Here is a 51,540-nt window from a genome sequence, read left to right on the forward strand (position 1 = left end):
AATCTAAATACCAACACTACAAAAAACGTAACGAAAACCGAACCAGCCTATACTTGTGTAAACTAACACATAGCCAGGAACAAGGACACTAAGGACAATCACCCACGACAAACTCAAAGAATATGGCTGCCTAAATATGGTTCCCAATCAGAGACAACGATAAACACCTGCCTCTGATTGAGAACCACTTCAGACAGCCATAGACTTTGCTAGATCACCCCACTAGCTACAATCCCACTATATACACACCACATACAAAACCCCATGCCACACCCTGGCCTGACCCAATACATGAAGATAAACACATAATACTTCGACCAGGGCGTGACACATTTAGATGTGTGTGTGTGTGTGGTCACAAGCGTTCTATTATAAAGGCTGGTAACTCCAATATTAGTGTATTGTATTTTCTCAAGACTTGTGTCATTTGCAGTAAAGTTTAGGTAACAAATCACATTGGATTGTTTTCTTTACATTGTTTTAGCTGTGAGTTCGGTTCACATGAACCACTTTTTATTTGACACACAGAGACTGATCATGTAGATTATATTCTGTGTTTAATTAGTTAAAACCTGCATTTCCCCCTAGCAGGGATTTACATGTTTCGTTGCAAAAAGAAAGTGTCACCTTTTTGGGCCCTCAGCAGTTTGCATCCCTGGAAAAGGAATAGGTCTTCTGAGCAGAGGGCGAGTGCAGAGAAATACAGGAATAGGTCTTCTGAGCAGAGGGCGAGTGCAGAGAAATACAGGAATAGGTCTTCTGAGCAGAGGGCGAGTGCAGAGAAATACAGGAATAGGTCTTCTGAGCAGAGGGCGAGTGCAGAGAAATACAGGAATAGGTCTTCTGAGCAGAGGGCGAGTGCAGAGAAATACAGGAATAGGTCTTCTGAGCAGAGGGCGAGTGCAGAGAAATACAGGAATAGGTCTTCTGAGCAGAGGGCGAGTGCAGAGAGAGAGTTGATTTCAGTTGCAAAAGCAGCAAGGACTTTTCACAAAACTGCATTCAGCAAACGACGGAATTGCGAGAGCTAGCATGTAATAGCAAAATTGCTCAACATAGCAAGCTATTCACTGAGGGCGAATTCATTAAAGAATGTTTAATTGACTCTGCAGCAATAATTTGCCACAACAAGAAAGAGCCGTTTGAAAATGTTTCTGCAGAGATTTAACAGTGACACGGAACAACAGTTGAAAGACGAGGTAAAAGGATTTCATGTATTTCTCCTTGACCCTGGATGAGAGCAGGGATGCACGTGACACGGCTCAGTTGTTGATATTCTTTACGAGGCGTAACCCTACACTTTGAAATGACAGAGGAGCTTGCTTCAGTGCAGTCAATGAAGAGCACCACCACAGGGAAATGTTGATTGGAGGAGGTTAATAAGTTTGTGGCAAGCTGGGACTGAGTTTTGAAAAGTTATCCAGTGGGACCACTGATGGGGGCCCAAACTTGACAGGAAAAAACATTGTCCTTTGGAAGAGGATACATGATCAAGTAGCTGAGCTGAACCCCAGATCAGAAAGTGATTTTCCTGCACCGCATTATTCATCAGGAGGTGTTCTGAAAATGAGCCATGTTGTGGATACAGTCACTAAAGTGGTCTTTATAAGAGCAAAATCTTAAAACCACAGGCAGTTTGTCTCACTGTTGGAAGAGACAGAGTCGGGTCATGGAGATCTCCGTACCACACAAACGTGATATGGGAAGGTGCTTAGCAGGGTTTGGGACCTGAAGTCTGAGATGGCTGAGTTTGGGGAAGGTGCTTTAAAGGATGTGGGACCTGAAGTGGGAGATTGCAGAGTTTTTGCAAATGAAAAGAAAATATGTGGATTTCCCTCAACTGCAAGATGAAGAATGGTTGGCTGATTTTTCCTTCACCGTGGACATCATGGTCCTCATGAATGAACTGAATTCCAGACTACAAGGGAAGGGCCTTTTTGCACATCAGATGTACAGCCTATAAGGGCACAGGGTGAGGCCCAGCCTTGTCAAAGCCTTCAAGGGAAAATTACTCCTCCTGACCCATCAAGTAGATGACAACAATCTCCTTCTGACACTACTAGTCTGTTCCCTATCAGATGACACTACTAGTCTGTTCCCTATCAGATAACACTACTAGTCTGTTCCCTATCAGATGACACTACTAGTCTGTTCCCTATCAGATGACACTACTAGTCTGTTCCCTATCAGATGACACTACTAGTCTGTTCCCTATCAGATGACACCACTAGTCTGTTCCCTATCAGATGACACTACTAGTCTGTTCCCTATCAGATGACACTACTAGTCTGTTCCCTATCAGATGACACTACTAGTCTGTTCCCTATCAGATGACACTACTAGTCTGTTCCCTATCAGATAACACTACTAGTCTGTTCCCTATCAGATGACACTACTAGTCTGTTCCCTATCAGATGACACTACTAGTCTGTTCCCTATCAGATGACACCACTAGTCTGTTCCCTATCAGATGACACTACTAGTCTGTTCTCTATCAGATGACACTACTAGTCTGTTCCCTATCAGATAACACTACTAGTCTGTTCCTATCAGATGACACTACTAGTCTGTTCCCTATCAGATAACACTACTAGTCTGTTCCCTATCAGATGACACTACTAGTCTGTTCCCTATCAGATGACACTACTAGTCTGTTCCCTATCAGATGACACTACTAGTCTGTTCCCTATCAGATAACACTACTAGTCTGTTCCCTATCAGATGACACTACTAGTCTGTTCCTATCAGATGACACTACTAGTCTGTTCCCTATCAGATGACACTACTAGTCTGTTCCCTATCAGATAACACTACTAGTCTGTTCCCTATCAGATGACACTACTAGTCTGTTCCCTATCAGATGACACTACTAGTCTGTTCGCTCCTACTGTTTCCTCTCCTTTCACCTTCAATGTGGATAACTCTCCCACTGTTTCCTCTCCTTTCACCTTCAATGTGGATAACACTCCTACTGTTTCCTCTCCTTTCACCTTCAATGTGGATAACGCTCCTACTGTTTCCTCTCCTTTCACCTTCAACGTGGATAACACTCCCACTGTTTCCTCTCCTTTCACCTTCAATGTGGATAACGCTCCTACTGTTTCCTTTCACCTTCAATGTGGATAACTCTCCTACTGTTTCCTCTCCTTTCACCTTCAATGTGGATAACTCTCCTACTGTTTCCTCTCCTTTCACCTTCAATGTGGATAACGCTCCTACTGTTTCCTTTCACCTTCAATGTGGATAACTCTCCTACTGTTTCCTCTCCTTTCACCTTCAATGTGGATAACTCTCCTACTGTTTCCTCTCCTTTCACCTTCAATGTGGATAACGCTCCTACTGTTTCCTTTCCTTTCACCTTCAATGTGGATAACACTCCTACTGTTTCCTCTCCTTTCACCTTCAATGTGGATAACGCTCCTACTGTTTCCTCTCCTTTCACCTTCAACGTGGATAACACTCCCACTGTTTCCTCTCCTTTCACCTTCAATGTTGATAACACTTCTACTGTTTCCTCTCCTTTCACCTTCAATGTGGATAACGCTCCTACTGTTTCCTCTCCTTTCACCTTCAATGTGGATAACACTCCTGTTTCCTCTCCTTTCACCTTCAATGTGGATAACTCTCCTACTGTTTCCTCTCCTTTCACCTTCAATGTGGATAACTCTCCCACTGTTTCCTCTCCTTTTACCTTCAACGTGGATAACTCTCCTACTGTTTCCTCTCCTTTCACCTTCAATGTGGATAACACTCCTACTGTTTCCTCTCCTTTCACCTTCAATGTTGATAACACTCCTACTGTTTCCTCTCCTTTCACCTTCAATGTGGATAACGCTCCTACTGTTTCCTCTCCTTTCACCTTCAATGTGGATAACACTCCTGTTTCCTCTCCTTTCACCTTCAATGTGGATAACGCTCCTACTGTTTCCTTTCACCTTCAATGTGGATAACTCTCCCACTGTTTCCTCTCCTTTCACCTTCAATGTGGATAACTCTCCCACTGTTTCCTCTCCTTTCACCTTCAATGTGGATAACACTCCTACTGTTTCCTCTCCTTTCACCTTCAATGTGGATAACGCTCCTACTGTTTCCTCTCCTTTCACCTTCAATGTGGATAACACTCCTGTTTCCTCTCCTTTCACCTTCAATGTGGATAACGCTCCTACTGTTTCCTTTCCTTTCACCTTCAATGTGGATAACACTCCTACTGTTTCCTCTCCTTTCACCTTCAATGTGGATAACGCTCCTACTGTTTCCTCTCCTTTCACCTTCAACGTGGATAACACTCCTACTGTTTCCTCTCCTTTCACCTTCAATGTTGATAACACTCCCACTGTTTCCTCTCCTTTCACCTTCAATGTTGATAACACTCCTACTGTTTCCTCTCCTTTCACCTTCAATGTGGATAACGCTCCTACTGTTTCCTTTCCTTTCACCTTCAATGTGGATAACACTCCTACTGTTTCCTCTCCTTTCACCTTCAATGTGGATAACGCTCCTACTGTTTCCTCTCCTTTCACCTTCAACGTGGATAACACTCCTACTGTTTCCTCTCCTTTCACCTTCAATGTTGATAACACTCCCACTGTTTCCTCTCCTTTCACCTTCAATGTTGATAACACTCCCACTGTTTCCTCTCCTTTCACCTTCAATGTGGATAACACTCCTACTGTTTCCTCTCCTTTCACCTTCAACGTGGATAACACTCCTACTGTTTCCTCTCCTTTCACCTTCAATGTTGATAACACTCCCACTGTTTCCTTTCACCTTCAATGTGGATAACACTCCTACTGTTTCCTCTCCTTTCACCTTCAACGTGGATAACACTCCTGTTTCCTCTCCTTTCACCTTCAATGTGGATAACTCTCCTACTGTTTCCTCTCCTTTCACCTTCAATGTGGATAACGCTCCTACTGTTTCCTCTCCTTTCACCTTCAATGTGGATAACACTCCTGTTTCCTCTCCTTTCACCTTCAATGTGGATAACGCTCCTACTGTTTCCTTTCCTTTCACCTTCAATGTGGATAACACTCCTACTGTTTCCTCTCCTTTCACCTTCAATGTGGATAACGCTCCTACTGTTTCCTCTCCTTTCACCTTCAACGTGGATAACACTCCTACTGTTTCCTCTCCTTTCACCTTCAATGTTGATAACACTCCCACTGTTTCCTCTCCTTTCACCTTCAATGTTGATAACACTCCTACTGTTTCCTCTCCTTTCACCTTCAATGTGGATAACGCTCCTACTGTTTCCTTTCCTTTCACCTTCAATGTGGATAACACTCCTACTGTTTCCTCTCCTTTCACCTTCAATGTGGATAACGCTCCTACTGTTTCCTCTCCTTTCACCTTCAACGTGGATAACACTCCTACTGTTTTCTCCTTTCACCTTCAATGTTGATACTGTTTCCTCTCCTTTCACCTTCAATGTTGATAACTCCCACTGTTTCCTCTCCTTTCACCTTCAATGTGGATAACACTCCTACTGTTTCCTCTCCTTTCACCTTCAACGTGGATAACACTCCTGTTTCCTCTCCTTTCACCTTCAATGTGGATAACACTCCTACTGTTTCCTCTCCTTTCACCTTCAATGTGGATAACACTCCTACTGTTTCCTCTCCTTTCACCTTCAATGTGGATAACACTCCTACTGTTTCCTCTCCTTTCACCTTCAATGTGGATAACACTCCTGTTTCCTCTCCTTTCACCTTCAATGTGGATAACACTCCTACTGTTTCCTCTCCTTTCACCTTCAACGTGGATAACACTCCTACTGTTTCCTCTCCTTTCACCTTCAATGTGGATCACGCTCCCACTGACCTGCAACTTGAGCTGATCGATCTTCAGTCTGATGCAGTGATTGGAGAACTATTCAAAACAATGTCACTGACAAGGTTCTATGAGTCTCTCGATGAACAAAGCTTTCCAAAGATTAGGAGTCATGCTCAGAAGATGTTTGTACTGTTTGGGTCAACCTATGTATGTGAAGACATTTTCAGTGATGAAACATAAGTCAAGGCACAGATCATCTCTTACCGACTCACCTCTCAGTAATCCTGAGCAGTTTCAGAAACTATACCTGCCTTCACTGCTCTAGTCAATGCCCATCAGAGACTTAACACCTCACACTGATTGAGTAGTTTAAATGTAATGTTGAGCTTCTCTCTCTCCTGTGTTTTTGTGCATACCAACCCGTTAACATGAGTTCTGTCCGTGGTGCTGAATGCACAGTGTACTTTGCCTCCCATGTAGTTCATTGCATGTTTAATAATAAATACCTACCAAAAGGAGAACATGGTTTATTTCTGTGCATGTTAAGAGCGTCTGCTAAATGACTTAAATGTAAATGTAATGTTAAAAAGTCAAATAAGTAGCATATCTGGACGTGATTTACAGTAGATATATCTGTCACAGTCATACACATGATGTATAATCCTGTAATATGATTTTTTAAATGTATTTTTATTTAACGAGGCAAGTTAGTTAAGAACACATTGAAAATAACAATGACGGCCTAGGAACAGTGGGTTAACTAGCCTAGGAACAGTGGGTTAACTAGCCTAGGAACAGTGGGTTAACTGGCCTAGGAACAGTGGGTTAACTGGCCTAGGAACAGTGGGTTAACTAGCCTAGGAACAGTGGGTTAACTAGCCTAGGAACAGTGGGTTAACTAGCCTAGGAACAGTGGGTTAACCAGCCTAGGAACAGTGGGTTAACCAGCCTAGGAACAGTGAGTTAACCAGCCTAGGAACAGTGGGTTAACCAGCCTAGGAACAGTGGGTTAACCAGCCTAGGAACAGTGGGTTAACCAGCCTAGGAACAGTGGGTTAACCAGCCTAGGAACAGTGGGTTAACCAGCCTAGGAACAGTGGGTTAACTAGCCTAGGAACAGTGGGTTAACTAGCCTAGGAACAGTGGGTTAACTAGCCTAGGAACAATGGGTTAAACCAGCCTAGGAACAGTGGGTTAACCAGCCTAGGAACAGTGGGTTAACTAGCCTAGGAACAGTGGGTTAACCAGCCTAGGAACAGTGGGTTAACCAGCCTAGGAACAGTGGGTTAACCAGCCTAGGAACAGTGGGTTAACTAGCCTAGGAACAGTGGGTTAACTAGCCTAGGAACAGTGGGTTAACTAGCCTAGGAACAGTGGGTTAACTAGCCTAGGAACAGTGGGTTAAGTAGCCTAGGAACAATGGGTTAACTAGCCTAGGAACAATGGGTTAACTAGCCTAGGAACAGTGGGTTAACCAGCCTAGGAACAGTGGGTTAACCAGCCTAGGAACAGTGGGTTAACTGCCTTGTTCAGGGGCAGAACAAAAGATTTGTACCATGTCAGCTCGGGGACTCGATCTTTCGGTTACTAGTCCATTCTCTAACCACTAGGCTACCTGCCGCGCGATTCTGGGCAAAAATACATTCTAATGTGGCCCTCCATGGAAAATAATTACCAGGCGTGCTATAGAACAACAGTGCATATTTCTATACTATAGAACGTTTAACTTTATACTTAGAACATTTAAGTCTAAGATTCAAGACTAATTTCAAGTCAAAGAACTGACAGGAAAACTTATTTTCTTCAATGTTTTAATAAAAATGTGTAACATCAGAAAGACAAAAACAAAAAAAGGGGAAAACCACAAACTCAACGACGGAGTTGTTTTATCAAAAGATTAAAGAAACGTATTAATGAGCATGTTGCTCACGGTCTTCAAAATATCTAGAAGATTAGTTAATGATTACTATTCCCAACAACGCTGTTCATGTAATCAGCCAGCCAATCAGCTGTGTTCTCTACCAACATGGCTCCCCACCATGGTGAAACCAGGCCCAGATAGAAACTCACTGGTCAAACACGGCCGCCTGGCTGTCATACCTGGGTACTACAGTCATGACAAGCCATTACAGAGTCATCAGAAAGACTCCACTAGCGCCACTGAAATCCAGTCCAAGATGGAGGCAGGGTAGTCAACTCAGACACGGTTTGTTGTAACGTCTGAGGCTGCAGGACCCCGATGCTGTTCAGTGTCAGGTAAGGAGCGGTTTGGCTGTGGAGTCGTCAATGGGGGCTTCCTCAGTGGCGAGGGATTTTGTTTGGGCTCTGTGGTAGTGTGTTGGTACAGAGGGGTCAGAGGTACAACAGAGGGGTCTCAGTCGGTGGTAGTACGTCTGTACCAGAAGCGGGCCCTGAAGTCATCACTACAGGTCATGAACCCTGGGTTGGTGGGGGAGTGGACGATACAGCGGACTATGTTGTTGTGACCCAGGGACAGAAGGTTCTTCCTCTCTGCAGATCGGGAGTCCCAGCAGCATAGAGAGATGGTTCTCTCATCAGGCAGCAGAACATAGTCCTCTGTGTGGTTGAACACACCCTGGGTACGATGCATCTGACGACCACTCAGACCAGCACCTGACGGGAGGAAGACACACACGGATAAGTTATGGGCAAGAATGATTCCACATCAGAGTAACTTTGTCCTGACTCAAACAAAACACCACCCCAGAACTCCTCTCTCTTTGTCCTGACTCAACCCACCCCAGACCTCTCTCTTTGTCCTGACTCAACCCACCCCAGACCACCTCTCTCTTTGTCCTGACTCAACCCACCCCAGACCTCCTCTCTCTTTGTCCTGACTCAACCCACCCCCCAGAACTCCCCTCTCTTTGTCCTGACTCAACCCACCCCAGACCTCCTCTCTCTTTGTCCTGACTCAACCCACCCCAGACCTCCTCTCTCTTTGTCCTGACTCAACCCACCCCAGACCTCCTCTCTCTTTGTCCTGACTCAACCCACCCCAGACCTCTCTGTTGTCCTGACTCTCTTTGTCCTGACTCAACCCACCCCAGAACTCCCCTCTCTTTGTCCTGACTCAACCCCTCCCAGACCTCCTCTCTCTTTGTCCTGACTCAACCCACCCCAGACCTCCTCTCTCTTTGTCCTGACTCAACACCACCCCAGACCTCTCTCTTTGTCCTGACTCAACCCACCCCAGACCTCTCTCTTTGTCCTGACTCAACCCACCCCAGACCTCTCTCTTTGTCCTGACTCAACCCACCCCAGAACTCCCCTCTCTTTGTCCTGACTCAACCCACCCCAGACCTCCTCTCTCTTTGTCCTGACTCAACCCACCCCAGAACTCCCCTCTCTTTGTCCTGACTCAACCCACCCCCCAGAACTCCCCTCTCTTTGTCCTGACTCAACCCACCCCAGAACTCCCCTCTCTTTGTCCTGACTCAACCCACCCCAGAACTCCCCTCTCTTTGTCCTGACTCAACCCACCCCAGAACCTCTCTCTTTGTCCTGACTCAACCCACCCCCAGAACTCCCCTCTCTTTGTCCTGACTCAACCCATCCCAGACTCCCTCTCTTTGTCCTGACTCAACCCATCCCAGACCTCTCTCTCTTTGTCCTGACTCAACCCATCCCAGACCTTTGTCCTGACTCAACCCACCCCCAGACCTCCTCTTTGTCTCAGACCTCTCTTTGTCCTGACTCAACCCACCCCAGACCTCTCTCTTTGTCCTGACTCAACCCACCCCAGACCTCTCTCTTTGTCCTGACTCAACCCACCCCAGACCTCCTCTCTCTTTGTCCTGACTCAACCCACCCCAGACCTCCTCTCTCTTTGTCCTGACTCAACCCACCCCAGAACTCCCTCTCTCTTTGTCCTGACTCAACCCACCCCAGACTCCTCTCTTTGTCCTGACCTCTCCTCTTTGTCCTGACTCAACCCACCCCAGACCTCCTCTCTCTTTGTCCTGACTCAACCCACCCCAGACCTCCTCTCTCTTTGTCCTGACTCAACCCACCCCAGACCCCACTCCTCTCTCTTTGTCCTGACTCAACCCACCCCAGAACTCCCCTCTCTTTGTCCTGACTCAACCCACCCCAGACTCCCCTCTCTTTGTCCTGACTCAACCCACCCCAGAACTCCCTCTCTTTGTCCTGACTCAACCCACCCCAGACCTCTTTGTCCTGACTCTCTTTGTCCTCTTTGACTCAACCCACCCCAGACCTCTCTTTGTCCTGACTCAACCCACCCCAGACTCTCTCTTTGTCCTGACTCAACCCACCCCAGACCTCCCTCTCTTTGTCCTGACTCAACCCACCCCAGACCTCCTCTCTCTTTGTCCTGACTCAACCCACCCCAGACTCCCCTCTCTTTGTCCTGACTCAACCCACCCCCTCTCCCCCCACCCACTCCCCTCTCTTTGTCCTGACTCAACCCACCCCAGAACTCCCCTCTCTTTGTCCTGACTCAACCCACCCCCAGAACTCCCCTCTCTTTGTCCTGACTCAACCCACCCCAGAACTCCCCTCTCTTTGTCCTGACTCAACCCACCCCAGAACTCCCCTCTCTTTGTCCTGACTCAACCCACCCCAGACCTCCTCTCTCTTTGTCCTGACTCAACCCACCCCAGACCTCCTCTCTCTTTGTCCTGACTCAACCCACCCCAGACTCCTCTCTTTGTCCTGACTCAACCCACCCCAGACCTCTCTCTTTGTCCTGACTCAACCCACCCCAGACTCCTCTCCTTTGTCCTGACTCAACCCACCCCAGACCTCCTCTCTTTGTCCTGACTCAACCCACCCCAGAACTCCCTCTCTTTGTCCTGACTCAACCCACCCCAGACCTCAAGACTCTCTTTGTCCTGACTCAACCCACCCCAGACCTCCTCTCTCTTTGTCCTGACTCAACCCACCCCAGAACTCCTCTCTCTTTGTCCTGACTCAACCCACCCCAGACTCTCTCTTTGTCCTGACTCAACCCACCCCAGAACTCCTCTCTCTTTGTCCTGACTCAACCCACCCCAGAACTCCCTCTCTTTGTCCTGACTCAACCCACCCCAGAACTCCCCTCTCTTTGTCCTGACTCAACCCACCCCAGACCTCCTCTCTTTGTCCTGACTCAACCCACCCCAGAACTCCTCTCTCTTTGTCCTGACTCAACCCACCCCAGAACTCCCTCTCTTTGTCCTGACTCAACCCACCCCAGAACTCCCTCTCTTTGTCCTGACTCAACCCACCCCAGACCTCCTCTCTTTGTCCTGACTCAACCCACCCCCCAGACCTCCAGAACTCCTCTTTGTCCTGACTCAACCCACCCCAGAACTCCCTCTCTTTGTCCTGACTCAACCCACCCCAGACCTCCTCTCTCTTTGTCCTGACTCAACCCACCCCCAGAACTCCTCTCTCTTTGTCCTGACTCAACCCACCCCAGACCTCCTCTCTTTGTCCTGACTCAACCCACCCCAGAACTCCCTCTCTTTGTCCTGACTCAACCCACCCCAGACTCCCCTCTCTTTGTCCTGACTCAACCCACCCCAGAACTCCCCTCTCTTTGTCCTGACTCAACCCACCCCAGACCTCCTCTCTCTTTGTCCTGACTCAACCCACCCCAGAACTCCCCTCTCTTTGTCCTGACTCAACCCACCCCAGAACTCAACCCACCCCCTCTCTCTTTGTCCTGACTCAACCCACCCACTCTCCTGACTCAACCCACCCCAGAACTCCTCTCTCTTTGTCCTGACTCAACCCACCCCAGACCTCCTCTCTCTTTGTCCTGACTCAACCCACCCCAGAACTCCTCTCTTTGTCCTGACTCAACCCACCCCAGACCTCTTTGTCCTGACTCAACCCACCCCAGACCTCTCTTTGTCCTGACTCAACCCACCCCAGAACTCCCTCTCTTTGTCCTGACTCAACCCACCCCAGACCTCCTCTCTCTTTGTCCTGACTCAACCCACCCCAGACCTCCTCTCTCTTTGTCCTGACTCAACCCACCCCAGACCTCCTCTCTCTTTGTCCTGACTCAACCCACCCCAGACCTCCTCTCTCTTTGTCCTGACTCAACCCACCCCAGACCTCCTCTCTCTTTGTCCTGACTCAACCCACCCCAGACCTCCTCAGAACTCTCTTTGTCCTGACTCAACCCACCCCAGACTCCTCTCTCTTTGTCCCTCAACCCACCCAGACCTCTCTCTTTGTCCTGACTCAACCCACCCCAGACCTCCTCTCTCTTTGTCCTGACTCAACCCACCCCAGAACTCCCCTCTCTTTGTCCTGACTCAACCCACCCCAGACCTCTCTCTTTGTCCTGACTCAACCCACCCCAGACCTCTCTCTTTGTCCTGACTCAACCCACCCCCCAGAACTCCCCTCTCTTTGTCCTGACTCAACCCACCCCCAGAACTCCCCTCTCTTTGTCCTGACTCAACCCACCCCCAGAACTCCCCTCTCTTTGTCCTGACTCAACCCACCCCCCAGAACTCCCCTCTCTTTGTCCTGACTCAACCCACCCCCCAGAACTCCCCTCTCTTTGTCCTGACTCAACCCACCCCAGACCTCCTCTTTGTCCTGACTCAACCCACCCCAGACCTCCTCTCTCTTTGTCCTGACTCAACCCACCCCAGACCTCCCCTCTCTTTGTCCTGACTCAACCCACCCCAGACCTCCTCTCCCTTTGTCCTGACTCAACCCACCCCAGACCTCCTCTCTCTTTGTCCTGACTCAACCCACCCCAGAACTCCCCTCTCTTTGTCCTGACTCAACCCACCCCAGAACTCCCCTCTCTTTGTCCTGACTCAACCCACCCCAGAACTCCCCTCTCTTTGTCCTGACTCAACCAACACCACCCCAGAACTCCCCTCTCTTTGTCCTGACTCAACCCACCCCCCAGAACTCCCATCTCTTTGTCCTGACTCAACCCACCCCAGAACTCCCCTCTCTCTTCGTCCTGACTCAACCCATCCCAGACCCCCTCTCTTTGTCCTGACTCAACCCACCCCAGACCTCCTCTCTCTTTGTCCTGACTCAACCCACCCCAGACCTCTCTCTCTTTGTCCTGACTCAACCCACCCCAGACCTCCTCTCTTTGTCCTGACTCAACCCACCCCAGACTCCCTCTCTTTGTCCTGACTCAACCCACCCCAGAACTCCCCTCTCTTTGTCCTGACTCAACCCACCCCCAGAACTCCCCTCTCTTTGTCCTGACTCAACACCACCCCAGAACTCCCCTCTTTGTCCTGACTCAACCCACCCCAGAACTCCCCTCTCTTTGTCCTGACTCAACCCATCCCAGAACTCCTCTCTCTTTGTCCTGACTCAACCCACCCCAGAACTCCTCTCTTTGTCCTGACTCAACCCACCCCCAGAACTCCCATCTCTTTGTCCTGACTCAACCCACCCCAGACCTCCCTCTCTTTGTCCTGACTCAACCAACACCACCCCAGAACTCCCCTCTCTTTGTCCTGACTCAACCAACACCACCCCAGAACTCCCCTCTCTTTGTCCTGACTCAACCCACCCCCAGAACTCCCATCGCTTTGTCCTGACTCAACCCACCCCAGAACTCCCTCTCTTGTCCTGACTCAACCCACCCCAGAACTCCCCTCTCTTTGTCCTGACTCAACCCACCCCAGAACTCCCCTCTCTTCGTCCTGACTCAACCCATCCCAGAACTCCCCTCTCTTTGTCCCGACTCAACCCACCCCAGACCTCCTCTCTCTTTGTCCTGACTCAACCCACCCCAGACCTCTCTCTTTGTCCTGACTCAACCCACCCCAGACCTCTCTCTTTGTCCTGACTCAACCCACCCCAGACCTCCTCTCTCTTTGTCCTGATTCAACCCACCCCAGACCTCCTCTCTCTTTGTCCTGACTCAACCCACCCCAGACCTCCTCTCTCTTTGTCCTGACTCAACCCACCCCAGAACTCCTCTCTTTGTCCTGACTCAACCCACCCCAGAACTCCCTCTCTTTGTCCTGACTCAACCAACCCACCCCAGAACTCCCCTCTCTTTGTCCTGACTCAACCAACACCACCCCAGAACTCCCCTCTCTTTGTCCTGACTCAACCCACCCCAGAACCCTCTCTCTTTGTCCTGACTCAACCCATCCCAGAACTCCTCTCTCTTTGTCCTGACTCAACCCACCCCAGACCTCTCTCTTTGTCCTGACTCAACCCACCCCAGACCTCCTCTCTCTTTGTCCTGACTCAACCCATCCCAGACCTCCTCTCTCTTTGTCCTGACTCAACCCACCCCAGACCTCTCTCTTTGTCCTGACTCAACCCACCCCAGACCTCTCTCTTTGTCCTGACTCAACCCACCCCAGAACTCCCCTCTCTTTGTCCTGACTCAACCCACCCCAGACCTCCTCTCTCTTTGTCCTGACTCAACCCACCCCAGAACTCTTTGTCCCTCTCTTTGTCCTGACTCAACCCACCCCCAGAACTCCCCTCTTTGTCCTGACTCAACCCACCCCAGAACTCCCTCTCTTGTCCTGACTCAACCCACCCCAGAACTCCCCCTCTCTCTTTGTCCTGACTCAACCCATCCCAGAACTCCCCTCTCTTTGTCCTGACTCAACCCACCCCAGACCTCCCTCTCTTTGTCCTGACTCAACCCATCCCAGACCTCCTCTCTCTTTGTCCTGACTCAACCCACCCCAGACCTCTCTCTTTGTCCTGACTCAACCCACCCCAGACCTCTCTCTTTGTCCTGACTCAACCCACCCCAGAACTCCCCTCTCTTTGTCCTGACTCAACCCACCCCAGACCTCCTCTCTCTTTGTCCTGACTCAACCCACCCCAGAACTCCCCTCTCTTTGTCCTGACTCAACCCACCCCAGAACTCCCCTCTCTTTGTCCTGACTCAACCCACCCCAGAACTCCCCTCTCTTCGTCCTGACTCAACCCACCCCAGAACTCCCCTCTCTTCGTCCTGACTCAACCCATCCCAGAACTCCCCTCTCTTTGTCCTGACTCAACCCATCCCAGACCTCCTCTCTCTTTGTCCTGACTCAACCCATCCCAGACCTCCTCTCTCTTTGTCCTGACTCAACCCACCCCAGACCTCTCTCTTTGTCCTGACTCAACCCACCCCAGACCTCTCTCTTTGTCCTGACTCAACCCACCCCAGACCTCCTCTCCCTTTGTCCTGACTCAACCCACCCCAGACCTCCTCTCTCTTTGTCCTGACTCAACCCACCCCAGAACTCCCCTCTCTTTGTCCTGACTCAACCCACCCCAGACTCCCTCCCTTTGTCCTGACTCAACCCACCCCAGACCTCCTCTCTCTTTGTCCTGACTCAACCCACCCCAGACCTCTCTTTGTCCCCAACCCCCCAGAACTCCTCTCTCTTTGTCCTGACTCAACCCACCCCAGACCTCTCTCTTTGTCCTGACTCAACCCACCCCAGACCTCCTCTCTCTTTGTCCTGACTCAACCCACCCCAGAACTCCCCTCTCTTTGTCCTGACTCAACCCACCCAAGAACTCCCCTCTCTTTGTCCTGACTCAACCCACCCCAGACCCCTCTCTTTGTCCTGACTCAACCCACCCCAGAACTCCCCTCTCTTTGTCCTGACTCAACCCACCCCAGAACTCCCCTCTCTTTGTCCTGACTCAACCCACCCCAGAACTCCCCTCTCTTTGTCCTGACTCAACCCACCCCAGACCTCCTCTCTCTTTGTCCTGACTCAACCCACCCCAGACCTCCTCTCTCTTTGTCCTGACTCAACCCACCCCAGACCTCCTCTCTTTGTCCTGACTCAACCCACCCCAGACCTCCTCTCTCTTTGTCCTGACTCAACCCACCCCACCTCCCCTCTCTTTGTCCTGACTCAACCCACCCCAGACCTCTCTTTGTCCTGACTCAACCCACCCCAGAACTCCCCTCTCTTTGTCCTGACTCAACCCTCCCAGACCTCCCTCTCTTTGTCCTGACTCAACCCACCCCAGACCTCCTCTCTCTTTGTCCTGACTCAACCCACCCCAGACCTCTCTCTTTGTCCTGACTCAACCCAGACCTCTCTCTTTGTCCTGACTCAACCCCAGACCTCCTCTCTTTGTCCTGACTCAGACCTCTCTCTTTGTCCTGACTCAACCCACCCCAGACCTCTCTCTTTGTCCTGACTCAACCCACCCCAGAACTCCCCTCTCTTTGTCCTGACTCAACCCACCCCAGACCTCCTCCTCTCTTTGTCCTGACTCAACCCACCCCAGAACTCCCCTCTCTTTGTCCTGACTCAACCCACCCCAGAACTCCCTCTCTTTGTCCTGACTCAACCCACCCCAGAACCTCTCTTTGTCCTGACTCAACCCACCCCAGAACTCCCCTCTCTTGTCCTGACTCAACCCACCCCAGAACTCCCCCTCTTTGTCCTGACTCAACCCATCCCAGAACTCCCCTCTCTTTGTCCTGACTCAACCCATCCCAGACCTCCTCTCTCTTTGTCCTGACTCAACCCACCCCAGACCTCTCTCTTTGTCCTGACTCAACCCACCCCAGACCTCTCTCTTTGTCCTGACTCAGACCTCCTCTCCCTTTGTCCCAACCCCCCAGACCTCTCTCTTTGTCCCTCAACCCACCCCAGACCTCCTCTCTCTTTGTCCTGACTCAACCCACCCCAGACCTCCTCTCTCTTTGTCCTGACTCAACCCACCCCAGACCTCTCTCTTTGTCCTGACTCAACCCACCCCAGACCTCCTCTCCCTTTGTCCTGACTCAACCCACCCCAGACCTCCTCTCTCTTTGTCCTGACTCAACCCACCCCAGAACTCCTCTCTCTTTGTCCTGACTCAACCCACCCCAGACCTCTCTCTTTGTCCTGACTCAACCCACCCCAGAACTCCCTCTCTCTTTGTCCTGACTCAACCCACCCCAGAACTCCCCTCTCTTTGTCCTGACTCAACCCATCCCAGACCTCCCCTCTCTTTGTCCTGACTCAACCCACCCCAGACCTCCTCTCTCTTTGTCCTGACTCAACCCACCCCAGACTCCCTCTCTTTGTCCTGACTCAACCCACCCCAGAACTCCCCTCTCTTTGTCCTGACTCAACCCACCCCAGAACTCCTCTCTTTGTCCTGACTCAACCCACCCCAGACCTCCCTCTCTTTGTCCTGACTCAACCCACCCCAGAACTCCTCTCTTTGTCCTGACTCAACCCACCCCAGACCTCCCTCTCTTTGTCCTGACTCAACCCACCCCAGACCTCTCTCTTTGTCCTGACTCAACCCACCCCAGAACTCCCTCTCTCTTTGTCCTGACTCACCCACCAACACCACCCCAGAACTCCCTCTCTTTGTCCTGACTCAACCCACCCCCCAGAACTCCCTCTCTTTGTCCTGACTCAACCCACCCCAGAACTCCCCTCTTTGTCCTGACTCAACCCACCCCAGAACTCCCCTCTTTGTCCTGACTCAACCCACCCCAGACCTCCTCTCTCTTTGTCCTGACTCAACCCACCCCTCTCTCTTTGTCCTGACTCAACCCACCCCAGAACCTCTCTTTGTCCTGACTCAACCCACCCCAGAACTCCTCTCTTTGTCCTGACTCAACCCACCCCAGAACTCCCCTCTCTTTGTCCTGACTCAACCCACCCCAGAACTCCTCTCTCTTTGTCCTGACTCAACCCACCCCAGAACTCCTCTCTCTTTGTCCTGACTCAACCCACCCCAGACTCCCTCTCTTTGTCCTGACTCAACCCACCCCAGAACTCCCTCTCTTTGTCCTGACTCAACCCACCCCAGAACTCCCCTCTCTTTGTCCTGACTCAACCCACCCCAGACCTCCTCTCTCTTTGTCCTGACTCAACCCACCCCAGACCTCCTCTCTTTGTCCTGACTCAACCCACCCCAGACCTCCTCTCTCTTTGTCCTGACTCAACCCACCCCAGAACTCTTTGTCCTCTCAACCCACCCCAGACCTCTTTGTCCTGACTCAACCCACCCCAGAACTCCCCTCTCTTTGTCCTGACTCAACCCACCCCAGAACTCCTCTCTCTTTGTCCTGACTCAACCCACCCCAGAACTCCCTCTCTTTGTCCTGACTCAACCCACCCCAGACCTCTCTCTTTGTCCTGACTCAACCCACCCCTCCCTCTCTTTGTCCTGACTCAACCCACCCCCCAGAACTCCCCTCTCTTTGTCCTGACTCAACCCACCCCCCAGAACTCCCTCTCTTTGTCCTGACTCAACCCAGCCCCCCCCAGAACTCCCCTCTGACTTGTCCTGACTCAACCCACCCCCAGAACTCCCTCTCTTTGTCCTGACTCAACCCACCCCCAGAACTCCCTCTCTTTGTCCTGACTCAACCCACCCCAGACCTCCTCTCTTTGTCCTGACTCAACCCACCCCAGACCTCCTCTCTCTTTGTCCTGACTCAACCCACCCCAGAACTCCCCTCTCTTTGTCCTGACTCAACCCACCCCAGACCTCCTCTCCCTTTGTCCTGACTCAACCCACCCCAGACCTCCTCTCTCTTTGTCCTGACTCAACCCACCCCAGAACTCCCTCTCTTTGTCCTGACTCAACCCACCCCAGAACTCCTCTCTTTGTCCTGACTCAACCCACCCCAGAACTCCCCTCTCTTTGTCCTGACTCAACCAACACCACCCCAGAACTCCCCCTCTCTTTGTCCTGACTCAACCCACCCCCAGAACTCCCTCTCTTTGTCCTGACTCAACCCACCCCAGAACTCCCCTCTCTTTGTCCTGACTCAACCCACCCCAGAACTCCCTCTCTTTGTCCTGACTCAACCCACCCCAGACCTCCTCTCTCTTTGTCCTGACTCAACCCACCCCAGACCTCCTCTCTCTTTGTCCTGACTCAACCCACCCCAGACCTCTCTCTTTGTCCTGACTCAACCCACCCCAGACCTCCCTCTCTTTGTCCTGACTCAACCCACCCCAGAACTCCTCTCTTTGTCCTGACTCAACCCACCCCAGAACCCCTCTCTTTGTCCTGACTCAACCAACACCACCCCAGAACTCCCCTCTCTTTGTCCTGACTCAACCCACCCCAGAACTCCCTCTCTTTGTCCTGACTCAACCCATCCCAGAACTCCCTCTCTTTGTCCTGACTCAACCCACCCCAGAACTCCCTCTTTGTCCTGACTCAACCCACCCCCAGAACTCCCATCTCTTTGTCCTGACTCAACCCACCCCAGACCTCCCTCTCTTTGTCCTGACTCAACCAACACCACCCCAGAACTCCCCTCTCTTTGTCCTGACTCAACCAACACCACCCCAGAACTCCCTCTCTTTGTCCTGACTCAACCCACCCCCAGAACTCCCTCTCTTTGTCCTGACTCAACCCACCCCAGAACTCCCCTCTCTTTGTCCTGACTCAACCCACCCCAGAACTCCCCTCTCTTTGTCCTGACTCAACCCACCCCAGAACTCCCCTCTCCTGACTCAACCCATCCCAGAACTCCCCTCTCTTTGTCCTGACTCAACCCACCCCAGACCTCCTCTCTTTGTCCTGACTCAACCCACCCCAGACCTCCCTCTCTTTGTCCTGACTCAACCCACCCCAGACCTCCCTCTCTTTGTCCTGACTCAACCCACCCCAGACCTCCTCTCTCTTTGTCCTGATTCAACCCACCCCAGACCTCCTCTCTCTTTGTCCTGACTCAACCCACCCCAGACCTCCCTCTCTTTGTCCTGACTCAACCCACCCCAGACCTCCTCTCTTTGTCCTGACTCAACCCACCCCAGAACTCCTCTCTTTGTCCTGACTCAACCCACCCCAGAACTCCCCTCTCTTTGTCCTGACTCAACCAACACCACCCCAGAACTCCCCTCTCTTTGTCCTGACTCAACCCACCCCAGAACTCCCCTCTCTTTGTCCTGACTCAACCCATCCCAGAACTCCTCTCTCTTTGTCCTGACTCAACCCACCCCAGACTCCCTCTCTTTGTCCTGACTCAACCCACCCCAGACCTCCTCTCTCTTTGTCCTGACTCAACCCACCCCAGACCTCCTCTCTTTGTCCTGACTCAACCCACCCCAGACCTCTCTCTTTGTCCTGACTCAACCCACCCCAGAACTCCCCTCTCTTTGTCCTGACTCAACCCACCCCAGAACTCCCCTCTCTTTGTCCTGATTCAACCCACCCCCAGACCTCCTCTCTCTTTGTCCTGACTCAACCCACCCCAGAACTCCCCTCTCTTTGTCCTGACTCAACCCACCCCCCAGAACTCCCCTCTCTTTGTCCTGACTCAACCCACCCCAGAACTCCCCTCTCTTCGTCCTGACTCAACCCACCCCAGAACTCCCCTCTCTTCGTCCTGACTCAACCCATCCCAGAACTCCCCTCTCTTTGTCCTGACTCAACCCACCCCAGACCTCCTCTCTCTTTGTCCTGACTCAACCCATCCCAGACCTCCTCTCTCTTTGTCCTGACTCAACCCACCCCAGACATCTCTCTTTGTCCTGACTCAACCCACCCCAGACCTCTCTCTTTGTCCTGACTCAACCCACCCCAGAACTCCCCTCTCTTTGTCCTGACTCAACCCACCCCAGACCTCCTCTCTCTTTGTCCTGACTCAACCCACCCCAGAACTCCCCTCTCTTTGTCCTGACTCAACCCACCCCCCAGAACTCCCCTCTCTTTGTCCTGACTCAACCCACCCCAGAACTCCCCTCTTTGTCCTGACTCAACCCACCCCAGAACTCCCTCTCTTCGTCCTGACTCAACCCATCCCAGAACTCCCTCTCTTTGTCCTGACTCAACCCATCCCAGACTGACTCAACCCACCCCAGACCTCTCTCTTTGTCCTGACTCAACCCATCCCAGACCTCCTCTCTCTTTGTCCTGACTCAACCCACCCCAGACCTCTCTCTTTGTCCTGACTCAACCCACCCCAGACTCCCCTCTCTTTGTCCTGACTCAACCCACCCCAGACCTCCTCTCCCTTTGTCCTGACTCAACCCACCCCAGACCTCCCTCTCTTTGTCCTGACTCAACCCACCCCAGAACTCTCCCCTCTCTTTGTCCTGACTCAACCCACCCCAGACCTCCTCTCTCTTTGTCCTGACTCAACCCACCCCAGACCTCCTCTCTCTTTGTCCTGACTCAACCCACCCCAGAACTCCTCTCTTTGTCCTGACTCAACCCACCCCAGACCTCTCTCTTTGTCCTGACTCAACCCACCCCAGAACTCCCCTCTCTTTGTCCTGACTCAACCCACCCCAGACTCCTCTCTTTGTCCTGACCAACCCCCCCAGAACTCCCCTCTCTTTGTCCTGACTCAACCCACCCCAGACCTCCTCTCTCTTTGTCCTGACTCAACCCACCCCAGACCTCTCTCTTTGTCCTGACTCAACCCACCCCACTCCCCTCTCTTTGTCCTGACTCAACCCACCCCAGACCCTCTCTTTGTCCTGACTCAACCCACCCCAGAACTCCCTCTCTTTGTCCTGACTCAACCCACCCCAGAACTCCCTCTCTTTGTCCTGACTCAACCCACCCCAGACTCTCTTTGTCCTGACTCTCTCTCTTTGTCCTGACTCAACCCACCCCAGAACAACCCACCCCCTCTCTTTGTCCTGACTCAACCCACCCCAGACTCCTCTCTTTGTCCTGACTCAACCCACCCCAGACCTCCTCTCTCTTTGTCCTGACTCAACCCACCCCAGAACTCCCTCTCTTTGTCCTGACTCAACCCACCCCAGACCTCCTCTCCCTTTGTCCTGACTCAACCCACCCCAGACTCCCTCTCTTTGTCCTGACTCAACCCACCCCCTCTCTCTTTGTCCTGACTCAACCCACCCCAGACTCCTCTCTCTTTGTCCTGACTCAACCCACCCCAGACCTCCTCTCTTTGTCCTGACTCAACCCACCCCAGACCTCTCTCTTTGTCCTGACTCAACCCACCCCAGAACTCCCTCTCTTTGTCCTGACTCAACCCACCCCAGACTCTCTTTGTCCTGACTCAACCCACCCCAGACTCCCTCTCTTTGTCCTGACTCAACCCACCCCAGACCTCCTCTCTTTGTCCTGACTCAACCCACCCCAGAACTCCCTCTCTTTGTCCTGACTCAACCCACCCCAGAACTCCCCTCTCTTTGTCCTGACTCAACCCACCCCAGAACTCCTCTCTCTTTGTCCTGACTCAACCCACCCCAGACTCCCCTCTCTTTGTCCTGACTCAACCCACCCCAGAACTCCTCTCTTTGTCCTGACTCAACCCACCCCAGACCTCCCTCTCTTTGTCCTGACTCAACCCACCCCAGACCTCCTCTCTCTTTGTCCTGACCTTTGTCCTGACTCAACCCACCCCAGACTCCTCTCTCTTTGTCCTGACTCAACCCACCCCAGACCTCCTCTCTTTGTCCTGACTCAACCCACCCCAGACCTCCCCTCTCTTTGTCCTGACTCAACCCACCCCAGACTCTCTCTCTTTGTCCTGACTCAACCCACCCCAGACCTCTCTCTTTGTCCTGACTCAACCCACCCCAGAACTCCCTCTCTTTGTCCTGACTCAACCCACCCCAGACTCCCCTCTCTTTGTCCTGACTCAACCCACCCCAGACTCCCTCTCTTTGTCCTGACTCAACCCACCCCAGACCCCTCTCTTTGTCCTGACTCAACCCACCCCAGACTCCCCTCTCTTTGTCCTGACTCAACCCACCCCAGACCTCTCTTTGTCCTGACTCCCCACCCCAGACCTCCTCTCTCTTTGTCCTGACTCAACCCACCCCAGACCTCTCCTCTTTGTCCTGACTCAACCCACCCCAGAACTCCTGACTCTCTCTTTGTCCTGACTCAACCAACACCACCCCAGAACTCCCTCTCTTTGTCCTGACTCAACCCACCCCAGAACTCCCCTCTCTTTGTCCTGACTCAACCCACCCCAGAACTCCCTCTCTTTGTCCTGACTCAACCCACCCCAGACTCCCCTCTTTGTCCTGACTCAACCCACCCCAGACCTCCTCTCTCTTTGTCCTGACTCAACCCACCCCCAGAACTCCCCTCTCTTTGTCCTGACTCAACCCACCCCAGAACTCCCCCTCTTTGTCCTGACTCAACCCACCCCAGAACTCCTCTCTCTTTGTCCTGACTCAACCCACCCCAGACTCCCTCTCTTTGTCCTGACTCAACCCACCCCAGAACTCCCCTCTCTTTGTCCTGACTCAACCCACCCCAGACCTCCCCTCTCTTTGTCCTGACTCAACCCACCCCAGACCTCCTCTCTCTTTGTCCTGACTCAACCCACCCCAGAACTCCCCTCTCTTTGTCCTGACTCAACCCACCCCAGACCTCCTCTCCCTTTGTCCTGACTCAACCCACCCCAGACCTCCTCTCTCTTTGTCCTGACTCAACCCACCCCAGAACTCCTCTCTCTTTGTCCTGACTCAACCCACCCCAGACCTCTCTCTTTGTCCTGACTCAACCCACCCCAGAACTCCTCTCTCTTTGTCCTGACTCAACCCACCCCAGACCTCTCTCTTTGTCCTGACTCAACCCACCCCAGACCTCCTCTCTCTTTGTCCTGACTCAACCCACCCCAGAACTCCCCTCTCTTTGTCCTGACTCAACCCACCCAAGAACTCCCCTCTCTTTGTCCTGACTCAACCCACCCCAGACCTCTCTCTTTGTCCTGACTCAACCCACCCCAGACCTCCCTCTCTTTGTCCTGACTCAACCCACCCCAGAACTCCCCTCTCTTTGTCCTGACTCAACCCACCCCCCAGAACTCCCCTCTCTTTGTCCTGACTCAACCCACCCCAGAACTCCCTCTCTTTGTCCTGACTCAACCCACCCCCCAGAACTCCCTCTCTTTGTCCTGACTCAACCCACCCCCAGAACTCCTCTCTTTGTCCTGACTCAACCCACCCCAGACCTCCCTCTTTGTCCTGACTCAACCCACCCCAGACCTCCTCTCTCTTTGTCCTGACTCAACCCACCCCAGACCTCCTCTTTGTCCTGACTCAACCCACCCCAGACCTCCTCTCCCTTTGTCCTGACTCAACCCACCCCAGACCTCCGCTCTCTTTGTCCTGACTCAACCCACCCCAGAACTCCCCTCTCTTTGTCCTGACTCAACCCACCCCAGAACTCCCTCTCTTTGTCCTGACTCAACCCACCCCAGAACTCCCCTCTCTTTGTCCTGACTCAACCAACACCACCCCAGAACTCCCTCTCTTTGTCCTGACTCAACCCACCCCAGAACTCCCCTCAGCTTTGTCCTGACTCAACCCACCCCAGAACTCCCTCTCTTTGTCCTGACTCAACCCATCCCAGAACTCCCTCTCTTTGTCCTGACTCAACCCACCCCAGACCTCCTCTCTCTTTGTCCTGACTCAACCCACCCCAGACCTCCTCTCTCTTTGTCCTGACTCAACCCACCCCAGACCTCTCTCTTTGTCCTGACTCAACCCACCCCAGACCTCCTCTCTCTTTGTCCTGACTCAACCCACCCCAGAACTCCTCTCTTTGTCCTGACTCAACCCACCCCCAGAACTCCCCTCTCTTTGTCCTGACTCAACCCACCCCAGAACTCCCCTCTCTTTGTCCTGACTCAACCCACCCCAGAACTCCCTCTCTTTGTCCTGACTCAACCCATCCCAGAACTCCCTCTCTTTGTCCTGACTCAACCCACCCCAGAACTCCCTCTCTTTGTCCTGACTCAACCCACCCCAGAACTCCCTCTCTTTGTCCTGACTCAACCCACCCCAGAACTCCCATCTCTTTGTCCTGACTCAACCCACCCCAGACCTCCCCTCTCTTTGTCCTGACTCAACCAACACCACCCCAGAACTCCCTCTCTTTGTCCTGACTCAACCCACCCCAGAACTCCCCTCTCTTTGTCCTGACTCAACCCACCCCCAGAACTCCCATCTCTTTGTCCTGACTCACCCACCCCAGAACTCCTCTCTTTGTCCTGACTCAACCCACCCCAGAACTCCCTCTCTTTGTCCTGACTCAACCCACCCCAACTCCCTCTCTTCGTCCTGACCACCCCCCAGAACTCCCTCTCTTTGTCCTGACTCAACCCACCCCAGACCTCCTCTCTCTTTGTCCTGACTCAACCCACCCCAGACCTCTCTTTTGTCCTGACTCAACCCACCCCAGACTCCCTCTCTTTGTCCTGACTCAACCCACCCCAGACCTCCTCTCTCTTTGTCCTGACTCAACCCACCCCAGACCTCCTCTCTCTTTGTCCTGACTCAACCCACCCCAGACCTCCTCTCTTTGTCCTGACTCAACCCACCCCAGACCTCCTCTCTCTTTGTCCTGACTCAACCCACCCCAGAACTCCTCTCTTTGTCCTGACTCAACCCACCCCAGAACTCCCCTCTCTTTGTCCTGACTCCCCTCTCTTTGTCCTGACTCAACCCACCCCAGAACTCCCCTCTCTTTGTCCTGACTCAACCCACCCCAGAACTCCTCTCTCTTTGTCCTGACTCAACCCACCCCAGAACCCCTCTCTTTGTCCTGACTCAACCCACCCCAGACCTCTCTCTTTGTCCTGACTCAACCCACCCCAGACCTCCTGACCTCTCTTTGTCCTGACTCAACCCACCCCAGACTCAACCCACCCCAGACCTCTCTTTGTCCTGACTCAACCCACCCCAGACCTCCTCTCTCTTTGTCCTGACTCAACCCACCCCAGAACCCTCTCTTTGTCCTGACTCAACCCACCCCAGAACTCCCCTCTCTTTGTCCTGACTCAACCCACCCCAGAACTCCCCTCTCTTGTCCTGACTCAACCCACCCCAGAACTCCCCTCTCTTTGTCCTGACTCAACCCACCCCAGAACCCCCAGAACTCCCCTCTCTTTGTCCTGACTCAACCCACCCCAGAACTCCTCTCTCTTTGTCCTGACTCAACCCACCCCAGACTCTTTGTCCTGACTCAACCCACCCCAGACCTCTCTTTGTCCTGACTCAACCCCCCAGAACTCCCCTCTCTTTGTCCTGACTCAACCCACCCCAGACCTCTCTCTTTGTCCTGACTCAACCCACCCCAGACCTCCTCTCTCTTTGTCCTGACTCAACCCACCCCAGAACTCCCTCTCTTTGTCCTGACTCAACCCACCCCAGAACTCCCTCTCTTTGTCCTGACTCAACCCACCCCAGAACTCCCTCTCTTTGTCCTGACTCAACCCACCCAGAACTCCCTCTCTTTGTCCTGACTCAACCCACCCCAGAACCCCTCTCTTTGTCCTGACTCTCAACCCACCCCAGACCTCCCCTCTCTTTGTCCTGACTCAACCCACCCCAGAACTCCCCTCTTTGTCCTGACTCAACCCACCCCAGACCTCTCTCTTTGTCCTGACTCAACCCACCCCAGACTCCTCTCTCTTTGTCCTGACTCAACCCACCCCAGACTCCTCTCTCTTTGTCCTGACTCAACCCACCCCAGACCTCCTCTCTCTCTTTGTCCTGACTCAACCCACCCCAGACCTCCTCTCTTTGTCCTGACTCAACCCACCCCAGACCTCCTCTCTCTTTGTCCTGACTCAACCCACCCCAGACCTCTCTTTGTCCTGACTCAACCCACCCCAGACCTCTCTCTTTGTCCTGACTCAACCCACCCCAGACCTCCCTCTCTTTGTCCTGACTCAACCCACCCCAGACTCCTCTCTTGTCCTGACTCAAACCCTCTCTTTGTCCTGACTCAACCCACCCCTCTCTTTGTCCTGACTCAACCCACCCCAGAACTCCCTCTCTTTGTCCTGACTCAACCCACCCCAGAACTCCCCTCTCTTTGTCCTGACTCAACCCACCCCAGACTCCTCCTCTTTGTCCTGACTCAACCCACCCCAGAACTCCCTCTCTTTGTCCTGACTCAACCCACCCCAGAACTCCCCCTCTCTTTGTCCTGACTCAACCCACCCCAGAACTCCCTCTCTTTGTCCTGACTCAACCCACCCCAGACCTCCCCTCTCTTTGTCCTGACTCAACCCACCCCAGACCTCCTCTCTCTTTGTCCTGACTCAACCCACCCCAGACCTCTCTTTGTCCTGACTCAACCCACCCCAGAACTCCCTCTCTTTGTCCTGACTCAACCCCTCCCAGAACTCCTCTCTTTGTCCTGACTCAACCCACCCCAGACCTCCTCTCTCTTTGTCCTGACTCAACCCACCCCAGACCTCTCTCTCTTTGTCCTGACTCAACCCACCCCAGACCTCTCTCTTTGTCCTGACTCAACCCACCCCAGACTCAACCCCCTCTTTGTCCTGACTCAACCCACCCCAGACCTCCTCTCTCTTTGTCCTGACTCAACCCACCCCAGAACTCCCCTCTCTTGTCCTGACTCAACCCACCCCCAGAACTCCCTCTCTTTGTCTGACTGACCCAGAACTCCTCTCTTTGTCCCAACCCACCCCAGAACTCCCCTCTTTGTCCTGACTCAACCCACCCCAGAACTCCCCTCTTTGTCCTGACTCAACCCACCCCAGAACTCCCTCTTTGTCCTGACTCAACCCATCCCAGAACTCCTCTCTCTTTGTCCTGACTCAACCCACCCCAGACTCCTCTCTCTTTGTCCTGACTCAACCCACCCCAGACCTCCTCTCTTTGTCCTGACTCAACCCACCCCAGACCTCTCTTTGTCCTGACTCAACCCACCCCAGACCTCCTCTCTCTTTGTCCTGACTCAACCCACCCCAGACCTCCTCTCTTTGTCCTGACTCAACCCACCCCAGACTCCCTCTCTTTGTCCTGACTCAACCCACCCCAGACCTCCCCCTCTCCTTTGTCCTGACTCAACCCACCCCAGACCTCCCTCTCTTTGTCCTGACTCAACCCACCCCAGAACTCCTCTCTCTTTGTCCTGACTCAACCTCCTCTCTCTTTGTCCTGACTCAACCCACCCCAGAACTCCCTCTCTTTGTCCTGACTCAACCCACCCCAGAACTCCTCTCTCTTTGTCCTGACTCAACCCACCCCAGACCCTCTCTTTGTCCTGACTCAACCCACCCCAGAACTCCTCTCTTTGTCCTGACTCAACCCACCCCAGACCTCCCTCTCTTTGTCCTGACTCAACCCACCCCAGACTCCCTCTCTTTGTCCTGACTCAACCCACCCCAGACCTCCCTCTCTTTGTCCTGACTCAACCCACCCCAGACCTCTCTCTCTTTGTCCTGACTCAACCCACCCCAGACCTCTCTCTTTGTCCTGACTCAACCCACCCCAGAACTCCTCTCTCTTTGTCCTGACTCAACCAACCCACCCCAGAACTCCTCTCTTTGTCCTGACTCAACCCACCCCAGAACTCCCCTCTCTTTGTCCTGACTCAACCCACCCCAGAACTCCCCTCTCTTTGTCCTGACTCAACCCACCCCAGAACTCCCCTCTTTGTCCTGACTCAACCCACCCCAGACCTCCTCTCTCTTTGTCCTGACTCAACCCACCCCAGAACTCCCCTCTCTTTGTCCTGACTCAACCCACCCCAGACCTCCTCTCTCTTTGTCCTGACTCAACCCACCCCAGACCTCCTCTCTCTTTGTCCTGACTCAACCCACCCCAGACTCTCTTTGTCCTGACTCAACCCACCCCAGAACTCTCTTTGTCCTGACTCAACCCACCCCAGACCTCCCTCTCTTTGTCCTGACTCAACCCACCCCAGACTCCCTCTCTTTGTCCTGACTCAACCCACCCCAGAACTCCCTCTCTTTGTCCTGACTCAACCCACCCCAGAACTTTGTCCTGACTCAACCCCCCAGAACTCCTCTCTCTTTGTCCTGACTCAACCCACCCCAGACTCCCTCTCTTTGTCTCTTTGTCCTGACTCAACCCACCCCAGACCTCCTCTCTCTTTGTCCTGACTCAACCCACCCCAGACCTCCTCTCTCTTTGTCCTGACTCAACCCACCCCAGACCTCCTCTCTTTGTCCTGACTCAACCCACCCCAGAACTCCCTCTTTGTCCTGACTCAACCCACCCCAGACTCCTCTCTTTGTCCTGACTCAACCCACCCCAGAACTCCCTCTCTTTGTCCTGACTCAACCCACCCCAGACTCCCTCTCTTTGTCCTGACTCAACCCACCCCAGAACTCCTCTCTCTTTGTCCTGACTCAACCCACCCCAGACCTCCTCTCTTTGTCCTGACTCAACCCACCCCAGACCTCCTCTCTCTTTGTCCTGACTCAACCCACCCCAGTCCTCTTTGTCCTGACTCAACCCACCCCAGACTCCCTCTCTTTGTCCTGACTCAACCCACCCCAGACCTCCTCTCTTTGTCCTGACTCAACCCACCCCAGACTCCTCCTCTCTTTGTCCTGACTCAACCCACCCCAGAACCCTCTCTTTGTCCTGACCCAACCCACCCCAGACCTCCTCTCTCTTTGTCCTGACTCAACCCACCCCAGAACTCTTGTCCCTCTCTTTGTCCTGACTCAACCCACCCCAGAACTCCCTCTTTGTCCTGACTCAACCCACCCCAGAACTCCCTCTTTGTCCTTTGACTCTGACAACCCACCCCAGAACTCCCCTCTCTTTGTCCTGACTCAACCCACCCCAGAACTCTCTTTGTCCTGACTCAACCCACCCCAGACCTCCTCTTTGTCCTGACTCAACCCACCCCAGACTCCTCTCTCTTTGTCCTGACTCAACCCACCCCAGACCTCCCTCTCTTTGTCCTGACTCAACCCACCCCAGACCTCCTCTCTCTTTGTCCTGACTCAACCCCCACCCCAGACCCACCCCCTCTCTTTGTCCTGACTCAACCCACCCCAGACCTCCCTTTGTCCTGACTCAACCCACCCCAGAACTCCCCTCTCTTTGTCCTGACTCAACCAACCCACCCCAGAACTCCCCCCTCTTTGTCCTGACTCAACCCACCCCAGAACTCCCCTCTCTTTGTCCTGACTCAACCCACCCCAGAACTCCCTCTCTTTGTCCTGACTCAACCCACCCCAGAACTCCCCTCTCTTTGTCCTGACTCAACCCACCCCAGACCTCCTCTCTTTGTCCTGACTCAACCCACCCCAGACCTCCCTCTCTTTGTCCTGACTCAACCCACCCCAGACCTCTCTCTCTTTGTCCTGACTCAACCCACCCCAGAACCTCCTCTCTTTGTCCTGACTCAACCCACCCCAGACCTCCCCTCTCTTTGTCCTGACTCAACCCACCCCAGAACTCCCTCTCTTTGTCCTGACTCAACCCACCCCAGAACTCCTCTCTTGTCCTGACTCAACCCACCCCCAGAACTCCCTCTCTTTGTCCTGACTCAACCCACCCCAGAACTCCCTCTCTTTGTCCTGACTCAACCCACCCCAGACCTCCCTCTTGTCCTGACTCAACCCACCCCAGACTCTCTCTTTGTCCTGACTCAACCCACCCCAGACCTCCCTCTCTTTGTCCTGACTCAACCCACCCCAGACCTCCTCCTCTTTGTCCTGACTCCACCCCCAGAACTCCCCTCCCAGAACTCCCCTCTTTGTCCTGACTCAACCCACCCCAGAACCTGACTCAACCCATCCCTCTTTGTCCTGACTCAACCCACCCCAGACTCCTCCTCTTTGTCCTGACTCAACCCAGAACTCCCAGAACCCACCCCAGACCTCCTCTCTTTGTCCTGACTCAACCCACCCCAGAACTCCCCTCTCCCCAGAACCCCAGAACTCCTCTCTCTTTGTCCTGACTCAACCCACCCAGAACTCCCCGCTTTGTCCTGACTCAACCCACCCCAGAACTCCCCTCTCTTCTGTCCTGACTCAACCCACCCCAGAACCTCTCTTTGTCCTGACTCAACCCACCCCAGACCTCCTCTCTTTGTCCTGACAACCCACCCCAGACCTCTCTTTGTCTGACTCAACCCACCCCAGACCTCCTCTCTTTGTCCTGACTCAACCCACCCCAGACCTCCTCTCTTTGTCCTGACTCAACCCACCCCAGAACTCCCCTCTTTGTCCTGACTCAACCACCCCACCCCAGACTCAACCCACCCCAGAACTCTCTCTTTGTCCTGACTCAACCCACCCCAGACCTCCCTCTCTTTGTCCTGACTCAACCCACCCCAGAACTCCCCTCTTTGACAACCCACCCCATGACTCCCCTCTCTCAACTCCACCCCCAGACCTCCTCTCTTTGTCCTGACTCAACCCACCCCAGAACTCCCTCTCTTTGTCCTGACTCAACCCACCCCAGACCTCCTCTCCCTTTGTCCTGACTCAACCCACCCCAGACCTCCTCTCTCTTTGTCCTGACTCAACCCACCCCAGACCTCCTCTCTTTGTCCTGACTCAACCCACCCCAGACCTCCTCTCTTTGTCCTGACTCAACCCATCCCAGACCTCCTCTCTTTGTCCTGACTCAACCCACCCCAGACCTCTCTTTGTCCTGACTCAACCCACCCCAGACCTCCTCTCTCTTTGTCCTGACTCAACCCACCCCAGAACTCCCTCTTTGTCCTGACTCAACCCACCCCAGACCTCCTCTCTTTGTCCTGACTCAACCCACCCCAGAACTCCCTCTCTTTGTCCTGACTCAACCCACCCCAGACCTCCTCTCTCTTTGTCCTGACTCAACCCACCCCAGAACTCCCCTCTTTGTCCTGACTCAACCCACCCCAGACCTCCTCTCCCCTTTGTCCTGACTCAACCCACCCCAGACCTCCCTCCCCAACCCACCCCAGACCTCTCTCTTTGTCCTGACTCAACCCACCCCAGACCTCCTCTCTCTTTGTCCTGACTCAACCCATCCCAGACTCCTCTCTTTGTCCTGACTCAACCCACCCCAGAACTCCTCTCTTTGTCCTGACTCAACCCACCCCAGACCTCCCTCTCTTTGTCCTGACTCAACCCACCCCAGACCTTTGTCCTGACTCAACCCACCCCCAGACCTCCTCTCTCTCTTTGTCCTGACTCAACCCACCCCAGAACTCCCCTCTCTTTGTCCTGACTCAACCCACCCCAGACCTCCTCTCTCTTTGTCCTGACTCAACCCACCCCAGAACTCCCTCTCTTTGTCCTGACTCAACCCACCCCAGACCTCTCTTTGTCCTGACTCAACCCACCCCAGACCTCTCTCTTTGTCCTGACTCAACCCACCCCCAGAACTCCCTCTCTTTGTCCTGACTCAACCCACCCCCAGAACTCCCTCTCTCTTTGTCCTGACTCAACCCACCCCCAGAACTCCCCTCTTTGTCCTGACTCAACCCACCCCCAGAACTCCCCTCTTTGTCCTGACTCAACCCACCCCCAGAACTCCCCTCTCTTTGTCCTGACTCAACCCACCCCCCAGAACTCCCCTCTTTGTCCTGACTCAACCCACCCCAGACCTCTCTTTGTCCTGACTCAACCCACCCCAGACCTCCTCTCTTTGTCCTGACTCAACCCACCCCAGACCTCCCCTCTCTTTGTCCTGACTCAACCCACCCCAGACCTCTCTCCCTTTGTCCTGACTCAACCCACCCCAGACCTCCCTCTCTTTGTCCTGACTCAACCCACCCCAGAACCCTCTCTTTGTCCTGACTCAACCCACCCCAGAACCCCTCTCTTTGTCCTGACTCAACCAACACCACCCCAGAACTCCCCTCTCTTTGTCCTGACTCAACCCACCCCAGAACTCCCTCTCTTCGTCCTGACTCAACCCACCCCAGAACTCCCCTCTCTTGTCCTGACTCAACCCACCCCAGAACTCCCCTCTCTTTGTCCTGACTCAACCCATCCCAGAACTCCCCTCTTTGTCCTGACTCAACCCACCCCAGACCTCCTCTCTCTTTGTCCTGACTCAACCCACCCCAGACCTCCTCTCTTTGTCCTGACTCAACCCACCCCAGACCTCCCTCTCTCTTTGTCCTGACTCAACCCACCCCAGACTCTCTCTTTGTCCTGACTCAACCCACCCCAGACCTCCTCTCTCTTTGTCCTGACTCAACCCACCCCAGAACTCCCCTCTCTTCGTCCTGACTCAACCCATCCCAGAACTCCCCTCTCTTTGTCCTGACTCAACCCACCCCAGACCTCCTCTCTCTTTGTCCTGACTCAACCCACCCCAGACCTCCTCTCTCTTTGTCCTGACTCAACCCACCCCAGACCTCTCTCTTTGTCCTGACTCAACCCACCCCAGACCTCCTCTCTCTTTGTCCTGACTCAACCCACCCCAGACCTCCTCTCTCTTTGTCCTGACTCAACCCACCCCCAGAACTCCCCTCTCTTTGTCCTGACTCAACCAACACCACCCCAGAACTCCCCTCTCTTTGTCCTGACTCAACCCACCCCAGAACTCCCCTCTCTTTGTCCTGACTCAACCCATCCCAGAACTCCTCTCTCTTTGTCCTGACTCAACCCACCCCAGAACTCCCCTCTCTTTGTCCTGACTCAACCCACCCCCCAGAACTCCCATCTCTTTGTCCTGACTCAACCCACCCCAGACCTCCCCTCTCTTTGTCCTGACTCAACCAACACCACCCCAGAACTCCCCTCTCTTTGTCCTGACTCAACCAACACCACCCCAGAACTCCCCTCTCTTTGTCCTGACTCAACCCACCCCCAGAACTCCCATCGCTTTGTCCTGACTCAACCCACCCCCCAGAACTCCCTCTCTTTGTCCTGACTCAACCCACCCCAGAACTCCCCTCTCTTCGTCCTGACTCAACCCACCCCAGAACTCCCCTCTCTTCGTCCTGACTCAACCCATCCCAGAACTCCCCTCTCTTTGTCCCGACTCAACCCACCCCAGACCTCCTCTCTTTGTCCTGACTCAACCCACCCCAGACCTCTCTCTTTGTCCTGACTCAACCCACCCCAGACCTCTCTTTGTCCTGACTCAACCCACCCCAGACCTCCTCTCTTTGTCCTGACTCAACCCACCCCAGAACCCTCTCTTTGTCCTGACTCAACCCACCCCAGAACTCCCCTCTCTTTGTCCTGACTCAACCCACCCCAGACCTCCTCTCTCTTTGTCCTGACTCAACCCACCCCAGAACTCCTCTCTCTTTGTCCTGACTCAACCCACCCCAGACCTCCTCTCTCTTTGTCCTGACTCAACCCACCCCAGAACTCCCCTCTCTTTGTCCTGACTCAACCCACCCCAGACCTCCTCTCTCTTTGTCCTGACTCAACCCACCCCAGAACTCCCCTCTCTTTGTCCTGACTCAACCCACCCCAGACCTCCTCTCCCTTTGTCCTGACTCAACCCACCCCAGACCTCCTCTCTCTTTGTCCTGACTCAACCCACCCCAGGCCTCCTCTCTCTTTGTCCTGACTCAACCCACCCCAGACCTCTCTTTGTCCTGACTCAACCCATCCCAGACCTCCTCTCTCTTTGTCCTGACTCAACCCACCCCAGACCTCTCTCTTTGTCCTGACTCAACCCACCCCAGACCTCCTCTCTCTTTGTCCTGACTCAACCCACCCCAGAACTCCTCTCTCTTTGTCCTGACTCAACCCACCCCAGACCTCCTCTCTCTTTGTCCTGACTCAACCCACCCCAGAACTCCCCTCTCTTTGTCCTGACTCAACCCACCCCAGAACTCCCTCTCTTTGTCCTGACTCAACCCACCCCAGAACTCCCCTCTCTTTGTCCTGACTCAACCCACCCCAGAACTCCCTCCCTTTGTCCTGACTCAACCCACCCCAGACCTCCTCTCTCTTTGTCCTGACTCAACCCACCCCAGACCTCTCTCTTTGTCCTGACTCAACCCACCCCAGACCTCCTCTCTCTTTGTCCTGACTCAACCCATCCCAGACCTCCTCTCTCTTTGTCCTGACTCAACCCACCCCAGACCTCTCTCTTTGTCCTGACTCAACCCACCCCAGACTCTCTCTTTGTCCTGACTCAACCCACCCCAGACCTCTCTCTCTTTGTCCTGACTCAACCCACCCCAGACCTCCTCTCTCTTGTCCTGACTCAACCCACCCCCAGAACTCCCTCTCTCTTTGTCCTGACTCAACCCACCCCCAGAACTCCCCTCTCTTTGTCCTGACTCAACCCACCCCAGACCTCCTCTCTCTTTGTCCTGACTCAACCCACCCCAGACCTCCTCGCTCTTTGTCCTGACTCAACCCACCCCAGACCTCCTCTCTCTTTGTCCTGACTCAACCCACCCCCCAGAACTCCCCTCTCTTTGTCCGGACTCAACCCATCCCAGACCTCCTCTCTCTTTGTCCGGACTCAACCAACACCACCCCAGACCTCCTCTCTTTGTCCGGACTCAACCAACAACACCCCAGATAAATAAATAATGAAACATGTTCAATTTGGTTTAAATAATACAAAAACAAAGTGTTGGAGAAGAAAGTAATAAGTGCCATGTAAGAAAGCTAACGTTTCAGTTCCTTGCTCAGAACATGAGAACATATGAAAGTTGGTTTCTTTTAACATGAGACTTCAATATTCCAAGGTAAGAGGTTTTAGGTTGAAGTTAATATAGTATTTACAGGACTATTTCCCTCTATACCATTTGTATTTCATTAACCTTTGACTATTGGATGTTCTTATAGGCACTATAGTATTGCCAGTGTAACAGTATAGCTTCCGTCCCTCTCCTCCCTGGGCTCGAAACAGGAACACATCGACAACAGCCACACTCGAAGCATCGTTACCCATCGCTCCACAAAGCAGCGGCCCTTGCAGCGCAAGGGGAATAACTACTCCAAATCTAAAAGGGAGTGACGTTTGAAACAGTATTAGCGCACACCCAGCTAACTAGCTAGCCATTTCACATTGGTTACACCAGCCATTAGGCTGATAGGCTTGAAGTCATAAACAGCGCTGCGCTGTGTTGTTTATTACGGGCCTGCTGCTGCTCAGTCAGACTGCTCTATCAAATCAGACTTAATAACATAATAACACACAGAAATACGAGCCTTTGGTCATTAATATGGTCGAATCCGGAAACTATCATTTCGAAAACAAAACTTTTATTATTTCAGTGAAATACGGAACCGTTCGGTATTTTATCTAACGGATGGGCATCCCTAAGTCTAAATATACCCGTGACATTACACAACCAATGTAGGTCATATTTACGTGAGATTCTGGCAAATTAGTTTGCAATAAGCCAGGCAGCCCAAACTGTTGCATATACACTGACTGCGTGCAATGAACGCAAGAGAAATGACAATTTCACCTGGTTGATATTGCCTGCTAAACTGGATTAGTAGTAAGTAGTGATTATGATTGATATGATAAGTTTAATGCTAGCTAGCAATTTACCTTGGCGTCTACTACGTTCGCGTAACAGGCAGGCTACTCGTGGAGTGCAATGGTTAGAGCGTTGGACTAGTTAACTGTGCGGTTGCAAGACTGGAACCCCTGAGCTGACAAGGTAATAATCTGTCGTTCTGCCCCTGAACAAGGCAGTTAACCCACTGTTCCTAGGCTGGTTAACCCACTGTTCCTAGACCAGTTAACCCACTGTTCCTAGACCAGTTAACCCATTGTTCCCAGGCCGTCATTGAAAATAAGAATTTGTTCTTAACCGACTTGCCTCGTTAAATAACAGATAAAAATAAATAAATATATATATAAAAATATTTAAAAACGGAAATCGGCGCCGCAAAATACCGATTGTTATGAAACTTGAAATCGTCCCTAATTAAATCGGCCATACCAATTAATCAGTGGACATCACCCCAGAACACCTCAGCCCCTCTCCCTGTCTATTCCTCAATAACACACTCATCTTAGGGGGATATAGGTAAGGGTTTAAGGCTAGTGTCTGGGGGTTGAGGCTAGTGTCTGGGGGGGGGGGTTGAGGCTAGTGTCTGGGGGGAGGGGTTGGGGCTAGTGTCTGGGGGGAGGGGGGTTGGGGCTAGTGTCTGGGGGGGGGGGGGGTTGAGGCTAGTGTCTGGGGGGAGGGGGGTTGAGGCTAGTGTCTGGGGGGGGGGGGTTGAGGCTAGTGTCTGGGGTGAGGGGGTTGAGGCTAGTGTCTGGGGTGAGGGGTTAAGGCTAGTGTCTGGGGGGAGGGGGTTAAGGCTAGTGTCTGGGGGAGGGGGGTTAAGGCTAGTGTCTGGGGGAGGGGGTTGAGGCTAGTGTCTGGGGGGAGGGGGTTGAGGCTAGTGTCTGGGGTGAGGGGGTTAAGGCTAGTGTCTGGGGGAGGGGGTTAAGGCTAGTGTCTGGGGGGAGGGGTTGAGTCTAGTGTCTGGGGGGAGGGGGTTGAGTCTAGTGTCTGGGGGAGGGTTGAGTCTAGTGTCTGGGGGAGGGGTTGAGTCTAGTGTCTGGGGGAGGGGGTTGAGGCTAGTGTCTGGGGGAGGGGGGGTTGAGGCTAGTGTCTGGGGGAGGGGGGTTGAGGCTAGTGTCTGGGGGGAGGGGGGGTTGAGGCTAGTGTCTGGGGGAGGGGGGTTGAGGCTAGTGTCTGGGGGAGGGGGGTTGAGGCTAGTGTCTGGGGGAGGGGGTTGAGGCTAGTGTCTGGGGGAGGGGGTTGAGGCTAGTGTCTGGGGGAGGGGGGTTGAGGCTAGTGTCTGGGGGTTGGGGCTAGTGTCTGGGGGGGTGGGGCTAGTGTCTGGGGGGTTGATGCTAGTGTCTGGGGGGTTAAGGCTAGTGTCTGGGGGGTTAAGGCTAGTGTCTGGGGGAGGGGGTTAAGGCTAGTGTCTGGGGGAGGGGGTTGAGGCTAGTGTCTGGGGGAGGGGGTTGAGGCTAGTGTCTGGGGGAGGGGGGTTGAGGCTAGTGTCTGGGGGAGGGGGGGTTGAGGCTAGTGTCTGGGGGAGGGGGGTTGAGGCTAGTGTCTGGGGGAGGGGGTTGAGGCTAGTGTCTGGGGGGGGAGGGGGGTTGAGGCTAGTGTCTGGGGGGAGGGGGGTTGAGGCTAGTGTCTGGGGGGGGGGGTTGAGGCTAGTGTCTGGGGGGGAGGGGGTTGAGGCTAGTGTCTGGGGGGAGGGGGTTGAGGCTAGTGTCTGGGGGGTTGAGGCTAGTGTCTGGGGGGAGGGGGGTTGAGGCTAGTGTCTGGGGGGGGGTGGGGCTAGTGTCTGGGGGGGTTGATGCTAGTGTCTGGGGGGGGTTGATGCTAGTGTCTGGGGGGGGTTGAGGCTAGTGTCTGGGGGGGGTTGAGACTAGTGTCTGGGGGGTTGATGCTAGTGTCTGGGGGGGTTGAGGCTAGTGTCTGGGGGGTTGAGACTCAGTGTCTGGGGGAGGGGGTTGAGGCTAGTGTCTGGGGGAGGGGGGTTGAGGCTAGTGTCTGGGGGGAGGGGGTTGAGGCTAGTGTCTGGGGGAGGGGGATTGAGGCTAGTGTCTGGGGGGGGAGGGGGATTGAGGCTAGTGTCTGGGGGGGAGGGGGTTGAGGCTAGTGTCTGGGGGGAGGGGGGTTATGGCTAGTGTCTGGGGGGTTGAGGCTAGTGTCTGGGGGGGGTTGAGGCTAGTGTCTGGGGGGAGGGGGGTTGAGGCTAGTGTCTGGGGGGAGGGGGTTGAGGCTAGTGTCTGGGGGAGGGGTTGAGGCTAGTGTCTGGGGGAGGGGGTTGAGGCTAGTGTCTGGGGGAGGGGGTTAAGGCTAGTGTCTGGGGGAGGGGGTTAAGGCTAGTGTCTGGGGGAGGGGGTTAAGGCTAGTGTCTGGGGGAGGGGTTAAGGCTAGTGTCTGGGGAGGGGGATAAGGCTAGTGTCTGGGGGAGGGGGGTTAGGCTAGTGTCTGGGGGAGGGGGGTTAAGGCTAGTGTCTGGGGGGAGGGGGTTGAGGCTAGTGTCTGGGGGAGGGGGTTGAGGCTAGTGTCTGGGGGAGGGGGTTGAGGCTAGTGTCTGGGGGAGGGGGGGTTGAGGCTAGTGTCTGGGGGGGGTTGAGGCTAGTGTCTGGGGGGTTGAGGCTAGTGTCTGGGGAGGGGGTTGAGGCTAGTGTCTGGGGGGGTTAAGGCTAGTGTCTGGGGGGGTTGAGGCTAGTGTCTGGGGGGGGTTGAGTCTAGTGTCTGGGGGGGGGTTGAGGCTAGTGTCTGGGGGGGGTTGAGGCTAGTGTCTGGGGGGGGAGGGGGTTGAGGCTAGTGTCTGGGGGGTGGTGGTTGAGGCTAGTGTCTGGGGGGTTGAGGCTAGTGCCTGGGGGGTGTTGAGGCTAGTGTCTGGGGGAGGGGGTTAAGGCTAGTGTCTGGGGGAGGGGGTTAAGGCTAGTGTCTGGGGGGAGGGGGTTAAGGCTAGTGTCTGGGGGAGGGGGTTAAGGCTAGTGTCTGGGGAGGGGGTTAAGGCTAGTGTCTGGGGGAGGGGGGTTAAGGCTAGTGTCTGGGGGAGGGGGTTAAGGCTAGTGTCTGGGGGAGGGGGTTGAGGCTAGTGTCTGGGGGAGGGGGTTGAGGCTAGTGTCTGGGGGGAGGGGGTTGAGGCTAGTGTCTGGGGGAGGGGGTTGAGGCTAGTGTCTGGGGGAGGGGGTTGAGGCTAGTGTCTGGGGGGGGGTTGAGGCTAGTGTCTGGGGGTTGAGGCTAGTGTCTGGGGGAGGGGGTTGAGGCTAGTGTCTGGGGGTTAAGGCTAGTGTCTGGGGGGTTGAGGCTAGTGTCTGGGGGGGGTTGAGGCTAGTGTCTGGGGGTTGAGTCTAGTGCCTGGGGGGGGTGTTGAGGCTAGTGTCTGGGGGAGGGGGTTAAGGCTAGTGTCTGGGGGGAGGGGGTTAAGGCTAGTGTCTGGGGGAGGGGGTTAAGGCTAGTGTCTGGGGGAGGGGGTTAAGGCTAGTGTCTGGGGGAGGGGGGTTAAGGCTAGTGTCTGGGGGAGGGGGGTTAAGGCTAGTGTCTGGGGAGGGGATAAGGCTAGTGTCTGGGGGAGGGGGTTAAGGCTAGTGTCTGGGGGAGGGGGTTAAGGCTAGTGTCTGGGGGAGGGGGTTGAGGCTAGTGTCTGGGGGGAGGGGGTTGAGGCTAGTGTCTGGGGGAGGGGGTTGAGGCTAGTGTCTGGGGGGTTGAGGCTAGTGTCTGGGGGGGTTGAGGCTAGTGTCTGGGGGTTGAGGCTAGTGTCTGGGGGGGTTGAGGCTAGTGTCTGGGGGAGGGGGGTTGAGGCTAGTGTCTGGGGGTTAAGGCTAGTGTCTGGGGGGGGGTTGAGTCTAGTGTCTGGGGGGTTGAGTCTAGTGTCTGGGGGAGGGGGCTGGGCTAGTGTCTGGGGGGGGGTTGAGGCTAGTGTCTGGGGGGAGGGGGTTGAGGCTAGTGTCTGGGGGGTGGTGGTTGAGGCTAGTGTCTGGGGGGGGGGTTGAGGCTAGTGCCTGGGGGGGGTGTTGAGGCTAGTGTCTGGGGGAGGGGGTTGAGGCTAGTGTCTGGGGGTTGAGGCTAGTGTCTGGGGGGTTGAGGCTAGTGTCTGGGGGGGGGATGAGGCTAGTGTCTGGGGGGGGGTTGAGGCTAGTGTCTGGGGGGGAGGGGGGAGTTGAGGCTAGTGTCTGGGGGGAGGGGTTAAGGCTAGTGTCTGGGGGGAGGGGGTTGAGGCTAGTGTCTGGGGGAGGGGGTTGAGGCTAGTGTCTGGGGGAGGGGGTTAAGGCTAGTGTCTGGGGGGTTAAGGCTAGTGTCTGGGGGGGTTAAGGCTAGTGTCTGGGGGGAGGGGGTTGAGGCTAGTGTCTGGGGGAGGGGGTTGAGGCTAGTGTCTGGGGGGAGGGGGGTTGAGGCTAGTGTCTGGGAGGGGGTTGAGGCTAGTGTCTGGGGGGGGGGGAGGGGGTTGAGGCTAGTGTCTGGGGGGGGTTATGGCTAGTGTCTGGGGGGGGGTTATGGCTAGTGTCTGGGGGTTATGGCTAGTGTCTGGGGGAGGGGGGGGTTGAGGCTAGTGTCTGGGGGAGGGGGTTGAGGCTAGTGTCTGGGGGGAGGGGGTTGAGGCTAGTGTCTGGGGGGAGGGGGTTGAGGCTAGTGTCTGGGGGAGGGGGTTGAGGCTAGTGTCTGGGGGAGGGGGTTGAGGCTAGTGTCTGGGGGGAGGGGGGTTGAGGCTAGTGTCTGGGGGGGGAGGGGGTTGAGGCTAGTGTCTGGGGGAGGGGTTAAGGCTAGTGTCTGGGGGGTTGAGGCTAGTGTCTGGGGGAGGGGGTTAAGGCTAGTGTCTGGGGGAGGGGGTTGAGGCTAGTGTCTGGGGGGAGGGGGTTGAGGCTAGTGTCTGGGGGGAGGGGGTTGAGGCTAGTGTCTGGGGGAGGGGGTTGAGGCTAGTGTCTGGGGGAGGGGTTGAGGCTAGTGTCTGGGGGGAGGGGGTTGAGGCTAGTGTCTGGGGGGAGGGGGTTAAGGCTAGTGTCTGGGGGAGGGGGTTGAGGCTAGTGTCTGGGGGGAGGGGGGTTATGGCTAGTGTCTGGGGGGGTTATGGCTAGTGTCTGGGGAGGGGGTTGAGGCTAGTGTCTGGGGAGGGGGGGGTTAAGGCTAGTGTCTGGGGGAGGGGGGTTAAGGCTAGTGCCTGGGGGAGGGGGGTTAAGGCTAGTGTCTGGGGGAGGGGGTTAAGGCTAGTGTCTGGGGGAGGGGGTTAAGGCTAGTGTCTGGGGGGTGAGGCTAGTGTCTGGGGGGGTGAGGCTAGTGTCTGGGGGGAGGGGGTTAAGGCTAGTGTCTGGGGGGTGAGGCTAGTGTCTGGGGGGTTGAGGCTAGTGTCTGGGGGGTTGAGGCTAGTGTCTGGGGGGGTTAAGGCTAGTGTCTGGGGGTTAGGGCTAGTGTCTGGGGGAGGGAGGTTAGGGCTAGTGTCTGGGGGGAGGGAGGTTAGGGCTAGTGTCTGGGGGAGGGAGGTTAAGGCTAGTGTCTGGGGGGGGGTTGAGGCTAGTGTCTGGGGGGGGAGGGGGTTGAGGCTAGTGTCTGGGGGAGGGGGTTAAGGCTAGTGTCTGGGGGAGGGGGTTAAGGCTAGTGTCTGGGGGAGGGGGTTAAGGCTAGTGTCTGGGGGAGGGGGTTAAGGCTAGTGTCTGGGGGTGAGGCTAGTGTCTGGGGGGGGGGGTGAGGCTAGTGTCTGGGGGAGGGGGTTAAGGCTAGTGTCTGGGGGGTGAGGCTAGTGTCTGGGGGGTGAGGCTAGTGTCTGGGGGGGGGGGTTGAGGCTAGTGTCTGGGGGTTAAGGCTAGTGTCTGGGGGGGGTTAGGGCTAGTGTCTGGGGGAGGGAGGTTAGGGCTAGTGTCTGGGGGGAGGGAGGTTAGGGCTAGTGTCTGGGGGGAGGGAGGTTAAGGCTAGTGTCTGGGGGTTGAGGCTAGTGTCTGGGGGGAGGGGGGTTGAGGCTAGTGTCTGGGGGAGGGGGTTAAGGCTAGTGTCTGGGGGAGGGGGTTGAGGCTAGTGTCTGGGGGAGGGGGTTGAGGCTAGTGTCTGGGGGAGGGGTTGAGGCTAGTGTCTGGGGGAGGGGGTTGAGGCTAGTGTCTGGGGGAGGGGGTTGAGGCTAGTGTCTGGGGGAGGGGGTTGAGGCTAGTGTCTGGGGGAGGGGGTTAAGGCTAGTGTCTGGGGGGAGGGGGTTGAGGCTAGTGTCTGGGGGAGGGGGTTATGGCTAGTGTCTGGGGGGTTATGGCTAGTGTCTGGGGAGGGGGTTGAGGCTAGTGTCTGGGGGGGGGCTAGTGTCTGGGGGAGGGGGTTAAGGCTAGTGTCTGGGGGGAGGGGGTTAAGGCTAGTGTCTGGGGGGAGGGGGTTAAGGCTAGTGTCTGGGGGGGTGAGGCTAGTGTCTGGGGGGGGGGGTTGAGGCTAGTGTCTGGGGGGAGGGGGTTAAGGCTAGTGTCTGGGGGGTTAAGGCTAGTGTCTGGGGGTTAAGGCTAGTGTCTGGGGGAGGGAGGTTAGGGCTAGTGTCTGGGGGAGGGAGGTTAGGCTAGTGTCTGGGGGGAGGGAGGTTAGGGCTAGTGTCTGGGGGGAGGGAGGTTAGGGCTAGTGTCTGGGGGGGTTAAGGCTAGTGTCTGGGGGTTAAGGCTAGTGTCTGGGGGAGGGGGTTGAGGCTAGTGTCTGGGGGAGGGGGTTGAGGCTAGTGTCTGGGGGAGGGGGTTGAGGCTAGTGTCTGGGGGGAGGGGGTTAAGGCTAGTGTCTGGGGGGGGGGTTAAGGCTAGTGTCTGGGGGGAGGGGGTTAAGGCTAGTGTCTGGGGGAGGGGGTTAAGGCTAGTGTCTGGGGGGAGGGGGATAAGGCTAGTGTCTGGGGGAGGGGGTTAAGGCTAGTGTCTGGGGGAGGGGGGTTGAGGCTAGTGTCTGGGGGAGGGGGGTTGAGGCTAGTGTCTGGGGGAGGGGGTTGAGGCTAGTGTCTGGGGGAGGGGGTTGAGGCTAGTGTCTGGGGGGGGGTTGAGGCTAGTGTCTGGGGGGGGGTTGGAGGCTAGTGTCTGGGGGAGGGGGTTGAGGCTAGTGTCTGGGGGGGGGGTTAAGGCTAGTGTCTGGGGGGGTTGAGGCTAGTGTCTGGGGGGGGTTGAGTCTAGTGTCTGGGGGAGGGGGTTGAGGCTAGTGTCTGGGGGGGGGTTGAGGCTAGTGTCTGGGGGAGGGGGTTGAGGCTAGTGTCTGGGGGTGGTGGTTGAGGCTAGTGTCTGGGGGGTTGAGGCTAGTGCCTGGGGGGGGTGTTGAGGCTAGTGTCTGGGGGAGGGGGTTAAGGCTAGTGTCTGGGGGAGGGGGTTAAGGCTAGTGTCTGGGGGAGGGGGTTAAGGCTAGTGTCTGGGGGAGGGGGTTAAGGCTAGTGTCTGGGGGGAGGGGGTTAAGGCTAGTGTCTGGGGGGAGGGGGTTAAGGCTAGTGTCTGGGGGAGGGGGTTAAGGCTAGTGTCTGGGGGGAGGGGGTTAAGGCTAGTGTCTGGGGGAGGGGGTTAAGGCTAGTGTCTGGGGGAGGGGGTTGAGGCTAGTGTCTGGGGGGGGGGTTGAGGCTAGTGTCTGGGGGAGGGGTTGAGGCTAGTGTCTGGGGGAGGGGGTTGAGGCTAGTGTCTGGGGGGGGTTGAGGCTAGTGTCTGGGGGGGGGTTGAGGCTAGTGTCTGGGGGAGGGGGGTTGAGGCTAGTGTCTGGGGGTTAAGGCTAGTGTCTGGGGGGTTGAGGCTAGTGTCTGGGGGGGGTTGAGGCTAGTGTCTGGGGGTTGAGTCTAGTGCCTGGGGGGGGGGGGGGGGGTGTTGAGGCTAGTGTCTGGGGAGGGGGTTAAGGCTAGTGTCTGGGGGAGGGGGTTAAGGCTAGTGTCTGGGGGGAGGGGGTTAAGGCTAGTGTCTGGGGGAGGGGGTTAAGGCTAGTGTCTGGGGGGAGGGGGGTTAAGGCTAGTGTCTGGGGGAGGGGGATAAGGCTAGTGTCTGGGGGAGGGGGTTAAGGCTAGTGTCTGGGGGGAGGGGGTTAAGGCTAGTGTCTGGGGGAGGGGGTTGAGGCTAGTGTCTGGGGGAGGGGGTTGAGGCTAGTGTCTGGGGGAGGGGGTTGAGGCTAGTGTCTGGGGGAGGGGTTGAGGCTAGTGTCTGGGGGTTGAGGCTAGTGTCTGGGGGGTTGAGGCTAGTGTCTGGGGGGTTGAGGCTAGTGTCTGGGGGAGGGGGTTGAGGCTAGTGTCTGGGGGGTTAAGGCTAGTGTCTGGGGGGGGTTGAGTCTAGTGTCTGGGGGGGGTTGAGTCTAGTGTCTGGGGGGAGGGGGCTGAGGCTAGTGTCTGGGGGGTTGAGGCTAGTGTCTGGGGGGAGGGGTTGAGGCTAGTGTCTGGGGGGGTGGTGGTTGAGGCTAGTGTCTGGGGGGTTGAGGCTAGTGCCTGGGGGTGTTGAGGCTAGTGTCTGAGGGAGTGGGGGGTTGAGGCTAGTGTCTGGGGGGGATGAGGCTAGTGTCTGGGGGGGGGGGGGGGTTGAGGCTAGTGTCTGGGGGAGGGGTTAAGGCTAGTGTCTGGGGGAGGGGGTTGAGGCTAGTGTCTGGGGGAGGGGGTTGAGGCTAGTGTCTGGGGGAGGGGGTTAAGGCTAGTGTCTGGGGGTTAAGGCTAGTGTCTGGGGGGTTAAGGCTAGTGTCTGGGGGAGGGGGTTGAGGCTAGTGTCTGGGGGAGGGGGTTGAGGCTAGTGTCTGGGGGAGGGGGTTGAGGCTAGTGTCTGGGGGGGGAGGGGGTTGAGGCTAGTGTCTGGGGGGAGGGGGTTGAGGCTAGTGTCTGGGGGTTATGGCTAGTGTCTGGGGGTTATGGCTAGTGTCTGGGGGGGGGGTTATGGCTAGTGTCTGGGGGAGGGGGGTTGAGGCTAGTGTCTGGGGGAGGGGGTTGAGGCTAGTGTCTGGGGGAGGGGGTTGAGGCTAGTGTCTGGGGGGAGGGGGGTTGAGGCTAGTGTCTGGGGGAGGGGGTTGAGGCTAGTGTCTGGGGGAGGGGGTTGAGGCTAGTGTCTGGGGGAGGGGGTTGAGGCTAGTGTCTGGGGGAGGGGGTTAAGGCTAGTGTCTGGGGGGGGGGGTTGAGGCTAGTGTCTGGGGGGAGGGGGGTTGAGGCTAGTGTCTGGGGGGGGGGAGGGGGTTAAGGCTAGTGTCTGGGGGAGGGGGTTGAGGCTAGTGTCTGGGGGAGGGGGTTGAGGCTAGTGTCTGGGGGAGGGGGTTGAGGCTAGTGTCTGGGGGAGGGGTTGAGGCTAGTGTCTGGGGGGAGGGGGTTGAGGCTAGTGTCTGGGGGAGGGGGTTAAGGCTAGTGTCTGGGGGGAGGGGGTTGAGGCTAGTGTCTGGGGGAGGGGGGTTATGGCTAGTGTCTGGGGGGGTTATGGCTAGTGTCTGGGGAGGGGGTTGAGGCTAGTGTCTGGGGAGGGGGGTTAAGGCTAGTGTCTGGGGGAGGGGGTTAAGGCTAGTGCCTGGGGGAGGGGGTTAAGGCTAGTGTCTGGGGAGGGGGTTAAGGCTAGTGTCTGGGGGGAGGGGGTTAAGGCTAGTGTCTGGGGGGGGTGAGGCTAGTGTCTGGGGGTGAGGCTAGTGTCTGGGGGAGGGGGTTAAGGCTAGTGTCTGGGGGGGTGAGGCTAGTGTCTGGGGGGGGTGAGGCTAGTGTCTGGGGGGGGGAGGCTAGTGTCTGGGGGGGTTAAGGCTAGTGTCTGGGGGGGTTAAGGCTAGTGTCTGGGGGAGGGAGGTTAGGGCTAGTGTCTGGGGGAGGGAGGTTAGGGCTAGTGTCTGGGGGAGGGAGGTTAAGGCTAGTGTCTGGGGGTTGAGGCTAGTGTCTGGGGGAGGGGGTTGAGGCTAGTGTCTGGGGGAGGGGGTTAAGGCTAGTGTCTGGGGGGAGGGGGGTTGAGGCTAGTGTCTGGGGGAGGGGGGTTGAGGCTAGTGTCTGGGGGAGGGTTGAGGCTAGTGTCTGGGGGGAGGGGTTGAGGCTAGTGTCTGGGGAGGGGGGTTGAGGCTAGTGTCTGGGGGGAGGGGTTGAGGCTAGTGTCTGGGGGAGGGGGTTAAGGCTAGTGTCTGGGGAGGGGGTTGAGGCTAGTGTCTGGGGGGAGGGGGTTATGGCTAGTGTCTGGGGGGGTTATGGCTAGTGTCTGGGGAGGGGGTTGAGGCTAGTGTCTGGGGGGTTAAGGCTGGTGTCTGGGGGAGGGGGTTAAGGCTAGTGTCTGGGGGGAGGGGTTAAGGCTAGTGTCTGGGGGAGGGGGTTAAGGCTAGTGTCTGGGGGAGGTTAGGGCTAGTGTCTGGGGGGAGGGAGGTTAGGCTAGTGTCTGGGGGAGGGAGGTTAGGGCTAGTGTCTGGGGGAGGGAGGTTAGGGCTAGTGTCTGGGGGAGGGAGGTTAGGGCTAGTGTCTGGGGGGGTTAAGGCTAGTGTCTGGGGGTTAAGGCTAGTGTCTGGGGGTTAAGGCTAGTGTCTGGGGGGGGTTAAGGCTAGTGTCTGAGGGGGGTTAAGGCTAGTGTCTGGGGGAGGGGTTAAGGCTAGTGTCTGGGGGGGGGGTTGAGGCTAGTGTCTGGGGGAGGGGGTTGAGGCTAGTGTCTGGGGGGAGGGGGTTGAGGCTAGTGTCTGGGGGTTAAGTGTCTGGGGGTTAAGGCTAGTGTCTGGGGGAGGGGGTTAAGGCTAGTGTCTGGTAGGGGTTTAAAGAGGTTACCTGTGTATTTGACCAGGGGCGCCCGTGGGAGATCTCCCACAGTTTGGCGACAGAGTCTTTCCCGGTGGAGAGGACGTGCTTGGGAGTTCTTCGAGAAGACAGCGGAGCAGACCTCCGCCCCATCATGGGCCTTATCAAACGTCATCACACAGCGGTTAGACACGCCGTCCCACAGCTTGATACTGCCGTCCTTACTGCACGTCACATAGCTGGAGACACAGAATGAGCAGAGGGTTAAGGTCATGGGTCAGGGACTGAGCCAGTCTAGTGAACCCACCTGTTGACACTGTCAGGGTTAAGGTCACGGTCAGGGACTGAGCCAGTCTAGTGAACCCACCTGTTGACACTGTCAGGGTTAAGGTCACGGTCAGGGACTGAGCCAGTCCTAGTGAACCCACCTGTTGACACTGTCAGGGTTAAGGGGTCACGGTCAGGGACTGAGCCAGTCTAGTGAACCCACCTGTTGACACTGTCAGGGTTAAGGTCATGTGTTGGGGACCTAAGGGCTGTGGCAGTTATATTCTGTCAGGTTAAGGTCATGGGTCAGGGACCTAAGGGCTGTGGTAGTTCTATTCTGTCAGGGTTAAGGTCATGGGACCTAAGGGCTGTGGCAGTTATATTCTGTCAGGGTTAAGGTCATGGGTCAGGGACCTAAGGGCTATGGCAGTTATATTCTGTCAGGGTTAAGGTCATGGGTCAGGGACTGAGCCAGTCTAGTGAACCCACCTGTTGACACTGTCAGGGTTAAGGTCATGTGTTGGGGACCTAAGGGCTGTGGCAGTTCTATTCTGTCAGGGTTAAGGTCATGGGTCAGGGACCTAAGGACTGTGGCAGTTATATTCTGTCAGGTTAAGGTCATGGGTCAGGGACCTAAGGGCTATGGCAGTTATATTCTGTCAGGGTTAAGGTCATGGGTCAGGGACTGAGCCAGTCTAGTGAACCCACCTGTTGACACTGTCAGGGTTAAGGTCATGTGTTGGGGACCTAAGGGCTGTGGCAGTTATATTCTGTCAGGGTTAAGGTCATGGGTCAGGGACCTAAGGGCTGTGGCAGTTCTATTCTGTCAGGGTTAAGGTCAGGGACCTAAGGGCTGTGGCAGTTATATTCTGTCAGGGTTAAGGTCATGGGTCAGGGACCTAAGGGCTGTGGCAGTTATATTCTGTCAGGGTTTAGGTCATGGGTCAGGGACCTAAGGGCTGTGGCAGATATATTCTGTCAGGGTTAAGGTCATGGGTCAGGGACCTAAGGGCTGTGGCAGTTATATTCTGTCAGGGTTAAGGTCATGGGTCAGGGACCTAAGGGCTGTGGCAGTTATATTCTGTCAGGGTTAAGGTCATGTGTCAGGGACCTAAGGGCTGTGGCAGTTATATTCTGTCAGGGTTAAGGTCATGGGTCAGGGACCTAAGGGCTGTGGCAGTTATATTCTGTCAGGGTTAAGGTCATGGGTCAGGGACCTAAGGGCCGTGGCAGTTATATTCTGTCAGGGTTAAGGTCATGGGTCAGGGACCTAAGGCTGTGGCAGTTATATTCTGTCAGGGTTAAGGTCATGGGTCAGGGACCTAAGGGCTGTGGCAGATTATATTCTGTCAGGGTTAAGGTCATGGGTCAGGGACCTAAGGGCTGTGGCAGTTATATTCTGTCAGGGTTCATGGGTCAGGGACCTAAGGGCTGTGGCAGTTATATTCTGTCAGGGTTAAGGTGTGGGTCAGGGACCTGAAGGGCTGTGGCAGATATATTCTGTCAGCTGGTTATTGTCAAGCAGAAGACTGCCGGTCTCACGGTAATTGACCGTAATGAACATAAGCTGATGATGCACCTATAAACATCTTATAAACATTTTTATTTTTATATCCTCGCTTGTTGTCCTGGTGTCCAGAAGAGGATGTCTTCCTTAATTGACTCCCCATAAACGTAACAGACACCAGGAGCTGTGCCAGGCCCACCATGTCTGTTGACTCATCCAGCTGTAACAGACATATACCAGGAGCTGTGTCAAGCCTCCACGTCTGTTGACTCATCCAGCTGTAACACGTATAATTCACTGGCTTGTAATCAACTGTACATTTCGGTGTTCCTCAAGGTTCTGCTTTTAGGACCACTATTGTTTTCACTATATATTTTACCTCTTGGGGATGTTATTCGAAAACATAATGTAAACTTTCACTGCTATGCGGATGACACACAGCTGTACATTTCAATGAAACATGGTGAAGCACCAAAATTGCCCTCGCTAGAAGCATGTGTTTCAGACATAAGGAAGTGGATGGCTGCAAACTTTCTACTATTAAAACTCGGACAAAACAGAGATGCTTGTTCTAGGTCCCAAGAAACAAAGAAGATCTTCTGTTGAATCTGACAATTAATCTTAATGGTTGTACAGTCGTCTCAAATAAAACTGTGAAGGACCTCGGCGTTACTCTGGACCCTGATCTCTCTCTTTTGAAGAACATATCAAGACCATTTTGAGGACAGCTTTTTCCATCTACGTAACATTGCAAAAATCAGAAACTTTCTGTCCAAAAAATGATGCAGAAAAATTAATCCATGCTTTTGTCACTTCTAGGTTAGACTACTGCACAATGCTCTACCCGGCTACCGGATAAAGCACTAAATAAACTTCAGTTAGTGCTAAATACGGCTGCTAGAATCCTGACTAGAACCAAAAATTTGATCATATTACTCCAGTGCTAGCCTCTACACTGGCTTCCTGTCAAAGCAAGGGCTGATTTCAAGGTTTTACTGCTAACCTACAAAGCATTACATGGGCTTGCTCCTACCTACCCTCTCTGATTTGGTCCTGCCGTACATACCTATACGTACGCTACGGTCACAAGACGCAGGCCTCCTAATTGTCCTAGAATTTCTAAGCAAACAGCTGGAGGCAGGGCTTTCTCCTATAGAGCTCCATTTTTATGGAACGGTCTGCCTACCCATGTCAGAGACGCAAACTCGGTCTCAACCTTTAAGTCTTTACTGAAGACTCATCTCTTCAGTGGGTCATATGATTGAGTGTAGTCTGGCCCAGGAGTGGGAAGGTGAACGGAAAGGCTCTGGAGCAACGAACCGCCCTTGCTGTCTCTGCCTGGCCGGTTCCCCTTTTTCCACTGGGATTCTCTGCCTCTAACCCTGTTACGGGGCTGAGTCACTGGCTTGCTGGGCTCTCTCGTGCCGTCCCTGGGGGGATGCGTCACCTGGGTGGGTTGATTCACTGTTGTGGTCGGCCTGTCTGGGTTCCCCCCCACCCCTTGGGTTGTACTCGGTCGGGAGATCTTGTGGGCCATACTGGCCTTGTCTCAGGATGGTAAGTTGGTGGTTGAAGATTTCCCCTCTAGTGGGTGTGGGGGCTGTGCTTTGGCAAAGTGGGTGGGGTTATATCCTTCCTGTTTGGCCCTGTCCGGGGGTGTCCCTGGATGGGGCCACAGTGTCTCCTGACCCTCCTGTCTCAGCCTCCAGTATTTATGCAGTTGGCAGGAAGTTTATGTGTCGGGGGAAAGGTCAGCTTTGTTTATCTGGAGTACTTCTCCTGTCCTATTCGGTGTCCTGTGTAAATCTAAGTGCTCTCTAATTCTCTCCTCTCTTTTCTTTCTCTCTCGAGGACCTGAGCCCTAGAACCATGCCCCAGGACTACCTGACATGACCTTGCTGTCCCCAGTCCACCTGGCCATGCTGCTGCTCCAGTTTAACTGGCCTGGCCCTAGACCATGTCCCAGGACTACCTGACATGAGGACTCCCTTGCTGTCCCCAGTCCACCTGGCCATGCTCCTGCTCCAGTTTCAACTGTTCTGCCTTTACTATTATTCAACCATGCTGGTCATTTATGAACATTTGAACATCTTGGCCACGTTCTGTTATAATTCCACCTGGCACAGCCAGAAGAGGACTGGCCACCCCACATATGCTCTCTCTAATTCTCTTTTCTCTCTCTCGAGGACCTGGAGCCCTAGACCGTGCCCCAGTGACTACCTGGACATGATGGCCTGCTGTCCCCAGAACCATCTGACTGTGCTGCTGCTCCAGTTTCAACTGTTCTGTCTATTATTATTTGACCATGCTGGTCATTTATGAACATTTGAAACATCTTGGTCATGTTCTGTTATAATCTCACCGGCACAGCCAGAAGAGGACTGGCCACCCCACATAGCCCGGTTCCCCTAGGTTTCTTCCTAGGTTTTAACAGGGAGTTTTTCCTAGCCACCGTGCTTTTACACCTGCATTGTTTGCTGTTCGGGGTTTTAGGCTGGGTTTCTGTACAGCACTTTGAGATATCAGCTGATGTACGAAGGGCTATAAATAAATTTGATTTGATCTGACGGATTGGTATGCGAAGCAGTAATTGTTTCAAACATCCTACCATGTCACTGATGCGTCATGAAATAGTGTTGATGAAGATATATGTCCGTATAGCTTATTTGGGCCTTTTCCCCAGTATTGCCCCAGCTATATCCTCAGCAGCAGGAAGAATGAGTCCTCCACAATAGTATGGGTCTGCCCGTCCTAGCCATATCCACAATAGTATGGGTCTTGCCCGTCCTAGCCATATCCACAAGGCGGGTCTTGCTCCGTCCCTAGCCATATCCACAATAGTATGGGTCTTGCCCGTCCTAGCCATATCCATTAATAGTATGGGTCTTGCCGTCTAGCCATATCCACAATAGTATGGGTCTTGCCCGTCCTAGCCATATCCACAATAGTATGGGTCTTGCCCGTCCTAGCCATATCCACAATAGTATGGGTCTTGCCCGTCCTAGCCATATCCACAATAGTATGGGTCTTGCCGTCCTAGCCATATCCACAATAGTATGGGTCTTGCCGTCCTAGCCATATCCACAATAGTATGGTCCTGCCCGTCCTAGCCATATCCACAATAGTATGGGTCTTGCCGTCCTAGCCATATCCACAATAGTATGGGTCTTGGGTCTGCCCCTAGCCATATCCACAATAGTATGGGTCTTGCCCGTCTAGCCATATCCACAACAGTATGGGTCTTGTCCATTCTAGCTTACATTCATTAATAGTATGGGTCTTGCCCGTCTCACTATAAGCAATACGTAACTGAACGAAGCACACT

At 54.7% G+C, this 51,540-nt stretch overlaps 1 protein-coding gene across 1 annotated transcript; it reads right to left on the reverse strand.

The window, feature by feature from the left end:
• Positions 1-8,051: 8,051 nt before the first annotated feature.
• On the reverse strand, positions 8,052-47,225 carry LOC124027509 (cleavage stimulation factor subunit 1-like). Its single transcript, XM_046339922.1, has 4 exons — positions 47,198-47,225; positions 46,809-46,878; positions 46,472-46,680; positions 8,052-8,406 (listed from the first exon to the last, which is right to left on the reverse strand). The coding sequence occupies exons 1-4, from the start codon at positions 47,223-47,225 to the stop codon at positions 8,147-8,149; spliced, it is 567 nt and encodes a 188-aa protein (XP_046195878.1). The 3' UTR covers positions 8,052-8,146.
• Positions 47,226-51,540: the final 4,315 nt, after the last annotated feature.

The sequence above is a fragment of the Oncorhynchus gorbuscha genome, unplaced genomic scaffold (genome assembly GCF_021184085.1).
Source record: "Oncorhynchus gorbuscha isolate QuinsamMale2020 ecotype Even-year unplaced genomic scaffold, OgorEven_v1.0 Un_scaffold_3312, whole genome shotgun sequence".
Lineage (NCBI taxonomy): Eukaryota > Metazoa > Chordata > Actinopteri > Salmoniformes > Salmonidae > Oncorhynchus > Oncorhynchus gorbuscha.

Coding starts and splice junctions, on each gene's coding strand:
- LOC124027509 (XM_046339922.1), bottom strand. CDS start 47,225: ATGACCTTAACCCTGACAGTGTCAACAG. Junction 46,681..46,808: donor AACCCTGACAGTGTCAACAG/GTGGGTTCACTA, acceptor CTGTGTCTCCAG/CTATGTGACGTGCAGTAAGG. Junction 8,407..46,471: donor GCCCCTGGTCAAATACACAG/GTAACCTCTTTA, acceptor TCCTCCCGTCAG/GTGCTGGTCTGAGTGGTCGT.